Source organism: Bos mutus, chromosome 19 (assembly GCF_027580195.1).
Source record: "Bos mutus isolate GX-2022 chromosome 19, NWIPB_WYAK_1.1, whole genome shotgun sequence".
Classification (NCBI taxonomy): domain Eukaryota; kingdom Metazoa; phylum Chordata; class Mammalia; order Artiodactyla; family Bovidae; genus Bos; species Bos mutus.
Genome location: NC_091635.1, coordinates 24,278,831 through 24,349,150, shown reverse-complemented (window position 1 = coordinate 24,349,150; position 70,320 = coordinate 24,278,831). Strand labels below are relative to the sequence as shown.

The following is a 70,320-nucleotide window of genomic DNA, read 5'->3' as shown; positions in this document are numbered from 1 at the left end:
AGCACCAGAGAAGTCCTAATACCCCCACCCCATGTTTTTAAATTGATGCTTCATGTGTGAATAATAATAACAAAAGTTACTTTGTGCCAAGCATTATCTTAAAATTCTTCAATTCTATGAAGTGAGTACTTTTTAATCTTTTTACAGACAAGAAACTGAGCATCAGAGAGAGGGAGGAACTAACTTGCCAAGTCACAGACCTAGAGAGTGATTTGAATCTAGGTGTGTTTGACTATAGTCTGCTAAAACATGACTAGATCAAGGGGATGGAGGACATTGCTATGCTAAGTCATTTCAGTTGTGTCCGACTCTGTGTGACCCCATAGATGGCAGCCCACCAGGCTCCCCTATCCCTGGGATTCTCCAGGCAAGAACACTGGAGTGGGTTGCCATTTCCTTCTCCAATGCATGAAAGTGAAAAGTGAAAGTGAAGTTGCTCAGTCGTGTCTGACTCTTAGCGACCCCATGGACTGCAGCCTAACAGGCTCCTCCATCCATGGGATTTTCCAAGCAAGAGTACTGGAGTGGGGTGCCATTGCCTTCTCTGAGGGGGACATTAGCAAAGATAACTAAGTGGGAAGGAGAGACAGCCTTGCTTTCTGTGGATGCAGGGCAGTGAGAGAAGGCAGCACACCAAGGTGGGAAAGTCTTGAAATGCAGAAAGAAAGAGGTATTGACTTGTGGACACACTGAGTTCTCCCACTTTGCTTCACCTTCCCTGCCATCTCCGTAGTGTGAAATTTGGAATCCTGCAAGAGGCATTTCATGTTCATTCCTCTTCATCTCAATATAATTCTCACCATCATCAGTATGATTGGAGATGCAATAGATCTTCTCTGACTTCCCCCTGCTCACACTCCTTCAAGGACCTGCCCTTACACTAAGGATAAAATCCCAAAGCTTTAATGTGGCCTTTGAGGCCCTGCTTCTGCCCACCTGCCCAGTCTCCACTTGTGCTCTTCTCTCCACCCCATTGCCCGTTTTGCCATAGAACAATACTACCAGCTAATATTTATTGTCTCTCTTCACCAGTTGGCCATTTTATCCTTCAGATCTCACTCAGCTTAGGGTTTCCCTGGTGGTTCGGTGGTAAAGAATCCACCTGTCAATGCATGAAACATGGGTTCCATCCCTAGTCTAGGAAGATCCCACATGCTGCGAAGCAACTGAGCACATGAGCTCTAGAGCCCACGTGCCACAGCTACTGAAGCCTGAGCACCCTAGAGGCTGTGCTCCGCAACCAAAGACGTCACCACGATGAGAAGCCAGTAAGTCACAACTACAGAGTAGCCCCCACTCACAGCAACTAGACAAAAGCCCACACAGCAAGGAAGACCCAGCACAGCCAAAAAGAAATAAATAAACATTTTTAAAAAAATCTCATTCAGCTTAAATGTCATTTTCTCAGAGAGGCCCTCCTGATTGCCTACTCCATCTATGGGTTCTCTGTTGCATGCAGAAATCTTCAGCTGTGGGATCTAGTTCCCTGACTAGGGATCAAACCTGGGCCCCCTGCTTTGGGAGTGCAGAGTCTTAGCCATTGGACCACCAGGGAAGTCCCAGTTTGTATAAAGATTAAGGTAAGTCTCCATCACTAGACTGTAAAACCCTTGGGGACAATGATTGTGTCTGTTTCCATCATTGCTGTATACGCAGTGTTAAGCATAATCCCTGCCTGTGTTAGGTTTCCAATAAGTGTTCATGGAAACAATAGATGAATTAACAGATAGGTAAGAGCCATACCTCCTTTTCAGAGTAGTGCACACACAGACAAACGTCCAGTTAGTCATCAGTAGACACATAAGTTTTGACAATGAGCACAAACATTTATTTCAGCTTAAACTTAGTTTGATTTCTTTGGAGTATCTTGGAGTGGAGCTGAAGCAAGAGCTGAGTAAATGAAGGGCAGAGTCCAGTTCTGAGCTTGGGTTTGGTCAGAGTCACTGAAATCTGTGCAGAGTGGAGAGAGGAGGGGAATATCGGCTTAGAGTCAGCAAAGTAAGTGTATTCTGGCACCCAGCCATAGTTCAACTCCTCCTACCTCCAAATTACCTTTCTAATGGTAATTATTCCAAAAAGTGCTTAGACTGTTACCCACTTTACCAAGGAGATTTTCTCATACTTTTTTCTCCATTGTTCTGGCCACATAGGGTCCTTCTAACCCTCTTACAGGAAGCCATTCCAGATTTGTTCCCTCAATCCCTCAACTTCCCATCACCGGTCTGAATTTGTTTTGGTTTCTGCACCTTGGCGTCTGCATCTTGAATGAATGTCCTGTCTCACTGTTCGAGTGGCTGGATCTCTCCATGGTTTTGAGTCATCCCTTTGCTTCTAAGACATGATATTAATAAACTGAAAGACTTCCTAGCTGAGGAGGAGGATTCGAGGATTATTGAGACCAGCTGGAGCTACAGAGAAGGGCAACGTTCCTCCAACTCTAGGGGTTTCATCACTGAGAAGCTGCCATGGCACAAGGGTACTGAGGGAAAGCTGAGGATGCTATGGTCTTGGGTGGGTAGGGCAGGTGAGAGCAGCGTCTCACCTGGAGGAAACTGAGGAAGAAGTGAAAGTGGTACGAATATCTGTCAACATTGCCAAACTCTTAATACTCTGCAGATGTTGCTGTCACCCTTTTCCTAGCATTATCTTATTCAAACCCCACCAAATCCTATGAAGTGGTTTAAATAACCCTGACTTTCACAAAAATGCCTCTCTGCGACCCCATGGACTGTAGCTACCAGGCTCCTCTGTCCATGGGATTTTCCAGGCAAGAGTACTGGAGTGGGTTGCAGTTTCCTTCTCCAGGGGATCTTCCCAACCCAGGGGTCGAACCCGGGTCTTCTGCATTGCAAGCAGACGCTTTACCGTCTGAGCCACCTGAGAAGTCTCAAGTTTCAGAGAGTGTAAGTAATTTGTCAGCCTGTGTTGGGGTGAAGATCTGAGCCCACGTCTGACTCCAGAGTGAGAGCTCACAGCCAATATGCAATATGCCCAAAGCTGCTAAACTCCCACCTGAGCCTGCAGAGCTCCATCTGATCCACCATCCAGGCCAGCAGCTCTCGAATCAGTAAATGCTTTAGCAAATCTTCATCACTGGGGTTCTTGGGCAGGGAGCTACAAAGAAGAAAGCCTCTGGCAGGCCCCTTAAGCCCAGGCCCCACCCAGAGAGAGTAAACACTGGGGCTGGGACTGGTGGGACAAGGTGGGGCGGGGGTGGGGGGTGCGAGTCAACACAGCTGCCTCTCAGTTGTCTCAGCTTTCAAAGCTCCGCCCAGATCTGTCGGCCAGGGAATATAGGCTCTTCCATACAGGCAGACAAACAATTCTGGTGGGAGACATCCCACCCACCCACCTCTACAGTTTTCCCAGAGTGTATTCCAACCCCCCAGAGATTACTTTGGGAATGTTCACTCTTTAGAATGATCTGTGTCAATTCCTCAGCTTCCTCCAGAGACAGGGTAACTGATTTCAGGGGACTGGCCTTGGGAGGGTCCTTGTTCCATAAAAGCCTTCCTGAAGTTTAGCAGACAAAAGGGAGAAGCCAGTTTCTGAAGTCCCTCCTGGAGCCTTGAGCTCCTGGACTTGAGTCTCTCCTGGACTTGGTGACTCTGCACATTGTCATCAATCTTAGAAACTCTAGCCCCAAATCCCCTCCCAGGACCCCCATCCCCATTCCTCCTAGGCTATTCCCTTAGGCTTGGGCTGATCTCCAGGAGCTCTGTGAAGACCCCTCTTTGAATTCTGGGTAGAAGAGGATGCTTGTCTGGGGCCTAGCCCTGCTCCGGTCTGGGAAAGGGAACAATGAGGTGGGAGTGAGTCGGAGGCCCCACCCCCACCCCTTCCCTTGCGGGCAGACTCACCCCTGCTCCTCCTTTGCCTCCTCCTTCCTGTTAGACTGATGGGCCAGCTCTAGGGCCCCAGCCTCCCTCTGGGTGATGTTGTGTATCCAGCTGGTAAAATAAAGATTAGGGAATAGGTAGGGCCAGGGGCGATTCCAGATATTCTCCAGTCCAAAGAAGCTCCAACCATTTGGTACCTCAATCCAAGGAGCAGAGGGTACCTCTTTCTTCAGTCAACCTCCCAACTGCTTGTCTTCAGCTGCCAGTGAAAAGCTTTTCAAAAGCTACCACGCAGGTCAAACAGCAAAGTCAGGGAAAGAGACTTTGCAAAGAGAAGACCGAGATCAGCTCGTCTTATTTCCAAAGTCTGAAGCTGCCACCACTGAAGAGTCACTGGCAGCAGTTCAGCTCCTCTGCCTTCATCCCCAGCCCCCTAGGGATCCTCTCTGAGCCCAAAACACCTTCCCTGACCCCTCCCCTTAGAAGCAAAGGATTGGAAAATTGCCCACGTCCTGCCCTCAGACCGGACTGCTGCCTGAGCCAGGAGCCCAGGCAGGACTGCCGTGCAATTCAGCTCCCGATCAGCACCTAAGTGAAAGACGACATTGGGCTTGTGCATCACATGGGGCACAGGGAGCAGGGGTTGGGGGTGCACGTGACTCACTCGCTCTTCTTCCCCTTCTGCGCCAGTAGCCAGTTCACAAAGTCTTGTTGGCGGATCTTGTCCATGGCGATACTGTAGTCACTGATGAAGGTGCCCTCAGCATACCTGGTTGCTCGAGGCTGGGAGCCACTGGCCTTAGAGTGGAATCTGAGAGGCAGGGAGGGGAGAGAGAGGGAAACCGAGGTGCCATAGAAGGAGCAGAGAGCGCAACAATAAATGATTGTCACCACCATCTGAAAAGGAAGCAGCCTATTTCTTGGGAGTCAGTTTTTATGGAGTCACCCTTTTGTCCATGCATCACGCCCCTGGGACTTTATCCTTAACTCAAGAGCCCACTTCCTGCATCCTCAGTATGTGAGGCTCTGGCTTCTGGGCAAAGATCAGAGGTTCCCCTCATCCCCAAGGACTGAATCAGAGTTCCCTCCTTCACTCCTTTTGTCCTGGTGCCACCCAATTCAGTTATTCGGTTCTCAGTTTCCTAATAATGGGCTTCCCTGGTGGCTCAGACGGTAAAGCGTCTGCCTGCAATGCAGGAGACCTGAGTTCGATCCCTGGGTCAGGAAGATCCCCTGGGGAAGGAAATGGCAACCATTTCAGTAGTCTTGCCTGGAGAATTCCATGGATGGAGGAGCCTGGTAGGCTACAGTCCATGGGGTCATAAAGAGTCGGACATGACTGGGTGACTTCACTTTCACTTTTCCTAATAAGAGTGAGCTCTTATAAAACAGGACTTAATATGAGTCAGGTCCTGTACAAGTCCTTTAAAACATAAATTCATTGTGTAGGAGGTAGACACTACATGTCTTTGGCGAGTGAGGCAACCACGAAGCAGAGAGATTAATTTAGCGCAAGCGTGAGCAGGGCTGACCCTCAGCTAGTCTGGGTCCAGGTCTACGGTCTTTAACTTCTACACGATGTTGTCTCAAACTTCCACGACCAAGGTGATAGGGCCATATGGCTTGTCCTTGCATCTGAGAAGGCCTAACTCTACTCAGACGTGTCTCTCTTGGTCTCCCCAACACACAAACAGAGTCCCCTACTGTGTGTGTGTGTGTTCAGTTGCTAAGTCGTGTCTGACTGTTTGCAACCCCATGGACTGCAGCACACCAGGCTTCCCTGCCCTTCACTATATTTCCCCCTATTATATTCACTCATAACCTTCTCTGCCTCTCCTCACAGCACTCATGACAGTTTGAAGTTTGCTTAGATGGGTCTTTGTCTTTCCCTTGGATCTATACGCTCCATGAGGACAGGTGGCATTTGCGGACCGCTCTTCATGTGTATCCCTTGTGCCGAGCACACAGGAAGCTGCCTATAAAATCTGATCAAACGCACAAACAAATGAGCAGTTAAGGCTTTCATCAGGGAGATACTTTCACCTACTTCAGCCACTTCACTGCTGGGAAGTCCTTCCGGAGATTTAACTGCAATCTCTCCAGCTGCAACAGTAGCTGGTAAAAATACTCCCTGGTGCTAGCCTCGTTCTGCACCCCGATTACTGTAAGGTTTTCCCTCGAGCATCTTTCTTCTTGGCCTGGGATTCCTCCCTTTCTTACCTGTCTCTTGAAAACCAGAACCCAGTCATCCCCCCAGCCACCTGACCCCTCCTTCTCACCCCAGCTTGGAGTGATCCTCTTCTTTCTCCCCCAGCACCACTGCCAGGAGCAGGGACACCACCAGCAGGGAGAAGGTCTTCATGGCCAGCATCTTCCAAGGGTTCTTTCCTGCGATAAGAGAGAAAAGGACAAGGGTGAGAAGAAAGCCCTGTGCTGAGGGGATAGCCAGTATGGTGGTGCACTTAGGAGCCCTGGAGCCTGTGGGGAATCTGGAAGCTGGGGGCCAGGCCTTGGGAGTTAGAGCTTTTCTAAGACCCTGGAGAAATACCTTGGGGATGGTGAGGGGTGCTGGCATTACAGCTAGAAGGGACACTAGAAGGCACATGGAACATGGCCAAGAGTGAACCTGTTTTGGGGGTTTTAGGAGGAGTCTAAGCAGGGAGGAAGGAGGGCAGCAGGGAGCGTTCCTGGCAGGAGAAAGCAGTGAAGGCTTGTATGTCTGGATGGCCCCCTTCCTGGCCCCCATGGCTAGACATCATGGGCATGTGAACTGGCAAGATTTTCACCTCCAGAGTCTCCAGCTCTTAAGTTGGCTGTCACCTAAATCATCGCAGCCCTCTGGCCCAAAGTGAAAATCGCAAATAGAAGCCCTCTCCATTTCTCAGACTTCACTGTCCCCACTCAGGGACGTCTGATGCTTCTGCCTAGGGCGAGCCCCATTTCCGCAGGGTATCTTCAGCAGAACTTTCCTTCCAAGCCCTGAGCACCAAAGCTAGCTCTAGAGATATGTCGGCTGCAAGACCCTGCCTTCCTGCCTCGTCACCTGAGTATTAAAGGAGCCCTTAAAGCCACCTTCTTATTACCTGCATAGAAGAAAAGTGCTAGGTGCCGAGACCCACCCCTCAGCATCTCGTCCACGGCCACCCCTTCCCAGCTGCTCTTCTACCAGGCTTCCTTTCCAGCTCACCCAGAAGGACAGGGCAGGGGTCTTCTCCTCCTCCCTCCTGGCCTTTCAGAGCCTCAGGAAAGTTTGCCCTGGCTCCTTTATATCCAGGCATCACTGATCTGCTGATTAGCCTAAAAGCATCTTATCTCAAGAAATTAAGCCCACAGCTCCCGCCACATTAAGTCCATTTTACATGTAATAAAGTTGTCCTTTCCACTTGGACTGTGCTAATTGGTGATTAACATTTGGGGATCTCCAGCTGCTGTCTGGGCTTGACCTGTGGGCAGGGTACCTTAAGTGCCCCTTTTCTTCTCCCCTTCCCCTTCTGGGCCCCAGTATCCCCCCCACTTCCTTTATAGGTGCTCTCGCTTAGAAGGATGCCCCTGGTGAGGGCAGATGCACGTAGGGTGGCACTAACTGGAGTGGGGTCACTCCTACCAGCATCAGGCTACTCCTGGGTTGGAGGGCGTGGGGCCACAGTGGCCTAAGGCTTAGTCAGTGCGGCAGTGTCTCCATCTAGATGTCTAGGAGGGGGTCCAGCTGGCTGGGGAAAGGGCGGAGAGTGATGGGCAGAGGGTTAAACCCCCATGAAAGATGGGGGTTTCCTGGTGAGAGCTGTGAACTGAGAACTTCCACTTGAGCTGCCTTCCTGCTGAGGGGCAGGCAGAGTTGGGAAAAGAGGATCATGGACACCGTGAGGACGCAGAGCAAAGCGGGCCAGCTACTACTCGTTCCTAACTGGAGAGATTTATGAGCTCCAAATCTCTCTCCTCAAATGCTCTGCTCTCCTCTAAGAGAGAAGTATATGCCCCTGTCTTTGCTATGGGAGTGGGGCCCCTGAGGCCCTGCTCTCCTCCATCAGGCCCTGGGCTCTAAGCTCAGCACTGGGAGCCAGGCTGTGTGCCCCATCGCACGCAGGCTTCCTCAGGTTAAGGGTGGTATCTGATCCTTGGACTGGAGACTTGTTGAGAGGCGCCCTTTTCTTTCTGCAAGCACTTAGTGCATGGCTCTGTCTGCATGGGCTCTCAGTCCAGAAGGGACAGGGCACAGCCTGCACATTTGGCCGACCCCCAAGGCCTCCTGCCCAGGCTGTCCCTTCTCCACTTGCTGTGGGTACTTTGAACCCTAAACAGCCCTGCTAGCTGCAGGGCCGAGTAAAGGCCACTTTCCTTTCCAGGTCAACTCCCCAGCCTGGGAACAGGTCCAGCATGAAATTAAGTGCTTGTGTGGGATGAGGGGGAACTGACTGGGACAGCCACTCACCTCTGCTTCCTAGAAACCTCGCCTACCCACTACCCATTTCCCACCATCTCAGAAAACTTCTCTCTGGGCAAGCTCTGCAAATTCCATCTCCTAGCTATCAAAGGGCAGAGATTAGACATCAGTTCAGATTTGGCCTCCAAGGAGGGTGTGGGGGCTGCTTGTGATCCTGCTTCCTGGTGAGCAACACAGTAAATGGGCTCAGAAGGGTTGATGTCCAAACCTGGGCCTCTGCTGGAGGCACAGCTTATCCAAAAAGGGTGGACATCGTTCCCTGGGACCCTTACGTCTCATGCCCAACTGAAATCAAGGAAGGTTCTGGAATGGGTCCCAGCAGTCCTGAGCCCCTGCCGGGTACCCTGGGGACTCATTTGGAGTGGAGGTGCAGGATTGCTTGGAAGACCAGCTGTGCTTTTTGTCCCTACCTTACCCGCTCTTGGCACTGACCTTTATGAAGCCCTCCTCCCTTTTTCCCTTTGATTTGGGGCTCTCATGCCCAGCAATGGACAGATTAGGGAGAAATGTAGCCTGGGTCCTGGAGAAGAAGATCAGAGAAGATGCCAGACTCCAAGGGGAGCCCACAGGCCCCTCTCCCTTCCTGGTATATTGGGAGGCCAGAGAATGGAAAAGATGACTTTGGGAAGTTTCTGGGGATCAGAAGGGCCTGCTGAACTTAATCAAAATAGTTAAATAGGGACTTCCCTCCAGTGGCTAAGACTGCACACTCCCAGTGCAGGAGGCTCAAGTTCAATCCCTGCTGGGGAATTGGATCCCACACGCCACAAGTGAGAGTGCCATAGATCCCTCATGCTGAAAGAGAGATCCAGTGCAGCCAAATGAATACAATAAACATTGAAAAAATAGTTCAGTAAACCCAACTGGCAACCCAGTCAGCCTGTCAATGCCATGATGGGCAGTGCCCTGGTGTGCAGAATCCAGAGCAGTGCAGTGCAGGAGTGGGGGTGGGGCAGAGAGGCTCAGGAGGGAGCAAAGAATTCTACTGTGGAGAATTTCTAGGATGTGAGGGATCAGAGAGGACACAGGGGATGGAGAGGCAGGAAGACACGCCCCACTGGTTGGGAGCCCAGACACAAAGGCCCAGACAGGTGGAGAAGGTCTGTGGATCTGGGGGTATCTGAGGAATCAAGTCAAGGAATCAGAGTGGGGAGGGGAGGGTGATGGCAGTTCTGTTGCAAGAGAACCCAGCATCCTGCTTCCCCGATCCTCCTGGCATCTTGATTGAGGCGCTGGGGGCTGGAGCAGCAAAAAAGCTTTGGGGGCTTCCTGGCTCTTCCAGCTCATGGAGGTGACTCACTCTCGCCCCCCATGAGGCCCGAAGGGACATCACAGATGTTCCAGGCCTGGCTCTGAAGCCAAGCCAAGGTGACTCAGAGGGCTGGCTGCAGCCTCCCTGCCGTGGATTCTGTTCTAGAAATTCTCTCGATCTTCAAGCTTACCAGCTGACTCAGGAAGTAGCCATCCCTCTTGGAGCTTCCTTACACCAGGTGGCAGATTTTATTCTCCTCCTGAAGAGGAGACAAGAGGTGACTGGGAACCCTGACAAACTCTGCTGAGTCATCTGGTCTATCGTGATTGCTGGAAGGATTACCTAGAGCTTTACCCTTGAGTCACATCACAAACACAGGCATAGTCCCAGACATTTTTTCCCACTTAGCCTCCACTGCCATTCAGATCAAGATAATTTTCAGAAAGATCTTAAAGAAAACATATACTACCTATAGCTTCTCTTGACCATCTGCTCTAGGGGATTAGTTTGGAAGTTCCCTCTGGTGGCTCAGATAGTAAAGAATCTGTCTGCAATGCAGGAGGCTCAGGTTTGATCCCTGGGTCGGGAAGATCCCCTGGAGAAGGGAATGGCAACCCACTCCAGTATTCTTGCCTGGAGAATTCCATGGACAGAGGAGCGTGGTGAGCTACAGTCCATGGGGTTACAAAGAGTCAGACACGACTGAGTGACTAACACTCACTTTCTTCCCTCTAACTCCAGTCCTTCTTGCTGTTTTCAAAGGTGTGGGATTTTTTGTTTGTTTTGGGAGGGTTTCTTGTTTTGTTTTTGTCTGCTTTGGTTTGTTGAGAAAAGGGCTCAGTCCTTAGTAGTTGCAGGAGAAGAGCGGTGAGGAATTAGAATTGGGAGGGGGTGGCCACAGGTTCTCAGTTTCAGGGACTGAAAGAATTGGGATTTAGGTAATAAAAGGTCAAAGAGCTGGCCCTCCCAGAGAGAACAGCCTTCCTGAGCCTCTCACTCTCCTGTGTAGGAGCACATCCCAGTGAAAGAACAAGAGGGGTAGGAAGTGAGGGCTTTCCCTTCCTTTTCCTTGTATGGGGAACATGAAGGATGAAGTGATTTTCAGGGTCCCCAGGGAGTGCCCCCCATCCTCCCATCAATACAACACACACACTTTCCTGCAATGGATATGGGGAGAGCCTTCTGCAACTTCAGAAAACATGAAGTTTTAGTTAGATTAGGGAGTAGCCTGGTAGGATGGAAAGAGAGGAGTAGAAGGATTCAAGCTCCAGCTCCACCCTCTCACCACTCCAGGGGTTGTTTGGCTTTGTTTCCTTGAAGGCTTTACCCACACAGAGCCTTAGCTTCATTGTTTCTAAGCTGGGGACCAGAAAACAAAATCTGCTCTGCCTAGCTTATGGGAAGTGTGAAATACTTGTTTTGTTAATTTGAGGGCTTCTTGCCAGTGTTGGCTGGTGGTTTTCTCTGGAATGACCTTATTTACCTCACTCTATCATGAGACTTAAATAAGATGAAATAATAAGTCCAGGTTGGTTCAGTCCAGCACCCAAAACATAGAAGATGCTGAAATTGCCAAGGAGGGCTGAGGGCTTTGGAGACAGGTCCACCTATAAGGGTGATTTGGAGTAATGTGTCCTTCTTGTGCTTTGGTTTACCTTCCGACAAAATGAGGAATGTAATAGTTCCTGCTTCAGAGCATTGGTTTGGAAAGTATTATACTTAGAAAATGCATTATGTTACATTATATCTTGATGCATTAGGTATCTTATGCTGTTTATCAAATTACTCCAAATTTTAGCAGTTTAAAGCAACGAACATTTATTTCTCACGATTTCTGAGGATCACTGATGTGAGAGAGACTTAGCTGGGTGGTTCTGGCTTAGAGTCTCTCCTGTCAGCTGAGCTGTAGTCTCAGAAGACTCATCTGGGGCTGAAGGTCCCCTTCCAAGTTCACTCCATGACTCTAGGCTGAAGGCGTTAGTTCCTCACTACGTGGATGTCTTCACAAGGGTTCTCACTGCGTGGCTTCTTTCCCCCAGAGGCAGGGCATGCGCCTAAGATGAAAGCCCAAGTGTCTTAACACCTAAACCCGGAAGTGACATACCACATATCATCAGGTAACCTGTACGCTATTGTCACAGGGACCAGCATTAGCACAATGTGGGAGGGACTCCACGTCTGTGGCTACCAGGAGGCAGGGTCATTGGAGGCCGCCTTAGAGACTGGCTATCTTAGGCGTACTGAAGCAGGCCTTCTTGTTTCTCCTTGCTAGTCTCCGGTACTCAGCATTTAGTTGGGTGTACCTTTCCCCATGCCCAAAATTCTCCAAACCAGGCTTCAGCAACCGTGAACTTCCTGATGTTCAAGCTGGTTTTAGAAAAGGCAGGATCAAATTGCCAACATCCGCTGGATCATGGAAAAAGCAAGAGAGTTCCAGAAAAACATCTATTTCTGCCTTATTGACTGCCAAAACCTTTGACTGTGTGGATCACTATAAACTGTGGAAAATTCTGAAAGATACGGGAATACCAGACCACCTGACCTGCCTCTTGAGAAATCTGTATGCAGGTCAGGAAGCAACAGTTAGAACTGGACACGGAACAACAGACTGGCTCCAAATAGGAAAAGGAGTACGTCAAGGCTGTATATTGTCACCCTGCTTGTTTAACTTCTATGCAGAGTACATCATGAGAAACGCTGGACTGGAAGAAACACAAGCTGGAATCAAGATTGCCGGGAGAAATATCAATAACCTCAGATATGCAAATGACACCACCCTTATGGCAGAAAATGAAGAGGAACTAAAAAGCCTCTTGATGAAAGTGAAAGTGGAGAGTGAAAAACTTGGCTTAAAGCTCAACATTTAGAAAACGAAGATCATGGCATCTGGTCCCATCACTTCCTGGGAAATAGATGGGGAAACAGTGGAAACGGTGTCAGACTTTATTTTGGGGGGCTCCAAAATCACTGCAGATGATGACTGCAGCCATGAAATTAAAAGACGCTTACTCTTTGGAAGGAAAGTTATGACCAACCTAGATAGCATATTCAAAAGCAGAGACATTACTTTGCCAACAAAGGTCCGTCTAGTCAAGGCTATGGTTTTTCCTGTGGTCATGTATGGATGTGAGAGTTGGACTGTGAAGAAGGCTGAGTGCCGAAGAATTGATGCTTTTGAACTGTGGTGTTGGAGAAGACTCTTGAGAGTCCCTTGGACTGCAAGCAGATCCAACCAGTCCATTCTGAAGGAGATCAGCCCTGGGATTTCTTTGGAAGGAATGATGCTAAAGCTGAAACTCCAATACTTTGGCCACCTCATGCGAAGAGTTGACTCATTGGAAAAGACTCTGATGCTGGGAGGGATTGGGGGCAGGAGGAGAAGGGGATGACAGAGGATGAGATGGCTGGATGGCATCACTGACTCGATGGACGTGAGTCTCAGTGAACTCCCGGAGTTGGTGATGGACAGGGAGGCCTGGCGTGCTGCGATTCATGGGGTGGCAAAGAGTCGGACATGACTGAGCGACTGAACTGAACTGAACTGATAAACATATAGTCTATATTAGAATTTTTTTCGATTATCCTGCTAAAGTCCTTTCAGGTATTTCTCCTCTGTTCATAGATCCAGTCCAGGATTGTGTACTGCCTTTCATTGTTATGTCTCTTTATTCTCCTTTAATCAGTTTCTCAGTCTTTCTTTCTTTAATGATACTGACATTTTTAAGAGTATAAGCCAGTTATGTTATAGAATGTTTCCCCATTTGGTTTTGTCTGATGTTTCTTCTAGATTAGATTCGGGTTATACATCCTGACCAGAACATTGGAAAATGAAAATGTGTCTCTTTTTCAAGGTATTGCACCTGGAGGGACAAGGTGTCTGCCTTCCCATGACTGATGATAATTTTGATCACCTGCAGTTGGATTTTCCCACGGTACAGTTCTCCTTATAACTAATAAGCAATGTAAATGGAGACACTTTAGGACAATGCACATCCCCATTTCTTCATCAGAATTCCCCCACCCTCAGACTTATTTAACAACTTTTGATGATTCTTGCCTGAACTTATCTCTACTATGATGATGGAAAATGGTTATTTTTCCAATTCACCACTCCTTCCTCAGTATTGGGATTTTTAAAAATGGCACTGTTGAGGTATAACTGACACATACTTAACTGCACGTATTTAAAGTGTACAATGCAATGTTTTGACATGTGTCTCCTCCCGTGAAATCATCACTCCACTTAAGGCAGAGAACATAACTGCTGTCTCCCAAAGTTTCCTGGAGCCCCTCTCTCTTATGACTTACCCCTCCCATCACCAATCTTCTTTCTGTCACTGTAGATTTGTTGGTATTTTCTTGAATTTTACATGCATGGAATCACACAGTATGTATTCTTTTGGGCTGGCTTCTTTCATTTAGTGTACTTGAGATTCAATCACATCGTGGCACACTCTCCATTCTTTTTTATTGCTATGTAATATTCTTCCATCGTATGGATATATTAGTTTATCCATTCATCTGTTGGTGGGCATTTAGATTATTTCCAGCTTTTGGCTATTACAAATAAAACTACTGTGAATACTTGTGGACAAGTCTTTGTAGGGACATATACTTTTATTTGTATGGACATATAAAAGAACAATACCTAGGATTGGGGTATATTTGGCTTTTTAAGAAACTGCCAAGGTGTTTTTGAAGTGATTGTAACATTTTACAGTTCTACAAGCTGTATGAAAGTTCTTCTACCTTTTTGCCAAAACTGAATTTGGTCACTTTTAAATTTTAGTCATTTTAATAGATATGGTATCTCATTGTGATTTTAATTTGCATTTCTCTAATGGCTAATAATGTTAAGTAGCTTTTTTATGGGTTTATTTGCTATCTGTATATCTACTTTGGTGAAATGTCTGCTCACATTTTTTGACTATTAGGGAGGAGGGGTGGTTGTTTGTTTTCTTGTTATTGAATTTTGAGAGTTCTTTGGATGCGAGTCCTTCGTCAGATATATGATTTACAAAACTCTTCTCCCAGTCTATGATGAGTCTCTTTTTATTTTGCATTTTTATTTTTTTCTTCCAGTTTAGAGGTATCATTGACATACAGCACTATATATCCAATCAGCATGATGATTGGACTTATACCTACATTGTGAAATGATTACCAGGGTGTTTAGCAGACATCTATGAAAATTTTAAAAGGAGAAAAAAAATGTTATTATGATGAGACTCTTAGGATTTACTCTCCTAACAAGTTTCATATATAGCACCAGCATCGTTGAGTATAGTATTCATGTTGTACATCATATTCCGAGTGCTTATGTATAGCTAGAAGTTTGTAACTTGACTGCCTTCACCCTCCCCTCCAATTCACCCTCCCCTCACCCATCCTCTCTAGTACTACAAATCTGACCTTTTTCTATGTCTGTTTGTTCAAAGCATAATTGACCTACAATACAACACTATATTAGTTCCAAGTACACGACACAGTGTTTCTATAGGATACTCACCACTGTGACTTGTCTTTTCATTGTCTTAACAATATCTTTTGAGAAGCATTTTTAAATTTTGATGAAGTCCGCTTTATCAATTAGGCTTTTTTGTGAATTTTGTTTTTAGTGTCATACCAAAGCTTTGTCTAACCCAAGGTTGCAAGGATTTTTCTCTTAGAAGTCTTATAGTTTCGGGTTTTTCAGTTAATTATATGACTCAAGTGATTAGATTTAGGTATACGATTGAGTTAACTTTTGTATATAGGATGGGGTATGAAAGGATATTTATTTTTTGCATGTGGGTATTTAACTGTTCCAGCACCATTTGTTGAAAAGATTATCCTTTCCCCATTGAGTTGTCTTTACACATTTGTATGAAATGAATTGTGATATATATGTGGGCTACAGTGGGATTTTTAAATGCTCCACTGATAGAATAGCAAGCGCAAGGACTTCTGTCTAAGCATACCTGGTAGACTCCTGGTCTATCTGTGGCATAGTTGACCTATAGAGTAGAAACAATGATACAGCCACCTCAGGGTGTTTACCACGTTTTCCATTGTTCTTTGTACATCTCTTCTTTCCTCTTCTGCTCTCCTCCCAAGCAAAGTACTGGAATTAGGAAAGCTGGTCCTGACTAATGTTTCTCAAACTCTAGAGTCCTCAGATCCAGGACTCTAAGAAGGAAGGAGGGAAGGTGGAATGGGTACAGTGTTATCCATGAGCTATTTTCAGCATGATTCAGTGGGTAAAGAATCTGCCTGCAATGCAGGAGACACAGGAGACACAGGTTCAAACCCTGGGTCAGGAAGATCCTCTGGAGGAGGAAATGGCAACCATTCCAGTATTCTTGCCTGAAAAATCCCAAGGACAGAGGAGCCTTGCAGGCTACAGTTCAAAAGGTTGCGAAGAGTCAGACCTGACTGAGCGACTAAGCATGCACGCACACCAGACGTCAAATACAAATTATTTAGGCACAGCTGTATGGGTAAATTCCAATGCCAAGTCCCTCTGCTTTTGGTGGAAATAGTGTAACCTCTTGCCACTTGTGTAGAAGCTCTGCTTTGTTGTTTATTCGCTCAGTTGTGTGCAGCTCTTTACAACCTTGTGGACTGCAGCATGCCAGGCTTCCCGATCCTTCACTATCTTCTGGAGTTTGCTACAACTTGTCCATTGAGTTGATGATGCCATCCAACCATCTCATCCTCTGTTGCCCCCTTCTCCTCATGCCCTCAATCTTTCCCAGCATCAAGGCTTAGCCACTCATTTGTTATTACTTGATCAATGGAATTTTTTGTTAAGGCAACATTTTGAAAAATGTTGGGCTTATATATGCAAGCATGTTCAGTCGTGTCTGACTCTTTGTGACCCCGTGGACTATAGTCCCGCCAGACTCCTCTGTCCATGGACTTTTCCAGGAAAGAAAACGAGTGGGTTGCCATTTCTTTCTCCTGGGGATCTTCCCAACCTGGGGATTGAACCCATGTCTCTTATGCCTCCTGCATTGCAGGCAGATTCTTTGCTGCTAAACCATAGGGAATTTCTCACTTGATCAATGGAATTTTTTGATAGGCAATGGTTTTCAGAATATTGGGCTTATAGGGAAATAATAAAGGAGATCTTAGGTGGTAAAAATAATGAAGCCACTCAGAGAAAGGAAACAACATGGATCCTGCCATGCGGTTTCCAATGTATTGAAGGACATGATCCCTCAGCAAGAAACTCCCAAACTAATGAGAAAGAAATAAGCTTCACCCTATGGGTTTCCAGTGATGCCAATGAAATGCATCTGCAAGATCTAGGATAGACTGGGCAGGTGTGAATCTGGGTGTTTGCTTCCTATTATTCACCAGCTGGTCCTAAGTTTCAGCACAGACCATCTCAGTTTATTATGAATACATGTATAATTAATCAGACCTTTAGCTAAAGTCAAGCCACATCCATGATTTGGCTTGTAAAGATATTTTGGGATGATTAATTTAAATATCCATTTTACCTTTTAAAAAAAGTTTGTTACAAGAATGTAATAGTTGGGAAACCCTGAAAAATATAGCAAAGAGAGAGAAATGGACAGTGGGGAGAGAGAGAGAGAAACAAGGAGGGGGAACAGAAGGAAATTCACTAATAATAATTCACTTAAAACCAAAGAGTTATTGTTAATGGTGATAATACTGAAATGTATAGAAATATCAAATCACTGTGTTTTGCCTCAGGAGCTAACATAGTGTTGTAGGTCATTACTTCAAACAAACAAACAGAAACAGAGATCAGATTTGTGGTTACTAGAGATGGGGGTGGTGAGGGGAGGGGGAACTGGATGAAGGTGATCAAAAGCTACCAACTCCAAGTTATCAGATAAATAAGTACTAGGAATGTACAGAACAAAATGATTAATATAATACTTCTGTATGTTATATATGACAGTTATTAAGAGAGTACATCCTGAGTTCTCATCACAAGGAAAAACTATTTATTTCTACGTCTTTAATTTTGTATCTATATAAGATGATGAATGGTCACTAAACTTACTGTAATCATTTCATGATATACTTGTCAACTCATTACACTGTACACAAACTTATACAATGCTGTATATCAACTATAGCTTATTAAAACTGAAAGAAAAAACCATTGTTAACAATAGTTTTCCAAGCTTTATTATTTCCATTAATTTTTATTATGAAATAATTATACTTAACAAAAATAATGCAAACTATACACATAGAGTTTCAACAATAATAAAACAAATACTTACGAAGCCATGACTTAGATTAAGAACTAGGACATCCATTCCCAATCTTTGAAGTATCCTGAGTCTCCCTACACACTGTTTAGTTTTGCATATTTTTTGAACTTAGATAAATGGAACCATAATGTGTATATTACTCAGTCTCTGGTTTTTCTTTTTAAAATCAAATTATGAAATTCATCCATGATGACACATTGCTGAAATTCGTTCATTGTCATTGCTCACTAGTATTCCATTGCATAACTATACCTGGTTTTACTTACCCATTCTCCTATCAATGAACATTTGTAGGGTTTCTAGGTTTTGTTATTATAAACAATGCTGATGTAAATATTCTTGTACATGTCTCTGGATCTCCATGTACAAGAGTTTCTATAAGGTAATTTCTAGTCCTTTATGCACATGTAATTTTTATTTTCAATCATATAGACTACATAAGCACAAATACTGTTTTGCGACATACATTTTTTGGTAAACTTCCCCTAAGTTTTTCTAAACTCTAAACATAATTTTTTTTTTGTTTTAACACAAATGCAGTTTTATTTTAATAAGATTTATGCTAGTAACTGAGTTAAGAATTTGTATACTCAGATAAGATAAAGAAGAAAATTCAAAATTGTAGGACTTATGTATTCAAGGAATTTTATACAAAATACTGACTCCAAACAATCTTCCCAAATTTAACTCTATGACAAATGCTAAAGTATCTGTTTTGGCAGTAAAACTAATATTACTGAGGTTACACTTTGAAATGATATTACCTCTTCTGTACTTAGTTAAGGAAACAACATACTCCTGTGGCCAGTTTCTTGAGCTGTCTAAGTAGAAAGTACCATGAAGTAGGTTTATGCCTCTCTAATCACAGTCATCATTGATGATCTATGGAATCTCATTTTCATATCACTTAATGAAAAACTGATCAAATTTAATAATTTCACAAATTCTTATTTAAAAATTTAGTCTATTTGTAACTTTAATTTTAAACTCAATGTAAACCACAGTTCTCCCTCTACATTGTATGTTCAGGCTTGATCTGGAACTCTTGACAGTTTACTGTGAAGGATGGTAGGAAAGATAAGATATAGGTCAAGTATACAATTTGATAAGCTTTGACACATGTATAGACGCAGGAAATCACCACCCCAATCAAGAACGTGATTCAGAGTATGTGAGACTTTGCACACATTCTTTAAGAGCAGAGTTGCTGTTTCCAGCATCCTTCCAGTTCCTCCAAACAAGTCCCACTGGCCTTGTGTGAACATAATTTTTAATGACTACATAATATTTTACTAATAAAGTTACTTGAACAGTTCCGTGTTTTAAAGCATTTATATGACAGATACATAACACATCCTTATTCATTATCTTTTTTTTTTTCCTTTTGAAATTTTCATTAAGTTTTTTGCCTTTAAAAAATTTTTTTGGGGGAAGCGGCGCACTGCACAGCATGTGAGATCTTAGTTTCCAAACCAGAGATTGAACCCATGCCCCTTGCAGTGGAGGCAGAGTCCTAACTGGACTGGACCACCAGTCCACTGGACCACTGGGGAATCTACCTTTTTTGCCTTTGTTAATCACGGTAAAATATATATAACATAAAATTTATAATTTTAACCATTTTAAGATTCAGTGGTATTAAGTACATTTATAGTGTTGTGCAATCATTGCACTGTTTCCAGAACGTTCCTGTCCTCTTAAGTTGAAATTCTGCACCCTCAAAACAGCAACTACCCACCCCACCTTTTTCTCCCAAATCTTGGTACTTTCTGTCTCTGAATTCACTCTAGGTATCTCAGGTAAGTGGAGTCATATATTTGTCCTGTTGTATCTGGCTTATTTTACTTAGTGTAATGTTTTTAAGGTTCATCTATATTGTAGCAGTTATCAGAAATTCACTTCTTTTTAAGGCTGAATAAAACACTCTATATACTGGACTTTTGGTAGAAATGTTCTCAAAGTGCAATTTCTTAGTCAAATGGTATGAATTTTTAAAAGTGTTTGTTGCTTTAAACTTCTCCTCCAGTTACATGGAATGTTCTATTTCCCTATATTCTTGCTAGTAATGAGTATAAATTAAAAACCAAACAAATCATTTTGCTATTTTCATAACTGGCTTTATTTTTTTCCTTATTTAACCTGCTATTCAAATATGTTTGCCTTCTCCTTGAGTGTTTATGGCTGTACTGATACCTGTGTGTCTGTGCTCAGACCTGTCTGACTCTTTGCTACCCCATGGACTGTAGTCTGCCAGGCTCCTCTGTCCATGGAATTTTTCAGGCAGGAATACCAGAGTGGGTTGAAATTTCCTACTCTAGGAGATCCTTCCTGAACCAGGGATCGAACCTGCATCTCTTGGGTTCTCCTGCATTGGTAAGCAGATTCTTTACCACTGCACCACATGGGAAGCCTGTACTGATAGCTAGAATGTTTAATAAATATCTGCTATTGTTGGGTGACTATTCCAGACATTCTGAGAATCATCAAGATGGGAGGGCTGTCCTGGAATGACATTTTTGCTTTGGATGATGGTTAATGGGAGCTGCCTACATTCCAGAGGAAAGACCCAAAGAGGGATCTTGGCAGGAGGTGTATGTAGATAGGGATTGTCATGCTGGTTGTGTGGCATCAAGGGAGATCAAGATAGTAAAGAGACTGGCCAGCTCTGTTGGTTGCCAATGACTGCCTGAAACTCTGAGTTGAGAATAATTTCAAGACTATTCTTTGGACCAGACATGGAAAGAGGATGCTCCACATTGGGCATTGGGCACTGTCATGGCACAAGATTAGGGAGTGAAAAGCCCAGAGATGCCATTTGGTTGCTATTCTTGATGCAGGCGAATCAGTTTTTTTGGATGGCTGCATTTATTTGTACTTCAACTGATGATTGTTGAGTATTGTATTTAAAAAAGAAAAGAGGAGGGGAAGGTAAGGGAAATGAAAAGAAGGAAAGAAGGGAGGGAGGGAAAGAGGGAGGAAGGAAGGAAAGAAAATGCACTTATAAGCTGAATACAGCATTTTATCTGATTGCATTGAGTTCATCTTCTTCTCAGGTAGCATCAAAAGACACTTATTTTATATATACATATATCTATGTATATATATATGTCAGACACCTGTTAGCACTGTGTCCCACTCCCTGGGTAACAGTCTTTGCTCTCAAGGATTTGATGCAGAAAATGCTAATAACCAAATTAGTTATAAGCAACACAAGACACAGGAAAATGATACAAAGAAGGAAAAGTGTCTAGGTAATGTTCAGACAAAACACACTGGGGGTACAGGGGTGAAGCAGCTCTGGGGTCTGAATAACCCTGGAGTTCTCAAAAATTTAATAAGTTTCCCATTTTGGTGTATAAAATAATTCAAGCATCTCTGTGTCCGTCCACTTCACCGGAAATAACAGTTTAAATGACACGTCAATGATAGTGGGAGAGGAAGCGGGAAGGAATGAAGAAAAGCAAAGAAAGTTTGAATAGGTGTACTGATTAAAAAGAGGAAAGGAATGGGTTGAGGGGCATAAGACTCAGAGAATAATAAAAGGGGGAAGAGAAGTAACAAAGACAAAAGAAAAACTGAAAAGAGGGTAAAGGTAAAGGGGGAGGAGGAAAGGAATTGGCAGTGTCGGGAGTAGGAGGAAAAATGGAGGGACAAAAGGAGAGGAGGGGGAAGAAAAGGAGGAGTGGGGGGAGGGGCGGGGAGGAAGAGGAAGATAGAGATCCTGAACCTCATTTCAAAGCGATTTAGAAACAACTCTAGTATTTGTTTCCTACACACTTTGTAAGCACATTTTAGAAATGAAAAGAAATTCATAAAAGGTATTCAATCATTTATCACACACATGCTCATCAAATACTTTCAGGTTATGTTTGAAACTGGAAGTTGTGCTAATAAAAATTCTTAAAAATTTTTTAGTATTTATGGGAGGAGTGGATGGACCAAAACTCTAGACTGTTAACCCATGAAAACTGAAATAACTTTTAGAATTGTGTCTCAGTTTAGTTAAACAACCATTTAAAAAAAAAAAACAACAAAAAACACAATGTACTATTAGGCTGGGTCCTTTTTCTTTTACAAAGAAAAAGTTTGTTTTACAAAGACAGATTGAAGTGTTTTTAATGAGTATTTTGCTGATGAACTATCAGTGAAATAGTATATGTATTAATTTTTTCATCTTAAATATATTTTTAAAGTATCCCTTTTAAGCACTCAGAAACATTTAAACATTCAAGACACCTCCTGAAAAAAAGGGTCCAACTAGAAACTGGAGTAAGGTAAATTAATTTTATCATCAGAAGTAAACTTTTAATGAAGAAAACAAAAATAGTTTGAGTTCCAGATAGAAAAATTCTTTTAGTCTTGAAAAGCATAAAGGTTATGCAGATAAAATCAAATTAACTGCATGCAATTTAATGTTGTAACTTAAAATCATTTACTTAGAAGACATGTAGCTTTCAAGTAAAAAATTGTCTTATTACTATTCCCACTTAAATAATATCCATGTATGCATTCCCTCACTTTTGTTGCTTGTTATAATTTATTTGGGAAAATAACATTTACTTCAAAAAATAACATTTATTTCCTTGTCTTATATTCAGTTGTACAATTTTGCCCCAAACATACCAACTATCTATTTTACATTTTGTGCAAAATAATGACTAAATAAAGTTGTTTATTGTCTTTTAACCAAATGATTTTGCTGTAAAAAAAAAACTTGTGTAATCTGAGGAATGTTATCACCATTTCTTTTACATGTGTGAATAGGGGTTAGTGGGGTGAAGTTTAATTGACTAACAAATTGAATTTGGAAGCATTTATTTTTTAAAAAGTTAATTAAATAAATTATTCTCTCCCTTATCTAAAAGTTTCTACATTGTAAACCTGAGCCAAAACCAAAAGTTAAGCAGTTTTTGTCATACACATTGTGTGACCCATAGAAAAACAAATGACTGTTCTTAAAGTTTTTTTCCCCCTCCATGAATCTCTTCTATCTCTGGAATAAACACATTTCTTTTCAAGGCTTTAAATACTGAACACTTAAATAATAATTTGAAGGAGGAAATTTCCTTTTCTGCTTATAATTCTCTTACATTTTGTGAGTTATCTTAATCATATAATTATCCTTATTGACAGGAGAAAATGCTGAATGTGCTTTAATAGTGGGACAAATTTACACTTTTTCAAAGTTTGTAGGCATTTAAAAGAACCACACTAAAACTTCAAGTTGCAGGAAGAAATAAAATATCTCAAGACAGTAACAATGAAAAACAAGCAAACAACAACAAAATAAACAAAAACCAAGCAAACAAAAGACAAATTCTTTCAAAAACTTTGAAGTCAAAGTGGCCAAATGTCAGGAAATGTGCAGTCTTCTTTTTCTGTGTTTCATAGAAACCATAAGTGTATTTCAATAGTGATTATGATTCATTAGAAAACAAAAATTGTAAAAATTCTATTTTAATGTATTTTCCTTTTAAGTGCTTTCCAATTTGTGTCCTCTTTTTTGTAAAGCATGTGAAGTTTTTGAAATAGAAAGCCATTGATAACTTTTAGATTTAAAATGCAGTATACATTCTGGGGATTTATCCAAAGGAGCTAATTTAAAAGAGGAAAAAGTTATATGCCCTCAAATACCTAGTCAGCACTACTAACAAAAGTAAAAGATTTGATGTAACTTATATACCTAAGAATAATGATTCATGATTAACACATCTATTGGGCTAAATATAACATTTTGGCTAAAAATGGTCATTATCAAAGCTTGGGAGCAGCATGGGAAAATACTTATGGTACAAGAGTGAGTAAAAAAATCAAGATATACAAATAAGATGACAAAATAAAAAATATAAAATTATTACAAATAAAAAAACTGAAAAAATATTAAAATTAATTTGTAGAAATGCTGATTTTTTCACTTTATATTTATTTTTATATTAAAAATTTTAAGCTGTATTATCCTCTTAAATTTTTTTTCTCTCTCCAAGTATTTGTATGTTTGCACTGAAGGAAAATGGATCAGAACCCCCATCTTTAAAATGGAGTCAAGTTTCAGTGTTTCTGAATTCAGAAAACTGAATTATGTAACTAGACCAAACACTTCTTCAGGAAAAATAAAGGAGGAAGAGGAGGAGAACAAAAAGTATGGTAATATTTTTAAAAATCATTATTCTCAAGACAATTTACCCTGCAGCTATTCTTTTAAACTCTCACAAAGTAAATTTAACTCTGCACTGAAGATTAAATTTTCCCACAGAAGTGATGTAAGGGAAAAAAATGTAACAAATACAATGTTTACTAGTTGTCTTTAATTTTTAAAAAAGCCAAAAAAAAGAATGATGACAAATGATGGCATCCCAAGTCTTCCCACCCCTATTCCTAACCTGGGAGTGAGTCTTGACAAGAAATAACCCCTCTCTTAGGTTAATTTTAGAGCTAGAGTCACTCAGAGGAAAAGATGAAGCACCAATCAACATCATTCAGTCCCCCCAACCTCAGCCTAAAATAGCCAGGTCACTGAGGCAAAACTGATTTGGGGGGCTAAAAAGGTCTGCATCTCACCCAGCTGTCTCCTTTCCCTTGTGTTCTTGCAGCCTCTGACTACACACAGAAGCTCTTGGTGGTGGGGGGTGGGGGAGGGTTAGAATTCAGTGAAACAGCTGATTTTTAAAAAGTACTGATCAGTTTATCAGCATTTGGTAAATTTTTTGTTTAATATATTTATATTTTTTCCTTTGTCATTTTAAAACATCTGAAAAACTGAGTAATTTCAGCTAACCTTTACACTTCTATTATTCTTTTAAATAGAAAAAAATCAAGCTAAAAGCAAACTGAATAATATTCAATTATTAACTGAAATTTGTTTCCCTTTGAATTTAGGATAGGAAAATGTGGGCTGCATTTTACAGGCGTTTAGAGAGTTGAATGGAGATTTTTGTGGGGTGTAACTGGCCTTTGTTTTAGGAATAAAGAGATAGAGTAGTGGATATGTTCCCCAGGGAGAAAACCTGAGAGGTGCTTCTATTAATTCCTGAAGATTTAAATTAAATGAGGGAAACAGCACTTAAGGTTTCTGGGACCTGGAATGCCCCGCCGAGTACCCTCTTCCTTGTTCCCCAATGTAACAGAAAAGGTTTCAGGAAGCTGGGTTCCTATTTAGGGAAAGGCCAAGGAACACAACAGCCTTTCTGAGACCATCTTTTAGCCCTTTCAAAAGTAAGCACACAGCACCAAGAAGAGTCCCCGGGCAACAGACCCACAAGATAATTTTTCCCCCCTAGCCTCCTAATTTTCCTCTTAATTTTCTTCGCTCTACAGCTTGTATTAGCTTGCTTTTCACTTAAGAGAGATTATTTATTGAATGCCTACTATGTGGCAGGCAGTGGAAACTCGTTGGTTTGTTTAAAATTGTTTATGTCAAGAGCCAAGTATTAAAGAGTCTGAAAGAGACAGGGTCGGAGGAATTGGGGGGTGGAATACAGATATCGCCCACCTTCTTGGATAGAAAACATTTTTTGTCTACTCAGCAACTGATGGCTTATAGTATTCAGATTTCTGTAGATCCATGGAAAAAAAAAATCACATAAGTAAAAATTCGAGAAACACGTGGCTGGCAAGAACAAAACGCGGATTTGGAGGGTGGGTTTGGAAGGTAGTGGAGATGGAGAAACCGAGTTGGAAGCCCTCCCCCACCCCATTTCTTTTCAGTGCGCGGGGAAAACGGGGTGGGGGACAAAGGTGCAGCGTGCGGTCCTTTAACTCCCGACTTTTGAACGGTGGAAAATCGTCTGCCAGAAGGGCGGTGCGCCGAAGTCGCAGCCGGCTCACTGACTCTGCAAACACCAAATAATAACAAGGGAAAAAAAAAAAAAATCCAAGGCATTCATATCGGTGCAGCTAACACGTGTTGCGGAGTCGGCCCGGGCCGCCGGCGACTGAGACAATGGGGTCGGGGACCGGGAAAGGGAGAGTGACCCCCTTCCTCACCTGCCCTCGCAGCATGCGTGCCCCCGACAAAATTATTTCTCCCTCTCGCAGAACCAGGAGCAAACCCCCAGCTTCCGCCCAGTTCGGGGAGACTCCGGCATTACTGGGGGTCCACCCCCCTCTTGCCCTGGTTCGCTGGGTAAAGGGGCTCCAGGGTCCCAGGGCTGTGCTCTCCACCACCCGCTGGCGCCGTCCCAGCCCCCGCCGCTGGAAACTCGTTGGCCTCGCTCGCCCCTCGGCCTGGGATCCCGGCTGCGCGTGTACCGCACGCCCGGCTCTGCGCCGCGCACCCGGGACTCCGAGACGCGCGGCCAACCGCCCCCTCCCCCACCGCCGAGACGGGGTGCGACCGCCCACGTGTCGCCCCTCGCCCAGTCGGGTCCGTCCCTCGGGCTCCCGGGGCCAGAGGATCCGGAACGAGTTGGTCAAAGGCGAGGGAAGGGACCAGGGCGGATCCGCTTCCCCCTCCCCAGGCGGGCGGGGAAGGCGCCGCCGCCCCCTCCTCCGAGCTGAGCTCCCGCCCCTCGCTTCCCCGAGCGCCGAGCGGAAATTACCCCCTCCCCCCGCGGGCCTGACCTGGGGACGTGGGCGGGGCTTAGCGCTCGGCCCCCCCCCCCCACCCCTCGGCCCTTCTCCCGCCTTCCAGCCAGGATCCAAATCCCGCACCCTAGAAAAGTTCCGAGACCCGAACCCGGAGCTGGGAAAGCTGCCGTCGCTGTCGCGAGAGGGACGGGTGGAGGGGACTCCACCTGTCTGCCCCCGTATCTGGGAGCGAGAAGGGGATCCTTCGGATCTCCACCCTGTCACTCCCTCCCTGAGACCTCCCCCTTCGGTTAGCCCGGGTCCGCTCGTGCGACCACTCCTCTTCCTTCTCTCCACCCCTCCCTCTCTCTCGGGGTCATCTTGGGCCGGAGCCGCGCTTTCCCCCAGGACCCCGAGACGTTAGAGTTCAACAGCCGAACCCCGAGTGTGAGCCATCCTTTCTCCCGAGGGAATCCCGAAACACGATTTTCTGCGGATCCCTGGTTTCCAGCTGCGATCCCCCGTGTTTTCCAGCTTCCCAGTCCCGCGCTCTCGGGGCCCCTCAGTCCCGGACTCCCCGAGGCGAGGGAGTCTCCTAGAGCTGGGGTAGGGGAGGCCGAGAACCACCCACCCCCCGCCCCCCGCCCCGCACACACACTTATTAAAGATCTAGGGGAAAAGCGCCTTTCTTTTGAAATCACCGGTTCGCGCGACCCCCTCCTGAAGACCCCAGAGTCCTCGTTCTCTTTGTCTCTCTCGGCCGTCCCCCGCCTGTCAGTCGCTAGCAGTTAGCTGGGGTAGGGTGGGCAAACTCCCCCCCAGCCCAGACCACTTGAATAAAAAATAACCGCACATTTTACCCAACGTCGTAAGAGGAGGGAGATTTTGGGCAGGACCACCCTCCCCCAGCTAGGGCCCGGGTAGGGGGATGGGTGTGTGTGGGGGGCGGGGCGCCTCCCTAGGGGCCAGATTCTTGGAAGGGGGAGGGGGCAAGTAGAGCTACACGAAAGCAGCCCCCTCCTACCCAGCTTACCCGGGGGGTGAGTTGAGAGCCCACCCCCCCCCGGGTGGGAGTTTGGTGGGCTGGGCTGGGTTGGAGGGCCCAAGGGCCCTGAGGCGTCGGGGGTCTTCCCCTGCAGGGTGGGTGGGGGCTTTCACCACGTGGCTTTGCCTTTTTTTTTTTTTTTTCCGCTCCATTTTTTTTCAAGTCGATTTTATTTAGAGGCGGCGCCAGGGCGGCCGCGGAGAAACGTGACACACCAGCCCGCTCGGAGGGGTTTCGGACAGAAGGGAAGGAGCCGCGCCGCGTCGTCCGCCTCCCAGCGCGCCGCGGGCACTTCTCCCGGGCCTCCCCGAACTCTCCCGCGACCTCTGCGCGCCCTCCGGCCGCCCTCCCCGCCCCGGCTCCGGACAACTTGAGGGGTGGGGTGCAAAGAAAGTTTGTGTCTGCTGCCGCCGCCTCCCGCCTCGGCCTAGGAGGCTCGCCGCCCGCGCCCGTCCGCTCGGCCTTGCCCGGGACCGCGTCCTGCCCGAGACCGCCACCATGAACAAGCTGTACATCGGCAATCTCAACGAGAGCGTGACCCCCGCGGACTTGGAGAAAGTGTTTGCGGAGCACAAGATCTCCTACAGCGGCCAGTTCTTGGTCAAATCCGGCTATGCCTTCGTGGACTGCCCCGACGAGCACTGGGCGATGAAGGCCATCGAAACTTTCTCGGGTAAGAGTCCACCCCCTCCCCGGAGAAAGCACCGCCTGAACAACGGGGACCTGCTCCTCCTCTTCCCCTGCCCGCCAACTCCTCTTTGCTCCCGGCCTGCGGGGCTTGGCCTGGGTACCGACTTCCACCCACCTCCTCCGACGCCCTCTCGGTTCCCCCTTTGACCCCTCGCCGGTCCCTCCCAGCCCGAGATGAAGAGCTGGAGGTTTTAGTGAGGTGATCCCCTTACCCCTCCACCGACGGGGCGGGAGCCCCCGTTGGCAGGAGGGGAGGGGGGACTCGCCACCAAGACGACCCCCGCGTGGGCGTCCTTCTAAGTCAGGCCCTCGGTGTCCGAGGCTGGACACCGCCCCCCCGCCCCCGCCCGCCCCAGCACTCCCTCCCCTTCCTCCGCCCTAGGCCTTTCCGGGCGGGGAAGGGTCCTCGCTCGGCTCCTGATCTCCAGGGTTTCCGTGGGGACTGCAGCTTTCGGGCTCGACCTGAGAGCGGCGGGGTCCCGCCTCCCGCCCAGGGCCCAGGGCTTGAGCCATTTTGATTTGAAAGTGGGGCGTGAGCGGGGTGGCGCGGTGGCGGCGGCGGGTCGCCATGCTGCTTCCCGAGACCCAGGCTGGGCCGAGAGGCGCGCGCCGCGGCCGCCGGGGACCCTCCCGCGGGGCCCCGCTCCGCTCCCCCAGGCCTCGCCTCCGGGCCGGTCCCGACAGGTGACCGCCCCGCCACCCGAAGCCCTTCTCCCTGGCTAGGCAGGAAAATAAAGTTTCATTCTGCACCCCATCTCCCCACCCCCCGCCACACACTTTAGGAGAAACGGGGAGCCCTTTCTCGGCCCCCTCTCCCCACATCTGGGAGCTGTAAAGGTAGCCGGCCCACACGGACGCCCTCGCATCTCTCCCAAATCCGGCTCCCAGAGCCGTCCACTGCTCAGCTAGCTTCAATGAGAGAACAAAACACAAATTCAGAAAACACGATAATGAATTTATAGAGTCCACCATTCCTCCAGCGACCTTCTCACATCCGGCTGCGGAACCCACTACCTGGATTCCTAGGAAAATCTCAAATCCCGGTAACCCCTGAATCACCCTAGTGTCTTTCTCCTTCCTTTTCCCGCCCCCTACCCCCTGTCCAAGCCCTCATATTGTCTTTTTCAATTTAATCTGTAGGGAAAGTGGAGCTGCAAGGAAAACGCCTAGAGATTGAACACTCCGTCCCCAAAAAACAAAGGTAGGAATGAGCTCTTCTCTGGGGAGGGGTCAGCCTGGGGATGCTGAGAGGCTGTGTTTAGGGGTCCATCCTGTCTCCAGGGGAAGAAACCCTTTACTGGCCTTCCCACCCCCAACTCCGGATGTTGGGGGCAGGGAGGGAAGATTGGCTAAGATCTTGTAATGGGTGGTTTACAGCTTGTTAAAAAAAAAAACTGGGGCTGGGGTGGACTAGGAGATGTTACTTGGAGAAGTAAAGGGGGAAAAGATCAATGGGGGAGAAACCTTGTGGAGTTTGTTCGGGTGTGTGGGGCTATTTTTGTAGGGAAGCTAAAAATCTTTTAAAAAGAGTTTAGACTCATGGCCATTCAGCAACTTTTTAGCAGGCCTGTTTTTTCCACCCTTCTCACCATAATTTTTAAGTGAATTGGGAGAGGGGTCCCCTTTGACTTCCTAAGGGAAGTGGAATGAGTTCCTGGCCCCTAAAGAATTCTATGCTTGTGCTTTATATTTCTGCAACAGGCAAAGGCATAATTTTTTTTTCACAGACCCCTACCTCTAGTCCCTCCCCTCAGACCTAGTCCTCCCCTTCCAACTGGATTTTGCAAATACGCTTTGGCTGTACTATCCTTTCTGAGCCCCCCACCCCCACTCCTTCAGTCCATTGTTACAAGGGGACCATCTGGGGTGAGAGCTTTGTGTTCAGGCTGTGAGCTGGGGCTCTTTGGAGGGTCTAGAACTCCCTGGATGAATGGGTGTGTGTGTGTATAAGTGTGTAAGAAAGAGACTGTTCCAGTACCTTCCTGTTCTCTCTTTAGCAAAGGGGGTACGTCTGTCATGTTATCCCCAAAACTGATTCATGGTTCATATCTTTCACTGAACTCTGGCTGGGAAGTATAAGGGCAGAGTCTTTCTGCAAACCTCACTTTAAACGTGTTGACAGTGCAGAATTTTCTCTCGTGTTGCAGTCCCCAGTAAATCTTTGATCCTTTCCCCCCCGTCATTTCAACTGGAAACTTGCTGCATTTCAGGATAGTCCCTGGCTTTTTCTGGGTGGGAGGGTGGAGGTGGGTGACTGTGCTTTTTTGAAGGCAGTTAAGAGGATCTACAAAGTTTAATGTGAGAAAAATCTGTTCAGTGCTTTAGCTTGAGATATTTAAGTAACATGGAACTATTGTATCTATAGATGATCAATATGACTTGTAACTATGTTTATAGAACTTGTGATTTAATCTCCAGTGCTTGAAATACTCTGTTATTGGAAAGGCAATTAGGGTTAAGGAATAAAGAGGCAATAAAATCAGAAGAAAGAAAAAGAAGTGTTATTTATTATTTGGAAGCATTTCCTGGAGATGGGATTAAGAGAAGTATGTACACTGACATCAGTAGATTTACTGAGAAGATAGTGGATTTTTGAACTGAAAGCTGAGTGTTTGAAACTTGTTGATGGGAAATAACCAGAATAACTGGAATTCTGAAATATGTGGAATTTTTCCTTTTGCTTTAAAGGATGGTTTAAATTTTAAAGGGAATGAAGTGAAAAGCAAGAAAAATAGCAAAATGTGATGAAATGGAACCCCAAACATTTATATTTTAATTTTCATGGTGCTCTGTATTTTATGGATCTTTTCTCCTAAGCCATCTGCTTGCTTTAAAGCCATTTTTAGGCTGCTTCTTGTTCCCTCCAAAATGTATTACTGAGGGCTTCTTTGAGTTGGGAAAGGGTGGGGTTTGTGAGGACTGGGTACAAAATCTTCTTTCCACACCCATATTCAAAGTTTTGTGTGTTCTCCCCCCTTCCTGAAACAATTTTTGAGCACAAACATTGAGTCAGTTGTGTTTTGTTCCTCTGAGTGGTGGTAAGGCACTTCATTTTTCTAGAATGAATCAATTTTTGAAGTTTTAGGATTTAAAAAAAGGTTTGTTTTCCTGAAGTCGGTTTGCTCTATCATTTTGTGTTCTTTGAGGAGGCATGTTGTGGTATGTGTTTTCAGTCTGTCTGAAAAGTTATTTCTTCAGTTGGTTTGTTCCTGGCTTTTTTAGTTTTGTGGATGTATAGGACAGGAACTAGTTAATTAACTATGACGGAATGTATTTTAAGCAAAATGAACAATGGTGCATATATATATATGTGGTGTGTGTGTGTGTTTGTGTGTGTGTATATACTATATTGTTTTCACAGTTTAAAAATAGAGGAAAACTCTTCTTGATGTACTCAGTTCCAAATGAACTATGGCTTTAAAGATTTCCAAGAGATTCATAAAAACCTCCCAACCTAGTTCCTGGGGTTTTTTTGGTTTTGTTTTGTTTTTGTGTTTAGAGGGTGGGGTTTAGCAAGCAAAAGATACAATATTTTTTAGCAGTTCCCTCTGAGTAACTGATTTTGAAGTGTTAATATATTTTGTTTTAATCTTGTATCTATTTGATAAATACAGTTTGTTCCTTTTTAAGAACTCAAGAGAATGAACGCTATACATTTAAACTGAAAACATTAAATTGAATTTTTTAGATGAATGGCATTAAATTTCTCTTGAGATCACCTTTCCAAATGACCTCTAAGTCAGTGTTGGAATTTTAGTCAAGAGTTTCAGCTTATTGTTGAGAATTTATATAAATTTACTGCCAAGTGTTAAGACAAAGGAGGGAAAGCAAAAGCATTTTAGAAACAATTGTGGAAAGCATTTGTATTTATTTATTTTTAAATTTGAGACACTTGAGTAGTGAAGGTAAAAGGGTATCATCCTAATGAGACTTGGGTATTTTGGAAGAAAATTCCTTAATTTTTTAAGGGAATTAAATTTTTGTTTAATTGACCACTGTGTGTGACTTTTTCTAGAGGAATGTGGCCTAAAGATAGCATACCTCCTGTCAACTGGTGTCATCAAAATAAAAGGTGTTGTTAAGGAAAAAAAAAGAAAAGATGTACTCCATTTCTATAGGTGAAATGTGTTCAAGAAGAAGACTTTGATTTTATTAGGCAGGTTAGTGTTGTTTTTTCTGACTTAAAATGAGGTGGGCTAATTGAATACTTTCCCTTATATTTCTAACTACCAAAAAACACACAAAAAATGGTCTTCCAGCCAAATGAAGTGTGAGAACTCTCAGAAGAGTATGTATTCAAACTTTATTCTGATTTTACAGTTTAATTTTTAAAAGTTGGTTGCTTTAAAAATCTCTGTAAAGGGATGGCTTGTGAATGGCAACAAATATTTTTAAGTGATTTGTGGAGATGCTGAAGAAATAATTGGATCACTGAATGTATTCAAAACAGACAAAAATTTTGCCTTCAGGAATGGGTTTGCCTTTAAGGAAAATTGTTCTTATGGGCTGAAATGAATTATAAGAGAAACAAGGGAATGTCTTAAAAAGAAAAATAACTTCAGAGGAGGAAAAGTACTAGCGTTGGGAGTATTTGCAGGCACTTTTGCCATAGTGGTTATAGCTGAAAGGTACATTTGACCAGGTCTTCAACAAGTAAGTTGAAAGTAGAAATAGTTTGACACTTTTAGTAAAAAGGTTTTCTTAACTAATAGCAGTTTTTTTGAGTTTTAAATAAGTTGAAAAAAATCAGTTGATTCTTAATTTTTCTGCACTGTTTGGAGGAAAGGTGGAAAGCAATTCACTCTTTGCATTTTAATTGTCACCTAGAAAGTAAATGTTTGCAAATTAATTTTTTTCACTGCTAGAGAAATCCTTAACTTAGCGTTTAGTGCTCGGTATTTGAAAATGACTTTCCTAAAGACAGTGGTATAAGACTGTCCTTTGGAAGAGCTGTAGGTTTCCAGAACCCTTGGCTTTCTAACCCAAAGTAGATGAAATTTTACTCCAATGGTTTCCCAGATGGAGAACTTTTGCGTAAAGAGGTGGAAGAATTGTAATTCCCATCACTGATTTATTCAAAGTATAGTTAACTGCTCCAAATGTAAAATTGTAATGGCATAGACTTTGCTGGAACAAGAGCAAAACATTGTTACGTTAACCATTGGAAGAATCTTAATTCAAAGCTTCAGAGCGTCTAATCTTTTAAAATTACCTTAATATATGTCATTTGAATCATACTTTATGTGTTTGAGTACTTTTAAGCCTCGTTTTTTTGAGCTTATTTATTCTATAATGTGTAACAAGTCAGTTGACAAAGATACCATTGAGATAGGCTTGTGAGTATAAAATTTTTAAACTAATTTTTTTTTTCAGATCTGGTTTAAAGTGAAAAGGAGACCTAAGTGCTATTTGTAGACGTTTAAGGGTTTTTGTGATGAAGAGATATAGACTGGTTATACGTGTGTTGATTTGTGTGTGTGTGTGGGGGGGTGGTGTTGGTGTTGGTCATGTTGTCATTAGAATAAATGTATGAAGCAAAGGCGTTTGAAGAACAGACATTTTGCCAACTGTTAGAATTTAAATTCCCTCTTGTTCGCTCCCCATCCTCTTAAAAGATTCTTAAAATGTGGCTAATGCCTTCCAGAAAGTGCAGCTTAGATTTTGGGATGGGAGTGTTTGGGAGAGAAAAGGGGAGGAAAAAAGCAGCAGGGGAGACTGGAAAAATCAGACGAGTTAGTCCTGGGTTGGAAATTCCAGACGGGGAAAAAAAAGAAAGAGAGATGGGGGTTGGGGTGGATTGCCCGCTTCCCTTTTAAAGAGGAGCGGCCGGAGGCGCACAGCGACCGACGGGAGAGGGGCTCTCAGGCACCAGGTTTAGAAGACGGTGTTAGATTCAGCCCAGGGCAAGGCGATTTTTGCTTTCGGAGTTGCCTGCCTTCCCTTCGCTTTTTCAAAAAGCAGAGAAAGTCGAGGCGGCGCTGGAGGCGCTTCCTGGAGAGCCCGCGCCGGCCCCGCTGCCCTAACCCTTCCCCGCCCGCCGCAGCCCCAGCCCAGCCCCGGCCTCGCAATCTCTGCCCGCTCCGCGCAGGGGCCCCCGCCTGCCTCTGAGCCAGCCCCTGCCCGGGAACAGACGCAGGCCTGGGTCTCCGAGGAGGGCTTCCTTTCCCAGGGTCCCCGAGACCCCTGGCTGCGAGTCGTCGGCCCACAGCCTCGTCTTGGTCCTGGGAGCCCCCAGATCCCAAACCTCGCCGCGGCTTACCCGGGCTTCCACACGGGGAGAGGTCCCAGGCCCCATGGTGCAGACCTTCCAGCGCCCGCGCTGTCTCAAGACCTTTCCATTCTAAGGCAAAAGCTAAAGGCTGGTGGGTGAATGTGGAGTGAAGAGGCAGAGGAGACAGGAAAAGAGCGAGTCAGGGGAAAAAGAGGATGAGAGAGGTGGAGAGAAAATGGAAGTGCCTCTAGTTGCTGCCCTGTCCCATAGACCTGAGGCCCTTAGCCATGGGGCATAGAACCTTGAAGAGTTAACAGAGTGGGATAATATTTACTCTTTAGTAGATGGACTGTGTGTCCCCACCTCCCAAAGGCTGACTGAAACAATAACAAAGGGAGTAATAGTAACCAGAGGATTTACCATGGGTTTTATTTAGTTGTAAGTGATTGACAACAGGTCTTTCAGTTGGCCACTGGTGAGGCTGTGGAGATCAACCAAGTGTTTGACTCCATGTTAATATCAGATTTGCATACCATTTCCACTTGTGTCCAGTCCATACCTTTTAAAATGTCTGTCAAAAGAAATAAAAGGTCTGTCCTTGAAAAAACGTGGGATCGAAATGTATGCTTTTTTGGTAATTGATTTGATTTGGCTGGAAAACAATCATCCAGGAGGGCGCCTGTGATAGCAGCACTAACAGGGAGATGTCCAGTCCTTGGTTTGTTAACTGCGTTCTAGTAGAAGAACCTGGAGTTTGTTCACAGGGGGCTCTGTACTTTTTAGCAGGTCCAAGGGGTCATCCTAGTATTGAACAAGCAGAGTCAGCTTTCTAAGACCAGCTTCTCCTTTGCAGCCAGTAGGTTTGCAATAAAGAGGCGTGGAGTGAAGGAAGAAGAAGCTTGAACAAGCTTTCACCCTAAATGCAGACTGCTGAAATAAGATGTGTGTTGATTATGGGTAAATCACAGGAGAAGAGTAGGTCTGGACCTCATCATTTTAATATAGTTGGAGAAAACTTGATTGCGAAACGCTGAAATGTAACTGTATACAGAACAAACACCACCAGAAAAGCAGTCCTAGTGCAGAAGTCCAGGCTTCCAGGATCTGATGTTCTGGTCGTGTGGCAGAGAGCATGGCGAGCCACCAGTAAACTGCTTTTGTGTGAAATACAGAGCAAATAACTGGAAGAGTAAAAAAAATTTTCACTAGATTGTCCAGATATTTTCATAACCCCTAAGGACAAGTCTGATTTATTAGACAAGGGGCATTTTGGTGGCTAAAGGCATATATAAGGTCAGGATCGGTCAGGATGGGTGGGAACTTTGTCCATAGTGTAGGTGGGAGGTTGTGGAGAAGATCCCTGTTAGAGAGGAGACAGAAGTGAAGGATCCCTTTTCATTTTCTCTTTCCCTCTACAGCATATCTGTTTTGTGGATGTTAGTCAATCCTTTTAGCATTTCCTTAGGAACAGTGGGTTAAGGAAGGCTTCATTTTTACTCATTTTGAGTTAGTTTCAGTTAAAAAATTAGTTTTTCATCCAGATGTTTTGGCCACTTGGGATGGAAAATGTTAAGTCTGAGTGAAGTTTGATTGGATGGTTTAATTTAGTTAATTGGATATAGTTAGAATCTTTAAGAGGAGAAATGAGAGAATTTAGAAATTTTTAAAAGATTGTTTTGTGTAAAGGTTGTTTATGGAGTCTGAGTTCTTTGGCAACAGGAGCAGGGAGGACAGGAATCATTTTCAGAATTCTTGAGGCTCAAGGAGAGAGGAAGCACTAATATTAGGTCAGAGTCTCATGACCTTTCCTAGGTCCCTCACTCAGTCCTACAGAAGTGTGGACACCTTTCCAGGTGTCTCCAGAGATCTCCGAAGAGTTTTAGAGTCAGGCAGTGACTGGGAAACTGGGAAAGTTAATTAATCTCCTTGAGCCACCATTACCTTAATTGTAAACTGGTGCTACCACACATTAGCTATTCCTATTCTTTGTTTTCCATATGGGCTTGTGCCTCCTGTCTTTGGACTGGGTGTAACCATTGGGCTGTTTTCCTATGGCAGTATGTAGGGTGTTCAAGTCCACTTCTGTGAATATGGTGTGCATTTTATGTGGAACAATGATGGATAGGTATATTGAAGGGGATTTGTGTGTAGGATGCTTTTGATAACCTGTGTGCTAAAAGGAAAGGCCACCTTTTGGGAGATAGAGATGAAGCTCATCAGGGCAACTGCCAAGAACCCCTAGATATGGGCCCTGCCATTGTCTCTTAACCATCCTTTTAGGAGAATAGAGCATATTTTCCATTGTTGATGCTCTCAGCCTGGACCAGGTTCCTCACTGAAATTTCACTCTGGTAATACTGTCAAAGGTGCTTGTAGGGTAGGGAAACTGATGAGAGGAGAGTTCCCCTAATTCTGCAGATGAGGTAGGTGCTGTGAGAATTCCGGGTGAAGGGAACTCTTAAGTCCTCTAGAAGGTCTGAGGAAGGAAGAAATAAGCAGCTTCCTCTACCTGGTAGGAGATGGGCATGTTTGTCTTGAAGTTCTCCTCTTAAGCTAAGAAAGTAGGCATTCAGGAGTTGGGGTCCCTTGGATTCAGAGGTAGTGACTGCATCCATGGCTCCCCTCCCTGTGCCCTCTTAGATGGCAAAGCCGTGGTGGTCTCAGTCTGTTTCCCTGGTCTGGAAATAGTCTCCAAAGGTGTACTCTGGACCCACCTTCATGTCCATTTCCTTTCTTCAGCCCTTTGTGCTCAAAAGGTACAAACATACCTACCCACAGACTTAGAGTCCCTTTCCACATCTCTGTGCAGAGTGAGGATTGACTCTTCTCTTAGTGGGGTGGAGAGGGGTAGGGCTTTCAATCCGGATGTGGTTTTTGACCATTTAACAGGCTTGTGACTTTAATCAGTTACTATAAAGGGTTTTACAATTAGTTTATGTGGAATGATGTGTATTGCCTCTTTTCTGGAGTGGCATTTGGGATTGCTTGGGGCTTGTCAACTTTCCATGAGGTACTCTTGAGGAGGAGAAAATGAGGGGAGACAGGAACTAAAGTGGGGGCTGTTGGGTGGAGTAAACTTGTTGGGGCTATCTATTCAGAATTAGACATTTATGCCACTTCCTCCTCCAGGTCTCTAAGTTGCTTGGGAGGAGAGGTCCAACTGTAATAGAGAGCAGTTGCCTTGGCAGGATTTGGAGACGGAACCCTAAATTAAAGGGCAAAGACGATCCTTTACAGACGTGGCTGTTGGTGGCTGCAGCCAGTTTGTTCTGAGTGAGGACTGGATGTAAATAAGATGTTGGCTGGGGAGACAGCAGGGTTCAGAAGAATAATCTTTTTCACTTCTTTTCTGGAGTGTCCACTCCGGCAACCTTTTATTTAATGTGGAAGAAGGGAAAATCTAGCTGGCTGAAGTTTCATTTTATATAGAGGGGTTTCCTCCCAATGTTTATTACCATTTGATTCAAAGCTGCTTCTGCTGACTTTTTAGAATAGGCTGGAATGATTTAAGTCCAGAATAAGCTGTGGGAGGCAGGAGGGGGAATAAAATGATTTCACAAACCTCACAACCTCACAGATCTCTCAGATCATCTTTATTTTACTTTCCCACCCTTGCCCCTGACCATCTTGGGTAGTTCCCTTTAAACTTCTTTTTTTTTGGCGGTGCCCCATGGTGTGTGGGATCTTAGTTCCTTAACCGGGGATGGAACACCTGCCCTGTACATTGAAAGTGTAGAGTCTTAACCACCTGACCCCTAGGGAATTCCCTGAACTTCTAACTAGAAGAAGAATAATGCCTGTCCAGGCCCAAGTTCTTCTCTTCTCCTCTAAAACACCACACAGTCAGCCACTTTAGTCTGAGTGTGTGGGGGTCTTGCCACTTAGTCATCATCCATTTTAGGGGTTGAAGTGGGGTATAATTTTAAACATACATATTTACAACTAAATCACGTAAGAAAATATTTAACTAGACATCTGATAGTTTGCATATTGCTCCAAAGCTTGATACCTCTATTCATGCATGTATCCATGCATGCACTTATTTTTATCTGTTTAGAGTCTGCTATTGACATGCCCTCTGCCAGGTACCAGAAATACAAAGAACAAGATGTAATACAAAGACAGACTTTAGTCTTTAGTGTGGAGATGGAAGGAAATACACTTTATCAGATCATTTTTCTCCTGAAGCTTTTAGGTTTCCTCCTCTATCCTTGTGGTTTTTTTTTTTTTGGATAAGCTGTGTGGCATAGTAAAAAAATTAATTTTAAATTTTAAAAATAAATTTTATATTAAAAATTAAAATTAAGCAATAATTAAAACAATTTTATGAAGTAAAATATAGAGAGCATAAAATTGACCATTTTTAAGTATACAGTTCAGGTGTACTAAGAATATTCACATTGGTGTGCAGCCATCCTCTCTACTTATCTCTAGAAATCCTTTTATCTTGCAAGATTGAAACTCTGTACCCCATAAACAGTAACACCCCATTCCTACCTCCCTCAGCCGTATTTGCATCATCGGTTTTGATTTTCTTACATGGTGTTTGCCTCCCCATTTTATATAAAATGGGAGTCTTTGCCTGACCCTTCTCCTGAATTAAACATTTGATTATTCACTGGTTTTTATCTAGCATTATTTGGTCTTTTTCAGGGCAGGGAATGGAGACATAGGGAGAAGGAGCTGCACAAAAAAGGTGCAAGATAACATTCCTGCCCCCCAGCATTTTCACTTTAGATCCAAGAAAAGCTGTGGGACCACAGAAGCCAAGAGACTGCAATGGGAGGCACTCAACCTCAGGAACTAGCAGGAGGTAGGCTTTGAGTGAGTGTAAGCTGTGTTTCGAAGGATGGGCAGAAAAAATAGGAATGGATTTGGGAGAAAACTGTGGGCAGGCAGCGAGATGTTTGTGGGGTGATAACTCTTCTGGAAGAGAGTGGTGGTATCCTAGTGGGGAGAGCAGAGCCCCCCTCCAGGTAGATACCGAATGTGACACTGTTATTTCCCCTATTGAGCATCTTCTTTGTGCTGTAGGTCAAAAGATGAGTGCCTTTTGCAATGATAAGCATTTATTGAGTCCCTACTCAGATAGGCATTGTTCCTACTAAGAACCCTGCAGGCATTAGTCTTCATTCCACAGAAGAAGCTGAACCTCTGAGTGGTTATGGTAGCTTAGTCAAGGTTATACCTTGAATAAGGAGTGCTGGGATTCAAACTCAGACCTTTGTACCTTCAAGGCTGAGCTCTCTTAGAAGGTCGGAGCAGCTGATCCTTTAAGAGAAGTTGAATGTTTTTTGGGGGGGAGAGCATAAGGTTAGCAAAAAAAAAAAAACATGCCTGACATTAATTTTTCCCGTGTTCTGAGCCTCCTGACTCTGTAGATGCTTTATACTTGCTTTGCATTGTATTTTCTTCTCATCACTGGGATTTTCAGGCAATCTTGACTGGTTGAAGAAAACTAAGAATGTTCTCCCTGTGTCTGGGCAGCTGTGATAGGAAATGGGAATTCTTCTCGTAATGAAAAACCTACAGAAAGGGAATTGAATGAATTGGAGAAGGACTTGAGTGGTTTAGGATTCAGATGTCTATCTCAGCTTGCCCTTTGGCCAGATGTGGGTACACTGTGGGATCTGGGGTCAATATTTTCTTGGGCCTCCTGCCATCTGAAACCTACCCATCTCCTAAACCCGGAAAATAAACTGGGTACGTATGTATTTTGAGTTGTAAGAGCTTCCATCCTTTGGCATTCTTGGAGGTGCCAGGACTGGAGCTTTGGGCTAATTTTTTTTTTCTTTGCCTTTTCCTTTTGTTTAGGTTCAAACCTGGGGAAAATGGGAGGCTGGGGGGAAGGGCAGGGCCCAAGTGGCTTCCCCTCCTACCCTGCCTCCTCCTAGCAGGAAAGGACAAAGAGTTAACCATTGTTACAAGCCTACAGAATCATAATTCATAGCTCATACATGTTTTTGAGGAGCGAGAACCCAGTTACCTTTTCCTGATGAGCAGGAGCAGGCTCCATGGTGTGGTGACACTTGCGGGCTAGTGTCAACTTGGGACTAGGCACTCAACCTCTGAGCCTGTTTTTGAGCTGCAGAATGAAAATAAAAATATTCTCAATATTCTGTGGTTTAGAGGCTCAAATCAACCTCTTGTGTTCTAGGCTCATAGGAGAGTGTGAATTGTAAACCCTAAAGTGTTAGTGGCTCAGTTGTGTCTGCCTCTTTGCTGAAGTACTGTGTAAACGTGAGTTATTAATAAGACTATCTTTAACTGATGACACCCCAAGAGGGCGGACAAAAGAATGTCATTCGCACCCCCAGACAAATGCCCTACTCTGCGTGGAGGTGTGACTCTTTGATTATAAATTTTCTATAGTGGCTCCCAGAACGCCCAGGGAGGAGGGTCTTTTTTTCTCGAGGCCCGGAAGGCCTCTTGGTTCCGCGCCCCCAGCCCACCCCACTCCCAGGCCTCAGTTCCTGCCTTCTCAGTGGGAGGCCTCCCGGCCCGGGTCCTGCCTCCTCCCACAGCCCAGCCGAGGTCTCTAAGGAATGCCGCCTCCCGGGCCATTTTCTCCCCTCCTGCTTCTGCGGCCCCACTTCCAGCCCCCTACCCCCAACCGGTTCCCACTTAAATGCTTGCAGGCCTGTTTGCAGGCGGGAAGCCCCCTCCCCCACAGGACCACCTCAGTCACAGCCCTGACCACAGGGAGGTCGGGTCTGGATTTACTAAAGGACCCCAGAGGGGGAGCCTGCCCCTCGCTGGCTGCCTGACTCGCTGATGGGGTCGGGTTTCGGCCGGTGGCTCTGGAGAGAGAGACAAAGGGCAAAGTCCTGGTCCCCACCCCCACCCGGCAGCCCCCCGGCGGCTGTCCCCTCCCCCTCCGGGCCCTGCGCGGGTAGCCCGGGGCCCCCTGGGCCGGGTGGGACCGGCTGTGGCGAGTCGGGAAGCCGAGGGGGTTCTGGCGGCAGAACGTTCTAGACCGCCCGGCCCCCACGGGCCCCGGGCACACCCTCTGTCCCCCTCCTTGTGCTCTGCCAACTCGGCCCACCCAGCAGCCGGGTTGGGGGGCTGAGCGCTCGGCTTCCCCCGGGTGAGGTGAGAGGGGCTGGGGGAAGGGGCCAGCCCACGTGGGGCACAGGCCCGGCGACGCCAGCCCGGCCGCTCAGCTGCTCGGCCCTTCTCAATTGCCCGTTCATGAGGACTCCCCTCCTCCCCCCCAGCTGCTGCCAGCCCTCCCCCACCCTCAGCTGCTGCCGCCCTTCCCAGGCACCTCTTTCTCCTTTGCCTTGCCGCGCCTGCTCCCCGTTGTCCTCCCCGCCCTGGGTCCCTTGGGCTCTTCAAGCCCTTGCCCCTGCTCCTGGCCCAGGATGGTGAGAACCATCTCGCATGACGCTGATGGGACGCCCTGGCAGAGTCTGGGACTGGGGAGAAAGGCCTTTAACAGAGAGGGCATGTGGCTCCCGCACAAGCCGGGGCAGAACTCAGGGCTGCGCGTCCGTGGCAGAGGAGAGTTGTTTTGATGCACTACCCACTAGAAAGAAAGAAACAGCAGTTCCTGAAGTTTTCCACCACCAACAGGTCTGTGTTGGCAGCTGGAGGAGAGAATTCCTTGAGGTTGTTAACCTCCTGTTGGAGGAACACAACCAGAGCGCCTTCTCACCAACAGGGTGAATTGTGTTTTTCAACGTCTCCTGGCATACATTCCCATTCCCTCTCTGTTAAAGGCCTTTCTCCCCAGTCCCAGACTCTGCCAAGGTGTCCCGTCAACGTCATGCGAGATGGTTTTCACCATCCTGAAACACTAGCAATTCCAAGAAGCGCCCAGATGACACCAAGGTCTTTCTTTCTCAGTGCAAATTGTGAGTTGCAGAAGAGAAGGTTTCTCTTAAGACTGGTCTAGTTTCCATTTGTTTGCTTCTCTGCCTCAAAATCTTAGCCTGGAGCTGCTGGTCCCTCATGAGGGGAGACCTCCCCCTCCCCCCACCACCCCCCTGCTTCATTTCTGAGGCTCACCCTGGTAGTGCTTTCCCCTGAGTGTCCACTCCACCCTCAGCCAGGTCTCTGGACCCTGAGCCAGACCTTCTGGCTCTAAAGCATCTTCGAGAGGTGCTGATACCTCCACTGAGGGGATGAAGGCTAAATCTATCTCTCCGTGAGGTCTTTCTAGCCCCCTTTACCTTTCCCTCTGTCAGAGTGTATTAGCCTCCCCCACTCTGAGGGAAGATCCTGGAAACGCTTCCCATTACCAGCCAGAGAATGAAGGTGAGCACTGTCCCCAGTGGTTCATTTCTTACCCACAGCGTCGCTCCCTCCACCTGCAGGGTTGCGCTGCTCACAGTGGGCACCTCTGCTGTTTGTCTCCATGCATTCGGTTTAGTGCATGGCTCCTTCACACCTCACACTTCACACTGTAGAGCTTGGGAGGCCAGCTCTGGCTCTAGGCAGCCCTCAGGTGAAAGAGCATGGATTCTAGGCAGAGAGAGCACTGTGGAGGGAGGGAGGGAGTGGCAGTTGGCCCAGGCCGACTTGGAATTTGTCTCGAAAGAGCTTCACTGTCTCAGCTTCTGTTTTGGCTTCCTTTGGCACTGCCCAGATGGGCAAGGAGAAAAAAAAGTGGGCTTTCAAGTCAAACCATGTATTTCCGAGATGAGTAAATTGAGCAGAGGATTTATTCCTCCTTTGCTTGCTCTCCAACACCAGGTAGCGCCTTCCCAACTGCCTGTCACTTCTGCACTCCTGCCTATCCCAAACCAAGATGAAATTTTGCAAGACAATATTTGGTGACTATACTTTTTCCCTGCTAACAAATCTCTCTGACAATCATCCAGCCGTATTATAGTGTAGTTAGCTCTTCTGCAAGTTAAATCCTGTGCCCAAATTGGAGCCGCATGCAATAAAAGCCAGTTGGCACGCACTTAGCCATACAGAATATGGGCATTTTTCCTGCTGCTGACATTGGGGCTATACAAGCTTCTGCTGTGTTAACACTTCTTGTCAGAGAGAAAGAACCGAAGTTTGGTGAGATGAGCAGAAACCAGCCTGGGAGGAGAGCTGAGTTCTAGTCCTACCTCAGTTTCCAAGTCTCTTTCCTTTTCCTGTGCCTCGGTTTCTCCTTCTATAAAATGAGAGTGACTATTTAGGACTCTGTTGGACCTCAGTGTCTACATCTGATTTCCTCGGTGTAGGAATCTGATTTTCTTCAACTGGAACTTCCTATTGCTGGGTTAATGATGTATGTATGTCCTTGGTCATCTGAGAAGCTTAATGAATCCCCGTCTTCTTCCCTGATTCCAGGCGGGCCAGGGGCACTTTAAACACAGTACAAGAGCCTTCCAAAGAGGGAATATGATTTGTCTCAGAGTTTCTCCCCAGAATTTGCTTCCTGTCCTCAGCATTAGTTCAGGAGCACACGGGACCGTGTGTGTGTGCTGCATACCTTTAAAAGACCATGTTCGAGGGACCAGAGATACATTCCAGTGGTGTCCCTGCTGCCCAGTTCCCCCAGTACTTCAACCCCTTGGTGGTGGCATCTGCTCTGCCTGGTCCTGCATTTTCCAGCAGGTCCGTGTTTTCCTTTCCAGCCCCTACCCTGCCCGTCAACCCACCCGGCTGCCTGCCTGTCTGGCTGCCCTACCTCTGGATCAGCCTGGCACAGAGCCCTGGGCATTGGGCCAGCTTCTCCTCCCCTCCCCAGCCCCGCCCCCTTTCTCAGCTACTGCCATGCTTGGAGCGTGCCAGGTCCGCCCCCTTCAGAAGCTTTCCTCCACGATTATTTTTTTCTCCACCTCTCCACTCTACAGGGGTAAGGAGGCAGGGTCGGGAGGAAGGACTGGGTCAATGGTGATCTTATGGAAAGGGCAGAGGTTGGCACATTAGGACATCTTTTATGTGTGATTTTTCAGTTGGGCAAAGCAACTGGGATGGGAGCCAGCTTTGGGAGGGGGGCAGTGCCTCTTCTCTGGTGTCAGCTGCATGGGACTCTCTTGTTGAGGAGTCGACAGTATCACCCACTTCTGAAGGGTTACTCTGCCCAGCCCACCCCCTCAATGCAGTCAGCCTTGTCTGGTCCCTTCTCCCATCCCTAACCAAGCTAGGGTGTCCTGCTGGACTGTAAACGCAAAGCAGGAGCTTGCCTAGCTTCCTCATCCCTCCATGCTCTACTGCAGCACAGTGCCTTCACTGTCCAATAGAAACGTGAGGCAAGGCACATCTCTAAGTGTGAATTTTCTAATAGCCACATTGAGAAAAAGTGGAAAAAATTTAATTTTGGCTGTGCTGGGTCTTCACTGTTCGAGGGCTTCCTCGTTTCGGTGGCTTCTCTTGTGCGTAACATGGCCTCACTAGTTGTGGTCACGGGCTTAGTTGCTCTGAGGTATGAGGAATCTTCCTGGACAGGGATCGAACTCATGTCCCCTGCATTGGCAGGTGGCTTCTTAACCGCTGGACCACCAGGGAAGTTCAAAAAAAGTGAAATTAATGTAGAAGTTTAACTCAGCAAATTATTTTAAAAATTTATTCAAAGATTATTGTCAGCATGCAATCTGTAAAAGCATACTTTTACTACTTTGTTATTATTATTATTAATTTTGGGGGATACTACCTTCCCTGGTGGCTTGGCAGTAAAGAATCCGCCTGTAATGCACGAGACCCAGGTTTGGTCCCTGGGTCAGGAATATCCCCTGGAGAAGGAAATGGCAACCCACTCCAGTATTCTTTGCCTGGGAAATCCCATGGACGGAGGAGCGTGCTGGGTTGCAGGTTCAGAAAGAGTCGGACATAACTGAATAACTGATCATGATGAGCATGAAGTCTTAGGAACCCAATGTGTATTTTATTTTACTGTTAGAGCCTGTTCTAATTCATATGATAAATTTTCATTGGACGCATTTCATCTGTATTTAGAGTTCATAAAATTTAGAGAAGAAAAAGTTAAATTATATAGAACTTTTATTTTAAAGAAAAAATTCAATTGCTAATTTGAAGTGCTCAGTAACCACATATGACTAGACTAATGGCTACTGCAGTGTGGATAACACAGGTTCAGTGCATAGCAGGTGCCAAGAAAGTCTGGAGTGAATGACTCCAGCAGCTGGACACCAGAAACCTTAAGAAAATGGTAATGACCTTGACTGCTGATTAGAATGAAAAGAACATGGTGTTATTGCAAGTTTGAAAAATCTTAATTAGTTGCTCACTCTTTTAAAATAGCCAGGTAATAACCCCAACCCCATCACCGGGCAAGCTTAGTTTTCTAATTGCCCTGGGCTTGTTTCTTCCCACATTTTCGAGGAGATGCCTGGAGGCTGGAGTGAATTTGGGTATCACTGGGGATGAAGTTAAGTGTGGATGTGTGAGAGAGTGTCTTAACTTTGGGCTATGGATGGATTCCAAAGCTTTCATTAACCCATGAAATCTTTAAATTGTGTACAGAATGTTTGCATCTTTCTGGTGAAGAGTGTTCTTAGCTTTTATCATATTTCCTAATGGGAATCTCCAGGGGAAAAATCGGTTCACAACCACTTATTTAGACCATTAAGACACAAAAAAATCACTCTAATTAAATTAAAAAGGTGTAGGAACTTTTAAAATTAGTGATCCAGTGGTTAGAACTCCATGCTCCCAATGTAGAGTGGTTTGATACCTGATCAGGGAACTAAGATCCCGCATTCCACAGCAAAGATGCCACAGTGGAGATCCTGCATGCCACAACTAAATAAATATTTGGCACAGCCAAATACATTAAAAAAAAAAAAGAAAGCGTATTACTATAGGTGGACAGGGTTGATCTCTATCTGGGAACACAAGATCCAGTAAAATGGGCTAATCCTAATCCTTGTTTCTGTGATGTGAGAAACTGAGGTCTGGAGAGTTGAAGGCCTGACTTGCTCAAGGGCATGCAGCCTGTTAGTCAGAGAACCATGACCTTGGGGAGAGGTGGAGATGAGGGTCTAATCTGGAGAATCTGACTTAATCCTAGTTCTCTGGAGAGATGAAAGCCTTGATTTGATTCTGATAGGGGGCTCGGGGGGTTGGGGCCCCAAGCCTGAACAGTTTTCCAAAACCTGCTATTGCCTCTCTCCCCACAGCTGGCTTGCTCCACCTAGGTGTAAAGGGAGTCTTCCCACTAGGGGAAGATGAGGTCGCTAGCATAATTGAAGGTCGCATCCTACCCTCTGGACATGGGGGTGGAAGGAGGAAGGAGGTGGTTTGTCTGCAGGAGTTAGAAAAAGAACACTTCTTGGGGCAGGCAGTTTTTAGCTGTCCTCCAGAAGACCTAAAAACTTCTCAGGGTGTGTTCTGTCCAGGTGTGCATTCTGTCGTCTGGGGAGACCCCCTTCTGAAAGTGTTCTGTCTGTGCATCTGCTTGTCTCTCCACTGGACCTCAGACCCGTCCTCCCTGCCCCCATGAGGCTCCTCACCAGGGCCTGGATTCTTGCTAATAAAAATAAAATAAGAAAACTTCATTGGCTTAGACTCATTAATTTTGAATCTGTGATGACATTAAAATTGGGTGAGCTAGAATTATCTTTTTTAAAAAGTTTTTGTTATGGAAAAAAGTATTTTGAAAGTAGAAAGGATAATTAAATAATTCCCCCATGTACCCATCACCAAAAATTACCAAATCATATTTGATCTGTATTAATTTTCCCCCTGGTTACTTTAAAGTAAACCTAGACATGACGTTTTATCTGTAACTATTTCAGTATGTATTTCTAAAAATCAATATTTTATCTTTTTGGCCATGCCTTGAGGCTTGTGGAATCTTAGCTTACCAGGGATTGAACTCTTGACCTCTGACGGTGAGAGCTGCTCAGAGTCCTAACTGCTGGTGTGCGTGCCCACGTGCTGTCTCTCTCAGTTGTGTCTGACTCTTTCCCACCGCATGGGGTGTAGCCCTCCAGGCTCCTCTGTCCATGGGATTTTCCAGGCAAGAACACTGGAGTCGGTTGCTATTTCCTACCTCAGGGGATCTTCCCCACCCAGAGATTGAACCCATGTCTCTTGCATCTCCTGCATTGGCAGGTGGAACCTTTTCCACTTTGCCACCTGCAAACCCTCTAAGCACTGGACTGCCAGGGATTCCCTGACTTTTTAAGAATCTAATTTTTTCAAAAATGGTACAAATGAACCTGTATACAAAACAAATAAGACTCACAGATACCGAAAACAAACATTTGGTTACCAAAGCCTGTTCTAATATTATCAAATATCTAGTCAGTGTTCAAAAACCATAGAATCACTTTTAGCGACCTCATCTTCCCCTAGTGGGAAGACTCCCTTTACATCTAGGTGGAGCAAGCCAGTTGTGGGGAGAGAGGCAATAGTAGGTTTTGGAAAACTGTTCAGGCTTGGGGCCCCAACCCCCAGAGCCTCCTATCAGAATCAAATCAAGGCTTTCATCTCTTCAGAGAACTAGGATTAAGTCAGATTCTCCAGAAGTTACAGGTGGGGCGTTTTGACTCCTGGAGAGCAGTACCCACTCAGCATGTCTGCTCTTCACTCTGATGCTTGAACTCTATGAGTGTTTTAAATCTGTCCTCAAGCCAAACCTTTCCTGTATTTTGGCAAAGACTTTTGTTTCCTTTCTGTCATCAGAAAGGCAGCACAAGGGGACGAGCCTCGAAGAGCCTGGAACCAGACAGCCTCTGTGTTTCAGTACTGACTCTGACTCTGGGTATCTGACTTGGCAGATACTCAACCCCTCAATCTCAGGGCCTCAGTGTGTAAAGTGGAGCCACAGTTACCATGGGCATGGATAGTGGGAGGCTTCTTGGAGGTGTAGAATCTGCACCTGGCGACTGGTAAGCACTCCTGAAATGTTCGTGTCTTCCTTAATGAACTGTTTTCCTTCCCATTCAAGGTCAATGACATGTCTTTAAAAGGGTTAATAGGGCCAGAGCTCCCTGCCCGGGGGCTTCCAGTCATACTTCCAGGTGCCCAGCTCCTGTTCTTCCGGAATCTCTTGTTTTCCTACTATCTCCTTAGCGGTTGCTCAGATGCTCTCCCTCTGGTCTCTCCTGGAATCTCCCCTGGGCTCGAAGGAGGTCACTTGGTCCCTATGGCCCTGGTGTCCCCTGCTTGCCCCCAACCACATCAGAAAGGAGCACCCCCTATGACTCTGTGTCTGGGGAGCTGCCCCAGGGCCCTGCTGGTTAGGGCACGCAGAGGGGGTCAGAGGCCTCAGGGTGTTGGCATCCAGGGAAATAATTTGACTCGTGCACCCATTGCCTTCATTGCCAGGGCCTGGAGGCGTCACTCTTTCACTTCACAAGTTTATCAGCTCCAGGACGGGTGGTGGCTCCTGAACCTCGGGGAGTCCTCTTGCTTTTCTGAACAGTCGGTATTGGAGTTCAGGGTCCTGCTCAGTGTGCAGTGCCCCGTTGCCTGTAGTGCAGAAGCTCCATTCTGAGCTAGTGGAAGCCTGTCTATCAGTCAAATGCTGGATTGGGGCCCTTTGGTTGTCACAGGAGGTGGGGGTGTGGGCTGTGATATTTCCCGCTATTTCCCCATCAGTGCAGAAGCCTAACTGTTTTACTATCACAGGTGGCCATCCTTGTCAGACTTGTAGCCTCTTCCCATGCTAGTGTCCTGGGGACTCGAATTGGGACTGGGACAGAGCACCTGGACGGGGCCATGACTTAGCAGGCCTCCTGCCTGTTCTAAGTCCTCACAAAAGCCCTATCCGTTCCCACAGGAGGAAACTAAGGTACTGAGTAAAGAAGTCAGGGCTTCTTAACTTCCATCCTGATCCTCCAAGCCCTCAGCACCCTGCCCTGGCCCAGCTTGTACTGGGCAACCAGAAATGCCTGTAGCACCCTACAGGCATTATTAGCACCCTACATGGCTAATGAGTTAGCCATGGGTTCCTGGTCCAGTTCTCAACATGGCCCCATGTGCCTTGGGCCTTAAAGAAATTAGGTAGCACCATACTTAATACAAACCAGGCCAAGGGCTTAAAAGACAAAAGCTCTTGGTCTCTGTTTTTGTCAGGGTTTGCCTTACTGGCCAGGTTTGGAGGCCTGAAGTGGCCTTGTGTGGGTTCCCAGGATTGGGTGTGTGTGCCCTGGAGAGGTGGGTGAGCCGTGCCTTTTGGGGGTGGGGGAGGGCTGCAGGATGTCTTTTCTTTCATTGGTTGGGTATCCCTGCCCTCCTCCCCCCTCCTTCTCCTGAAACATTCCAGACATTCCAGACTGCCATTGCTTTCAGGATATGGATTAACATCCCAAACTGAGATTTGATTTCACCTTCCCATCCCCTCCCAACTCTTCCCTACCCTGAAAAGAAAGCCCCTAAAAGAGGGAGTTTGAGTAAGAAGAGGGTATTTTTTTTTTTTTTGAAGAGGGTATTTTTGACCCTTGACCTGAGATTATAGTAAGGGACCATCCTGAAAGTGTGCTCTTAAAACTAAACTTCCATAGGGGGCTGCTTTAAGCCCTTACTGGTTTGAACTCCAGGCTGGCAGCCGCCCATCCCCTTTGGTCCTTCCAGAAGCATTTGCTTGAGAGAGGTCCTCACTCAGCTTGGGGGACCCCTGTCACTAGCATTAAGGTAGATCAGTGTTCTCAGTCTTCTAATGGTATAAATCACCTCTTCAGTTCGCCAGGAATTTGACTTTCCTCCTGTGAGAGCTCCTGCATTTTCTTTGCCCATTTCATCATAAAATGAGTTGTTTATGGGAAATCCCATATGGCATGTGATGCAGATACCGTGAAGCTCACTCTTGGCCATTGAATTGGATCCCAAGAAGCTGGCCTGGTGTGGGACTCGAGGCCCTGGAAGTGGGCTTGTTTCTGATGCTTGTTCTTTTGTCCGGCTATGATCTAACCTCCTTAGATCAGGTTCATGAACCAAACCAAAGTAAAGAACCATTATGGCACATTTCCCTTAAGCTGTTTCAACCCCAGAAGAGATTTCGTTAGTGTATGTCATTGATAAAGACTCTCTATCCTCAAAACTGCAGAGCTAGAAGGGGTCTTAAAGACCCTTCTGTTTCCGTTCTACATCTAAAGACTTGGTCACGGGTGAAATGAGTGAGCTGGCCGAGGGCAGAGAGCCAAGATCAAAACATTTACAGTTAGAGTTTAGCATCCCTTCCCTTGCCCTCATGTGTGTGTAGGGTTTTGTTTTTTATATTTTTTTGTCCACGCCACATGGCATGTGGGATCTTAGTTCCCCCACCAGGGGTGGAACCCATGCCCCTTGCATTGGAAGCGTGGAGTCTGGACCACCTGGGAAGTCCCACTCTTGTGTGTTTTGAGCATGATTTCCCCCAACTTGGCAAGAACTGACTGGGCCCTGTTGCATGTCAGCCAGGAACACAGGGCCTAAAACTTGAGTGGCTTAGTCAGGACAGCCAGTCGGGGGCAGTTGAGGGGCTAGAACCGGACTTTCTTGCTCCCTGCTCTCATTTTTCCCTCGTGCCACTGGAATTTCGTTGGACCATGTCCTGAAACTGAGAGTTTTGTAATCAAGGATACACAAAGACAAGTGACAATTGACCAATGCAGATCAAGTCAATTGAAATGTTTTAAGCCCAGGGATTAGGGCATTGATTTGGGTGGTGACCAATTAATTGCCCTGGGCATCAACCTTGAACCTGAAAGCCTTCCTCAGGGAAAATTACATTTTTAAGAGGCAAGATGGGAAGGAGGAACTATAATAAACTGGGAGGAGGGAAGGGGGTGATTATGATGCTGGATTGTGTGTGTTAATCACTCCACCTTAGTATTCACACGTGTGTCTATTATTACATTTTAAGTACGATGCTTACTCCAAACCCTTTGCTAAGCTCTTGATAATATTATCTAACATCACTTTATACCTCCCTGTGAATAGGTATTATCCCTGTTTTACAAAGGAGAAAACTGAGCCTCGAGTTAAATAACCTTTTAAAGATCAGTGCTAAGTGGAGCGCAAGTTTAAATCTGTATCAAAGAAAGAGCTTAGCTACTGCCAACTATCCTGCTGCAATTTGTTTGCGTATATGTTTCCCCTAATAATTGTGAGCAGCTTGAGGCCAGGCACTTTGTTCTGTCTATCAGTTGTGTCCCCAGCATGTAGAACAAAGTCATCCAGCATGAAGTAGACACCGACTAGAAAGGTATCGGGTGAATGATTCATACAATAATTCGCATAGCTAGCTCTGTATTCCTAGAGTCTGAGACATGGTGGGTGGTAATGGATGGTTACTGAGTAAGATATAATGAGTGAGGAACCTAGGAGAGATGAACAAAGCAGGTATGACTGGGGGGATTATGTTATCCTAGTGCTTAGGGCACCTGGTTTTGGCTTTCCTATCTGTGGTCGCACTGTATTTCGCTCTCTAAAAAGAGGCCAGCTTTCCATTCCCAAAGGTTATCATTCTTAGACTCTTAAGGCTTTGGTGTTGAGTAGAAGGTAGGAAGATAGACTGGAATGAGGACTAAAACCTGCAAGGTCACAGGCCCCTAAAGTATCCAGAGCTGTCACTGATGTTTTCTCTCTAATTTCAGGAGTCGAAAAATACAGATCCGAAATATTCCACCCCAGCTTCGATGGGAAGTAAGTGATTAGGGGAAATTGTTAGTGGGGTCATGGAGACTGGGAGGGAAGTCTTGGTTAGCCTGAGGTGGCAGAGATGACTGGGAGGTGTCCTGGGGGCTTTGTGCTAGGCCAGAGATTCTGAGGGAGGGGGTGGCGGGGTGGACAGTTGGATTGCATCCTCAGCCTAAGACTTGCAGCATGAGTTCTTGGGCATTCCCTCTGGTGAGAGGCATCAGGGAGGCGGGAAGGGTGTTCCCTGAACCCCAAGCTTAGTGATGACCGAGGACTGGCTGGAGACCAGGTGCTACAGGTCTGCTTCCAAAAAGGACCTTAAGTTCCACACCCGCTTTTTGAGCACATTCTGTGAAGAAATTCTGATGGCTTACCACCAGCATTAGTACCTAAGAAGGGGCAACCCAAGCAGGTAACATGTTGAGTCCCCACCAAAGGGTTTCCCAGTGCTTTGGGGTGAGGGGTGTGCCCAGTGATGACTTGGTGAGTTCCTGGGGTACTCAGGTTAGCCGTGCTCCCTTCCCCTGCTCTCAGGTACTGGACAGCTTGCTGGCTCAGTATGGTACAGTGGAGAACTGCGAGCAAGGTAAGAGTGGATAGAGGCGGCGGTAGTGGGGTAGGGGTAGATGGGTGTTGGAGGAGTTGTGGGGCGGAAGGGCGGAAATCTGCTCTGCTTCCTTTTCTGGTGCCACATGTCTCTGGAACACCAAAGACAGCCCAGAGGGTACCGTGGAGGGAGGTAGAGTGGAGTGTCCCAGCTCTGGCTCTGCTACTTCTCTGGAACTGGCTTCTCCTCTGGTTAAAAAGAGAATCAGCAAATCACTCATTCCCAGCATGGAGTCTCCATGGGCCAGCCAAGGTAGAAACAGAGGTTCCCTGGATTTTAGAAATAGGTTAAGAACGGAAGCTGTGCGTGCAAGCTAAGTAAATCTGTAGCCCTTTTATTTTAAAAGCTTCATAACTCTTGGTTTTTGTCTGAAATAATCAACAGGTTGTCTTTTTTTGGGGCGGTGGGCAGAGAGGGTAGAAACTGATTATCAGCTACGTGTCTTTGGTTAATTAAAAAAAAGAAAGGCAGAGAATCACTTTTGCACATATTGATGGGCAGGCAAAATCTTTCTCAAGACTGGGCCCACGGGAACTTCCCTGGTGGTCCGGTGGCTAAGATTCCGTCTCGCAATGCAGGGGGCTTGGGTTCAGTCCCTAGTCAGAGAACTAGATCCCACGTGCCACAGCTAGGACCTGGCGCAGCCAAAAAAAAAATAGTAGGCCCACAGTTCAGTTCAGTCGCTCAGTCATGTCTAACTCTTTGCTACCCCATGAACCGTAGCAAGCCAGGCTTCCCTGTCCATCACCAACTCCTGGAGTTTATCCAAACTTATGTCCATTGAGTTGGTGATGCCATCCCACCATCTCATCCTCTGTCATCCCCTTCTTCTCCTGCCTTCAATCTTTCCCAACATCAGGGTCTTTTCAAATGAGTCAGCTCTTCACAGCAGGTGGCCAAAATATTGGAGTTTCAGCTTCAACATCAGTCCTTCCAGTGAACACCCAGGAATGATTACCTTTAGGATGGACTGGTTGGATCTCCTTGCAGAAGGAGAAATAATAAAAAAGAATTCTAGATCATGAAAAGTTTGCTATGATTTTTGAAGTTTCTCCAAAAACTTAAGTTCTTCTCAAATTGCTTAAGATTATAAATTATTTTCAGAGGAAATGAGCTAAAATAAAATTTGGAGGACTTGCTTGGTGGTCCAGTGGTTAAGAGTCCACCTGCCAATGCAGGGAGTGTGGGTTTCATCTGATCTGGGAAGAGGGAAGATTCCACATGCCATGGGGCATGGTGCATCAGAGCCCTGGGTGCCACAGCTCCTGAAGCTGGCTGTCTAGAGCCCTTGAGCTGCAACTACTGAAGCCCTTGTGCCTCTGGCCCACGCTCTGCAACAAGAGGAGCCATAGCAATGAGAAGCCCGCCTATGGTAATGGAGAGTAGTCCCTGCTCGATGCAACTAGAAAAAAGCCCATGTGTAGCAATGAAGACCCGGCTCAGCCAAAAGTGAATGAATGAATGAATAAAAATTTGAAGTGTTTTGGGCTGGACATAAAGTAGAGCTTGGTCATTAGGCAGACAAAATGGTTTGAGTTTGCAGATCTTTAAGAAACCTAGACAAGACAAAATATTCATCTCCAAATTCTAAATAGGCAAGCTGTAAATCATTACAAATGATTAAAATACTCGCCTGCACAAAAATCTGAGGTGCTGAATCAGTCGAACAGGTTCTCTTCTGCCCTGACCCTGGAGCTTGCTTTTACTATAAGCACCAGGACATAATTGGAAGCACTGATAACCATTGCTCAGTCCCTGATAACCATTGTCCAGTCCTGCTTACATCTTAGACTGATGACTCAGTTACTCCTGGACAGACAGCAGTGGCTTGGGAGTACGTTGGAGAGCTTCACTAGGGGTGCCCAGCAGGGGTCACTGCTAGTTCAGAGGCTCACCAGAGAACCATAACACACCGAATCTGGGGGCGATGCCTGCTCCCTGGAGAAAACAGAATGGCAAATGTTTGCTTTTGTAACAATAAACTCTTCGTCTGCTCAAACGCCGCTTACTAAGCAATGCCCTTTCTGTCCACCCTACGTGAAATTATACCCCTGACCACCACCTCCTTTTCCGTGCTTTGTATTTCTCCATAGCACTCAACCCCTTCTACTTTTTTGCAGGGAGAACATGAATTTTTTTTTTAATTGAAGTATGGTTGATTTATAATATATTAGTTTCAGTTACACACCATAGTGATTCAGCATTTTTCAACATTATACTCCATTGAATGTCATTACAAGATAATGTCTGTAACTCCCTGTGCTGTGCAATTTATTTTTATCCTTTGACTGTTTTGTTTACTTATTTATTTATTGGCTTGTGGGATCTTAGTTCCCTGACCAGAGATCAACCTTGGCAGTGAAACCGCTGGGTCCCAACCTCAGGCTTGCCAGGGAATTCCTGTCATTTTACTTTATACATAGTAGTTTGTATCTGTCGGTCCATACCCCCGTACCCTTGATGCCCCCCCACCCCCGCCTTTTTTAGTAATCACTAGTTTGTCTTCTGTATCTGTGTTTCTGTTTTGCGTATATATTCATCTGTATTTTTTAGATTTCCCATATGGCTGATATCACACAGTATTTGTCTTCCTTTGACATTTCACTAAGTGTAATATGCTGGCAACCCACTCCAGTGTTCTTGCCTGGAGAATCCCAGGGACGGGGGAGCCTGGTGGGCTGCCGTCTGTGGGGTCGCACAGAGTCGGACACGACTGAAGCGACTTAGCAGCAGCAGTAGCAGCAATATGCTCTTGGTCCATCCACATCTCTGAAAATGGCAAGATTTAATTTTTTTTTTTTATGGTTGAGTAATAGTCTATTATCATACCATCTTTTCACAGTCTTTGCTTATTATATTTTTTGCTTTCTCTTCTTACTAGTATGTTTAACCTCCGTGAGAGCAGAGGTTTTGTTTGATTCACTCCTGTATTTCCACTTAACTGCTAGAAGATTCTTGCAGAATCTTCCTCTCCACTGAGTTGGGAGAGCTCTACTGACAGGCCAGAGGGGCCAAGAGTGGTCTGCACTGCAGTTTTGTGGTGATAAGTGCCATTGGTATTGTAGGGGGAGGGGTGGATTTGTTTTTTTTTTTGGTCCAAGTCCCCCACGCCAGGGCTGAGCAGTCTCAATTCAGTTCATTCGCTCAGTTGTGTCCGACTCTTTGCGAACCCGTGGCCTGCAGTATGCCAGGCTTCCCTGTCCATCACCAACTCCCTGAGCTTCCTCAAACTCATTTTGAGTCGGTGATGCCATCCAACCATCTCATCCTCTATCGTCCCCTTCTCCTCTGCCTTCAATCTTTCCCAGCATCAGGGTCTTTTCCAGTGAGTCAGTTTTTCATATCAGGTGGGCCAAGTATTGGAGCTTCAGCTTCAGCATCAGTCCTTCCAATGAATATTTAGAACTGATTTCCTTTAGAATGGACTGGTTTGATCTCCTTGCAGTCCAAGGGACTCTCAAGAGTCTTCTCCAACACCACAGTTCAAAAGCATCAATTCTTTGGTGCTCAGCTTTCTTTATGGTCCACCTCTCACATCCATACATGACTACTGGAAAAACCATAGCTTTGACTAGATGGACCTTTGTCAGCAAAGTAATGTCTCTCTTTTTTAATATGCTGTCTAGGTTGGTCATAGCTTTTTTTTTCCCAAGGGGCAAGCATCTTTGAATTTCATGGCTGCAGTCACCATCTGCAGTGATTTTTGAGCCTAAGAAAGAGCCCTGCTTTCTTGAGCAGGTCTAGGGGACCCAAAATCACAAGACAGTGATACATAAAGCATAGGTTAATTTTATTAATTCAAAATGGGGGAAGACTATGTGGCCAGATCACATGGAACATCCAACCCAAGTCCATTCCCAAATCCTGCCCCTCCAGACTCCATGGCAGACTCTTGTAAACTTATTCAGCTAGGCGAATGATACACTTTTATTTGATCAGTGAATACTTGAGGGTACTCTAAAATGGATTTAGGTGTTTTCTCAAATCTCTTCGGGGATGTCCTTACAGACCTTTTCTTTGTGTAATCTCACTCAGTGTGTGATTTTTAACTAGTATAAATTTGTTTCTAAGAATACATTTATTTCCAGATTGGGGTATATGTGTATGTGAGTGCTCTCTGCTGCATAACTGCTGATATGTTGACTGCACATCCGTGTGTATGCCTGGCTGTCTTGAGGGCTGGCAGGGAAATCGAAGGAAGACATTAAAGTTAAAGGAAAATGATAGGCTAATTTGAATTTTCCAGGAGTTGTGATGAAAGGGGCCTGTAGAGGAAATGCTCTGCTTTGTCATTCAAGTGTTTCCTTCTTGACTGCATGGCCCTCAGAGATGAGCCTTTTAAGAACATCATTGGTGCCATCTCCAGGACTCACTGCTCTAACCCTGATCTCTCTTTTTGCTCCCCCAGTGAACACGGAGAGTGAGACGGCAGTAGTCAATGTCACCTATTCCAACCGGGAACAGACCAGGCAGTGAGTGGACCCTGAAGTGGGATAGGGAGGGTCTCTGTGGAGGTTGGGAGCCAGGTGCCCCTGCTTTGACAAGAGTGGGCACCGGCCCCGCCTGCCCTCTCATTTTGTTGCACCCAGTGCCAGACTCTTGTCATTTGGTTCAGGAATCTCAGAGGTTCAGAAACCTCCCTGGGGTTGATAGGATAAACTTTGAAGACCCAAAGACTTCCCCAGAGGAGGTGGGAAATCCTTTTTAGAAGATCCTGGTTTTTGATAGGTCTCCGACTGCGGACCATAGGATCCTTTGCTGTGTTGATGGTGCCATCTAGTGGTGATGAGAAGGAACTGAGACCTAAAAGATTTGTGATGTGGCAGAAGCAGACATTTTATTCATATCTCCGGAATCACCTTGAGTCCCCTCACATCCACAATTTCTGGCTCCCTAGCCGTTTGGTTGAGTCACCCTGCCCCACCCCATTGGTACTGATAGTCTTCATTTATATTCTGTTATAGGCCTTTTGCCACATTTTGCTTTTGATGGCTTTCTCGTTCCTTCAACATGTTGCCTCTATCCCATTTGTTTCCTCCAACCTAGTTTAAAACTGTACCACTTTCTCAAACCTTCAGTTTTCTTTCAGGTGTCTACTGGGCTCAGAATTTTCTGGAGGTCCCTGTGGCCAGTCTATGGGCCTTAACTTGGTTTTAAGTCCACACTTGCTTACGTCTTACTGCATATTGTTGCTTTGTTAACATTTCTAACCAGCCCAGGGAATGGATGGCACATGGCCCCTCCCTTCAGTGTTCACTAGTCCTGGTTTGCAGACATTCCAGATAGACTTAAACTTCTGCAAGCCACTTCTTCTGTTTCCATGGAGTTTACTTGGAAACTTGAAATTAACAAGCCAATCCCCAAATTCAATGGAAATAGCTTATTTTTGCTATACTACCTTATTTGATGTCTTATTTAGACTGGGTGTCTCTAAGGTGAAGGTGGGAGTGTGGGCAGGTGGTCATCTCCCTTTCTTCTGGAATGTTCCATGTTGTAACCCAGCTGAGTGCTTTATACCTGGAGAGCATTTGGTGTGATTTGCATGGATTGGAGTGACCAGTAGATTTTCTCTCTGTCCTCAGAGCCATCTTGAAGCTGAACGGCCACCAGCTAGAGAATCATGCCTTGAAGGTCTCTTACATTCCTGACGAGCAGATCACACAGGGTCCTGAGAACGGGCGCCGAGGTGGCTTTGGCTCTCGGGGTCAGCCCCGCCAGGGCTCCCCTGTGGCAGCTGGGGCCCCAGCCAAACAGCAGCAAGTGGACATCCCCCTACGGCTCCTGGTGCCCACTCAATATGTGGGCGCCATCATTGGCAAGGAGGGTGCCACCATCCGCAACATCACAAAACAGACCCAGTCCAAGTGAGTCTTGGCCGCAGGGGAAGTAGAGGTGGGGCCAGAAAACAGTGGTTGGTGCCCAGGAGGCGAGGCCCCCTCCTGGAAACAGACGGAGGGGTTTCAACTCAACTTTACCTCTTAGGAAATGTTGGGAGATAGAATAGGCCTGGGATGTGCCATTTGGTGGCAGTGGCTGGGCCACACACTATAGTTGTAAGAAGGGTTTCTTTGTAGAGCTTCTCATGGAGCAAAGCTAGTCTTGGGAAGAAAGCCTCCTTAGTGCTCTGTGACCTCAACACTGGTTATTGGTGGCAGCAGGACAGGCCAGTCAGGGACCTCAGTGAGAGGCGTAGTTCTGACCTTCTCCCATTGCACATAGCCACCGCTCTTCTCTAATCTTTATAGCTGATCTGTGGAACAGAACAGGTCATTTTGTGTTCTGATTCATAATGCACCTTTTTATTGTTTGCTTTTAATTTGACACAGTGTACCGTCCCTTTATAGTTGTTTCAAGGGGGAAACGCAGCTTCAGAGCTGAGGGCTGTTGATCCCCAGCCCTGGATTCCCATGAAAGATGCCATCGTTCTCGGCTGCCGCCTCCTGACTGAGACAGAATCCATAGCAACAGGCTGCCCTTTCCTTGCCTGTCTCAGTTCCACACTTGGCCTTGTTCCAAGAAGAGCGGGCCTGTACTTTGTTTTGAGGAGATTCACCAGGGACAGCTAACCATCCATGTGCTTGTTAGGATCGACGTACACAGGAAGGAGAATGCAGGTGCTGCCGAGAAGGCCATCAGTGTCCACTCGACCCCTGAGGGCTGCTCTTCTGCTTGTAAGATGATCCTGGAGATTATGCACAAGGAGGCCAAGGACACCAAAACGTAAGGCGTTAGCTTCTCTGGGCACTGTCGCCTCCTCAACTCTTAACACAGACAAACAGGGGACACAGAAATTGTACAACAGGGTAAAAGCTGAAAAATGAGTCCTCCTCCTTGTAAATAAGGGCCTGTGTATCCTGGCAGTGCTGTGCCCTCGTAGGCATGCGCACACATATGTATATGCATGTGTTTTAGCACACGTAGGATCATTGTGAACATACTGTCTCGCAGTCTGTTCTTTCCACTGCTGTGCATCAGTACATAGGATCACCTTGTTCTTGATTAGCTGCATAGAACTCTGTGAAAGAAAGTTGCACAGTCGTGTCCGACTCTGGGCAGTCCCATGGACTGCCAGGCTCCTCTGTTCTTGGGGTTCTCCAGGCAAGCATACTGAAGTGGGTTGCCATTCCCTTCTCCAAGGGCTCTTCCCGACCCTGGGATTGAAACCGGATCCTCCTGCATTGCAGGTGGATTCTTTACCAACTGAGCCACTAGCCCAAAGGTACACAGAATTCTGTGAAAGTGGAAGTGCTCAGTCATGCCCAACTCTTTGCGACCCCATGGACTATATGGTCCGTGGAATTCTCTAGGCCAGAATACTGGAATGGGTAGCCTTTCCCTTCTCCAGCGGATCTTCCTGACCTAGGAATCGAACTGGGGTCTCCTGCATTGCAGGTGGATTCTTTACCAACGGAGCTAAATTCTACAGTATGCCCATTTGAGAGTATACCCTTGGATGAGCTTTTAATACAAGTCTATTTACAAAAACCATCACCACAGTTAAGGAGCGTGCCCATCACCCATCGTGACCCGTGCCTTTGCCACCGGTCCCTACTCCCCATTTCTCGCCCACTGATTGTTTGAAAACATGATTTGGTTCTGGCGTCTGTCCTGGAAACCCGCATCTGCAGTGGCCTACCATCTAAGGAGCTCTTGTGCCTCACTTCTTTCCAAGGGCTGACGAGGTTCCCCTGAAGATCCTGGCCCATAATAACTTTGTGGGGCGACTCATTGGCAAGGAAGGGCGCAACCTGAAGAAGGTGGAGCAGGACACGGAGACAAAAATCACCATTTCCTCGTAAGGCACTTTCCTTTCCCTCTGCGAGTGGGATGCCTGGGCCCCCAGGGTGGCATATTTCATTATCTGTCCTTAACACCTGCCCCGTAAGTCAGATATAGTTTCTGCTTATCGAAGAATAGTTAAAGCAGCGATGAAGAGCATTTTTCTGTAACGGCTGAAGTCCTTCCATCACCGCTGTGGTTAGGGTGCTGCCTCTTCAGTCCTTGGCTGCCGCATCCTGTCTCTCTCACTCTGTCTCTGGGGGAGAGAGCCTGCAGCCAGGGGCCAGGATGGGGGGTCTCCCGGCACACTGCCAGGCCACAGGGAGAGGACAGACCCAGATGCTTACCTGAGCCTTGAGCAGGTGCTCTGTGGTGGCCTGCTTCTCAGGAGGAATCTGTTAGCCCCTCTGTGAACACTGTGTCTCTTGACTGTGTCAAGAGACTTACTTGCGGGCAGATTACCTGCTCTGCTTCAGGAGGGCTCAGAAAATGGATTGCTGGTGCCACTGGGGAATTCCCAGCCAGGAGCACCCTCCTTGCTTACAGTCTGTGCCCAATGTCCTCACCTCCCTGTGGGGAAACCTTGCTCTGGGGACGAGCTGAAAGCCAGAGACAGAGCTGTTCATATTTGCCCCAAACTAAACATCCTGTGGAAACGGCATGGCTGTGATGTCCTCAGCCAGGCTCTTTTCCCAGTCCGGGCTTGTCAGTGGAAGCTTGACGCTAACCTGCTCCCTGCCCCAGGCTGCAGGATCTCACCCTCTATAACCCCGAGAGGACCATCACTGTGAAGGGCGCCATCGAGAACTGCTGCAGGGCCGAGCAGGAGATCATGAAGAAAGTGCGGGAAGCCTATGAGAATGACGTGGCTGCCATGAGCGTGAGTGTCGGACGCCTTTGAGCCGGAGCCATAGCAGAAGTGGGTCTCCAAGTGGGTGGGCGTTCACATGGTGGGGTCCTGGGAACACTGACTTTGCTTTTGGGCCTCAAGATTGATCAGTCCTTTTAACACTGAATTAATAGGGGTTCTTCATTTGATTCCTGGGTGCAAGTGGGGATCCAGTCTTGGGTCTGTGGTCCCCCTGTAAGCTTTGTGTTTATGTGCTATGTGTTAGTGGGGGAGAGGGTTCCTAGTTTTCATCCGGTTTTTAAAGGTGAGTGAGGATGTGGGTCACATGACCAAAAATGTGAGTTTTAGAAGTTAGAGACCCATCTCTCCCACCTTGTCACGGGCTGTGAGTCTGAGGTCTGCCTCCATCAGAGCGGGACGACCGCTGGAGAAGGACGTCTGAGGGTCTAAAACAGTGTCCCTTCACCTCAGAGGTGGGAACCCTTGTGTACATGTGAGTGTTGTGAATACCAGAGGGGCAGGCAGGTTTGGGGCAAGAGCATGCCATTCTCCTGTTTTGGCCCATTCACCCTCCTGTTCAGCCAGCACCACGTACAAGAGCTACCAGGCCCCATCCGAATGAGCCAACCTCTTTCTCTTTGCCTTCTTTTCCCCAGCTGCAGTCACATCTCATCCCCGGACTGAACTTGGCAGCTGTAGGTCTTTTCCCAGCCTCCTCCAGTGCAGTCCCACCACCTCCCAGCAGCGTCACTGGAGCTGCACCTTACAGCTCCTTTATGGTAGGTGCAGGGGACCCTGGGCTGTCCGTGAGCTCACTTAGGGCTCAACTCCTCATGGGAGCCTGATAGCTGGTAATTCACAGGGAGAGGGAAGCGCTCCCGGCCACTCGTGCTAGCGTCCAGAGTCTCAGCCCTGTGGGCAATCGTGGGAGCCTGATAGCTGGTAACTCACAGGAGAGGGAAGCGCTCCCGGCCACTCGTGCTGGCGTCCAGAGCCTCAGCCCTGGGGGCAGCAGCCTCGGGTGCTGGCGGCACTCGTCCTCTTCGTCTGGTCCAGCTTCTTCCGTTTGTCTCTCTGGGGCCTTGGGAGGGCTGCAGACCATGTCGCCCAGGCTGGTGTCTGGGTGCTGCAGCCCTTCTTCCTTGACAGTGCAGGGCAGGGCCATGGACGGGCTTCTGGGCTGTGCCCCTTGACTCGAGCTGCATTAATGACATGTCCTGTCTTGGCAGCAGGCTCCAGAGCAGGAGATGGTGCAGGTGTTCATTCCCGCCCAGGCGGTGGGCGCCATCATCGGCAAGAAGGGGCAGCACATCAAGCAGCTCTCCCGGTTCGCCAGCGCCTCCATCAAGGTGACCAGCTCTGTTCTCCTTCTGGTTCCCAGGGTGGGAGGGCGCTCTGCTCCCATCGCCCTCTCCTTTGTTCTCAGACACCCCATTTGCCTAGTGTTAGGGCTCTCTCCTGTGGGGTCCCAGTTCCTTTTGCTTTCGACTTCACTTTCAGACTAAGGGAGGAAGTGGTATCGTAGCACAGGAGAGCTTCAGTTCAGGCAAGACTGCCTGGGTTCAATCCCAGTTTTTGAGCTGTAGTACCTGAGCCTTCATTTCCCCATCAGTATAGTAGTGATGAGAATGATCTGAGATGATGCAGCCAAAGCCCCCAGCTCAGTGCTTGGTGCACAGTGGTTGCTGGGTAAATTTTAGCTGTTTCCACCTTCCCTGGTCAGGGAGAACCTGAACGAATACTTGTTAAATTTCACAAGTCTAAAGCCACTGGTTTTAGTGGTCTGAGGATTTTGGTCAAATGGAGTATATGTTCTCTGGTGAATAAGGGCTCCCAGAGATTCTCTAGGAGATCAGTCTGTTCCCCTGTACTGCCACCACCACCAGGGGTACCTCTTGGCTGGACTCAACTGAACCCCTCTGGGTGGTGAGCAGGGAGGCCCTACTTAGAAAACGTCAAGAAACAAATGCACTTGTGCCCTCCTAAGAGTTTTGGCACAGGGGCAATAGCCTTGGGTGCGGGGTCTTTGTTCTTCACTCTCTTGGCCATCAGAAGTGGGAAGTGGAAGCAGGGTGTTGGTAGGGTTCTGGAGGAGAGGGCAATAGAGGGCTTATCTGTGACCAGTGTTTGCTTTGTAGATTGCTCCTCCTGAAACTCCAGACTCCAAAGTTCGTATGGTCATCATCACTGGACCCCCAGAAGCCCAGTTCAAGGTTCTGATCTTTATTATTTTTTCGAGTAGGACCCAGGGGAATCAAGTTTGTGTGGGAGTGCAAATCTGCATCAGATTTTAAGCTTCCCTGTAAATTCGGGGCTGCACAGCTGCTTTCAGACTGACATCCAACTTGCATTCTATTGCCTTCCCTCTCTGATTCCTGAGAGTGAATAGGCACACGGAAAGGAAGGCCGTCTCCTTGCCCTCTGCTGTCATGACTAAGGAAGGCTCTTCTCTCCTTTATGTCCCTGCTACGTTTCTAGGGTCTCGGACTTCTGACAGACAGCCAAAGAGCTAATAAAGTAACTTGTTCTGGTCTAGGGAGGGATGGAGAATGGGGACAGCCTTAGGCTGTGTACAGTGACCAGCAGCCGGCCACTGAGTGACTCCTCCAGCTGCCACTCAGGGCTTGACTTGCCATTCACTGCTTGTCTGAGTCCATGCAAGCCTCCCAGACCCCTTAGGTCTGGTTTGTGATTTAGGTACTGTATTCGCCTGGGGAGTTATGTATTCATATTCAGTTACTTTGCCCAGGCCTCCTAGTGTTACAAGTGAGCAGAAGGAGTGTTGACAGGTCAGGGCTGTGGACCTTTCACGTCACCTGTCCTAGGTGGTGATCTACCCCTCACGAGGGAGTGGGGCGTGGGGAGCTTCCCTTTTGTCATACATATGTGTACTGCCAACATAACAAAGACCTCCTTTGCCCAGGCTCAGGGAAGAATTTATGGAAAACTCAAGGAGGAGAACTTCTTTGGTCCCAAGGAAGAAGTAAAGCTGGAGACCCATATCCGGGTGCCAGCGTCAGCAGCCGGCCGGGTCATTGGCAAAGGTGGCAAGACGGTGAGCCATGAGGGTCAGGTTGAAAGCTCTGGATGTTAGTCCCTGAACCTGAAAGCTCTGCCCTGGCCCCCTACTTCCCCACCCTGAGTGATCTCTGAGTGTGAATCACTTGGTTGTGCTGACTCTTTGCAACATGGACTGTAGCGTGCCAGGGTCCTCTGTCCGTGAGATTCTCCAGACAAAGAATACTGGAGTGGGTGGCCATTCCCTTCTCCAGGGGATCTTCCAGGTCTGCTCAATCTTAGTTCTTGCCCTTTGCCCCTTTACTTGATTCTACTCTCCAAGCTCAGCTCCTGAATCCTGCAGTTTCTACCAGCTAGTGACTAAACTTCTTTCCCCTCCCTCCACTGCCATCCATGTTTGACACCGTCAGCACTCAAGCACCTCTCTGATCTGTCCTGCTCCCGCCTCTGCCCCCAGGTGAATGAGCTGCAAAATTTGACAGCAGCTGAGGTGGTGGTGCCAAGAGACCAGACCCCTGATGAGAACGACCAGGTCATCGTCAAGATCATTGGGCATTTCTATGCCAGCCAGGTACATATGGCACTCCCCCATCACAGGAGGGTGGCAGGAACCTGGGGATCAGAGGAGCAGGACTCTGCCTGCCTCTGGCCTGGGTCACTCTTCTCTTCCAGGTATAGGGTGTGATGTGTAGATGTCTTATTCCCTCTTAAGACTGTAGGGACTTATACCTGTGGTGGATTCATTTCGATATTTGGCAAAACTAATACAATATTGTAAAGTTTAAAAATAAAATAAAATTTAAAAAAAAAGACTGTAGGGACAATGATTTGACTATTTTCGTGGGTATATGTTATGTACAGTAACTGTTAATGTTACATGTCGTATGTTATATGTTGATAGTCTTCGCTGTCGTCTAACCACGTGGTCCTTCTCTTTTGCACTGGAGAAGAGAAATGGGTCTTAGCCACTGCCCAGTCTTGTTTGTGGGGTAACACCATGGGTTGCCCTTTTCCAGTGCATTTCCTTCACCTTTCCCAGAACCACTGCTCCATCCTTGCTTCCAGTTCTTCCAGTCTCCTGGTCTCATCCTGGCACTCACCATCCATTTCTGTGCTGCTTCCAGTGAGCCTGTCAGCAGTGCCCAGCATTGGGACTGACCCCAGAGTCTAGAAAGGAGGGCAAATATCAGATTCAGGTTACAGGATGATTGAAACTAGTGGGGTTTTCCTAAAACCCCCTATTGTTGGAGCTGGAAGGCTGTGAAGGCTATTGGAAGCCACTGCTTCCATTTCCAGAGGATAAGCCTGTCACAGCAGGTTTGTGGCCCACCTGAGGCTGCTTGTGAAATCAAGGGCCAAACAGGAACCCAGACCCCAGCGTGGCGTAGCAACTTTCTCTGACAGTCCTTTGGGAGCCATTAATAGAAACCTGTATGCAAGTCAGGAAGCAACAGTTAGAACTGGACATGGAACAACAGACTGGTTCCAAGTAGGAAAAGGAGTACGTCAAGTCTGTGTATTGTCACCCTGCTTATTTAACTTCTATGCAGAGTACATCATGGGAAATGCTGGGCTGGAGGAAGCACAAGCTGGAATCAAGATTTCCGGGAGAAATATCAATAACCTCAGATATGCAGGTGATACCACCCTTATTGCAGAAAGTGAAGAGGAAATAAAAGCCTCTTGTTGAAAGTGAAAGAGGAGAGTGAAAAAGTTGGCTTAAAGCTCAACATTCAGAAAACGAAGATCATGGCATCTGGTCCCATCATTTCATGGGAAATAGATGGGGAAACAGTGGAAACAGTGGCTGACTTTATTTTCTTGGGCTCCAAAATCACTGCAGATGGTGATTGCAGCTATGAAATTAAAAGACACTTACTCCTTGGAAGAAAAGTTCTGACCAAATAGTGTATTGAAAAGCAGAGATATTACTTTGCTAACAAAGGTCCATCTAGTCAAGGCTATAGTTTTTCCAGTGGTCATGTATGGATGTGATGGAGAAGGCAATGGCAACCCACTCCAGTACTCTTGCCTGGAAAATCCCATGGACGGAGGAGCCTGGAGGGCTGCAGTCCATGGGGTCGCTGAGGATCGGACACGACTGAGCGACTTCACTTTCAGTTTTCACTTTCATTCATTGGAGAAGGAAATGGCAACCCACTCCAGTGTTCTTGCCTGGAGAATCCCAGGGACGGGGGAGCCTGGTGGGCTGCGGTCTGTGGGATCGCACAGGGTCGGACATGACTGAAGTGACTTAGCAGTATGGATGTGAGAGTTGGACTGTGAAGGAAGCTGAGCGCCGAAGAATTGATGCTTTTGAACTATGGTGTTGGAGAAGACTCTTGAGAGTCCCTTGGACTGCAAGGACATCCAACCAGTCCATCCTGAAGGAGATCAGTCCTGGGTGTTCGTTGGAAGGACTGATGCTAAGGCTGAAACTCCCAATACTTTGGCCACCTCATGCGAAGAGTTGACTCATTGGAAAAGACCCTGATGCTGGGAGGGATTGGGGGCAGGAGGAGAAGGGGACGACAGAGGATGAATGGCATCACCAACTCAATGGACTCAGTGGACATGAGTTGGAGTGAACTCCAGGAGCTGGTGATGGACAGGGAGGCCTGGCGTGCTGGGATTCATGGGGTCGCAAAGAGTCGGACACGACTGAGCGACTGAACTGAATAGCCACAAAAACTATCTTAAGGTTTGTGGGTGCTCCTGCCACACCAGGCACCATTCTGTGTGGTCTCTATTAACTCATGTCATCCTCATAACAACCTCATAGTACAAATGAGGAACATGAGGTTAAGAGAGTAAATGATGTATTCAGGGATGCAGAAGAGCCAGGATGTATTAAATACTGAAGGGGGGTATTTTTTGTTGGTTAGAATGAGAACTAAATGAAAAACTTTGTAAAACATTACGCACAGGGCTGACAGGAGGCATTAACATTTAAAAATATCGACTCCACATTCGTTCTCCAACGTAGACCAACTTTTCTCTTTAACCAAGAAAATCAGTCACTCATCTTATGGAAAGCAGACATTCTAGTATTTTTCTGTCAAGTGAATCACAGTTGACAGTTGGTTTCGCTCACCAAGCTTTTGTTCATAGGGAAGAAATTTTTAAGAAGCAAAGAGTTAAAGATACTGGTCCTTTGTTTTCTCCACTGTCACGGTGGAGCTTACTTCACTTCCTTTTGGTTATTCCATTTCATCCCCTTTCCCAGGATATTTAAATGCATAGTGGAGTTGTGATTGGTGACAAGGCCTTCTGATTTTTGACCTCCTGACAACACATACTCCTGGAAACTTAGGGAGTGCCCCCTTGAGTTCAGAAACGTGTGTCAGCTTGGTCATGTTTTAAATTCTGATGAATGACTTTATACTGCTTTTCTCCTCCATTCCCCTGTATGAATCCAGTGGGTGCTCAGGGTCTGCTCAGAGGCAAAGAAACTTTCTGTCACTGTAACCCTCAGCCTTCTCTTACCTTTCTTTTAAGTCCCATGTGATCTCTTTGTTGCCAGGATCCAAACCCCGGTGGCCTGTCTCCCCAGTAGGGCTGTCTCTCCCCACCTTTGAAGGTCCTCACTCTCACGTGTTCTCTGTGCAGATGGCTCAGCGGAAGATACGAGACATCTTGGCCCAAGTCAAACAGCTGCACCAAAAGGGACAGAGTAACCAGGCCCAGGCCCGGAGGAAGTGACCAGCCCCTTCACGTCGACCCCCATCATGTCGGCTGAAGGACAACAGGCCGAAATCGAGAGCATGATCTCCCCCGCAGGCCTGAGAATGAGCGGGAATCAGGGACACTTGGGCCGGGATGTAGATCAGGTTTGCCCACGTGCTTGAGAAAGTTGTTCCAGTGAGGAACCCTGATCTCTCAGCCCCAAACACCCAACCAATTGGCCCAACACTGCCCATCCCTGAGGGTGTCACCTTGGAAATTCTAGCTCAGGGTGCTTTTAAACGTGGATTGTTTTAAGTTCTCCAGGTCTCATCGAGAGGGTTGGTCAGACCCCAGTGGGAAGAGAAATAAAATTTCCTTCAGGTTTTTAAAACATGCAGAGGGGTGTTTTAATCAATCTCAAAGGATGATTTACTTCTTGACCCTAAAGCCCTTCCAGCCTTCTCCTCCTTGGTTTATTGATTAAAATACCTCTATTCTCGTGCCCTGACATAACCTCTTCCTGTATTCACACTGGTTAGCTCATCTTTCTGCTACTGGCAAAAGTGGGAACCAATGCATTGCTTTGTGTATATTATTGACTCGAAGGGAAAAGACACATCGGCATCTGTAGATTAATTCCAGTCCCTTCCTAACCAACCTATAGGAACAGCGAGTAATAAAGAATGGGAGAGACAGATGATTAAAATATATAGTAATCCACGTTTAAAAGGAGTGCCCTTGTGGCTGATGGATTCCAGATCACCACCTTAAGAAACTGGTGCAGTTCAAATTGCCCGCACGGTCGGGGCTTCCCCACCAAGATTCCTGCCCTGTTCATGTCCCTCTAACCATGAAAGTCCCACGTCGTGTCCAGGAGCGCATGGGTGGTACTGACTGCTCCGCGGGACAGGGGCTGACCACTGTACTGTCCCTGATTCCTGCCATTCTCAGGCAGATTTTATATTTTTTTAAAGTCTATTTTAATGATTGGATACGAGCACTGGGAAGGGGAGCCTAACTCCCCTTGATAAAGTCTCAGTTCCATGGAGGACTTGAGTGGCCCCAAAGGCTGCCACTGTGCCCTCACGCTGGCCATGTGCTTTCCTAAGGGCTGGCTCCCAGAAGCGGGGGTTGTGGGGCACTCCCCCACCACGGCACTGTTCCCTTGGTGGTGGTGGGATGTGCAACCCGACCCTGAGCTCCTGCAAAAGCTGAAGTCCATCATTTGGCATCTATTATGAATATTCAGTAAATCGGAGACTATTTGCTTCTGTGTTTATCCTAGAGGCGTATTTAACTGATGGTTTCTGCCTCCACGAGTCGTCGGTGTGATGTTATGTGTGCCTAAAAGAAACAAAATTCAAAATACCAGCAGCATTATGCACAAAAGGGTAAACAAGCTTAATTTATTAATTTTCCAGGCTCAGTAAGGTCCCATTTTAAGTTCAGCCCTCGTGGAAGATAGCAGCCGTCAGTTAAATGAGGTTTGGCCTCCCCTCCTCGTGTGCTGATCGTCAGTGCATATTAGCCAGGTGGTGCACTTTAGCTGCCTTGGACAATGCTATCCAGTGTGCTGGGAAGGGAGGAAGGCCTCTGCGTGTGGAAGAGCCCATGCTCGGGACTCCCCTCCTTGCAACATTGCAACAACAGTAACAACCAGACAACCATGACATGTGGGCGGAGTCAGTCAGGTAATGCTGTGCGCGAAGTAAACTACCTCAAGGTATGAAGTTACCTCAGCAATTACTTTCCTTTTTGTTCCCCCCACCTCTTTTTTTTTTTAATCTTTTTTTTCTTTGCGGCTTGCTGATATTTTATATAAAAAAGAAAAGCAAAGCAAAAGAGAAGCTGATAGTCTTGAATATTTTATTTTTTTAATGAAAAGAAAAAAATGAGAAAGTTATGTTTCATAATTTCTTACAACATGAGCCAGTGTAACTCTTTAGGAAGTCTCTATGGAGAACAGGCCCTGTGGGAAAGGCAGCCGGCGCTGCCCCTTGGAGGGAGGCTGGGCCCAGAGGGAAGGCCCAGGCGTGAGAGAGCCCAGGGCCAGGCTCTGATCTCTAAGCCACCCACCTCTCCCAGGAAGACCTTGCCTGATGAGGTTGACAGGCCCAGCAGAGCTGTGGCCCCAAGGGCGAAGCAACAGCCTCCAACAGCTGGCCTGTGGTCTCCCCTCCCCCCTTTGGTTAAAGGGCACCCCGGTTGTTTTTTCCCACCAGTGGTGCTGTTGAGATATTTTAAAGTATTGCCTCCGTTTTATCGAGGAGAGAAATAATAACTGAAAAACATACCCTTAAAAAACGTATACTTCTCTAAACACATGGGAGCCAAGATTCCATTGGTGGAAGAGACAGAGCCACCCTCTCGCCCCGAGAGAGGTCCACCCGGCTTGCCGTGCAGTGCTTTTCATGTATCGTGACTTAATGCATTTCAGTCCCATCTTGCCATTCTTGGTCTTTATCAGTAGACCAAGGGACGAACAGATAACTGGCCCTTCTGTCTCCTCATCTTCTTTCAATTGATATGATTGATTCTAACAGTGGACCCACACTTACAAATCCTTGATTTAGGATGGTGGGTGGCAAGGAGGGGCAAGGGATTTGGGAATGTAGCTGGGGACGGGTTCCTGCCTCATTGGTGTCTTG

At 46.4% G+C, this 70,320-nt stretch overlaps 2 protein-coding genes across 4 annotated transcripts; one reads left to right on the top strand and one right to left on the bottom strand.

The window, feature by feature from the left end:
• Positions 1-2,969: 2,969 nt before the first annotated feature.
• On the bottom strand, positions 2,970-6,210 carry GIP (gastric inhibitory polypeptide). The gene is made up of 4 exons (XM_005890351.2): positions 6,119-6,210; positions 4,504-4,650; positions 3,861-3,950; positions 2,970-3,114 (listed from the first exon to the last, which is right to left on the bottom strand). Exons 1-4 carry the CDS (start codon positions 6,208-6,210, stop codon positions 2,970-2,972), a joined length of 474 nt encoding a protein of 157 aa, XP_005890413.2.
• A 21,607-nt stretch (positions 6,211-27,817) lies between these two features.
• IGF2BP1 (insulin like growth factor 2 mRNA binding protein 1) lies at positions 27,818-67,876 on the top strand. Of its 3 annotated transcripts, none has more exons than XM_014476528.2 (15): positions 27,818-27,992; positions 29,150-29,210; positions 51,710-51,758; positions 52,287-52,338; positions 56,768-56,831; positions 57,942-58,223; positions 58,945-59,079; positions 60,032-60,154; positions 60,883-61,018; positions 61,645-61,767; positions 62,221-62,337; positions 63,127-63,201; positions 63,912-64,043; positions 64,464-64,577; positions 67,616-67,876. In XM_014476528.2, the coding sequence occupies exons 1-15, from the start codon at positions 27,818-27,820 to the stop codon at positions 67,706-67,708; spliced, it is 1,731 nt and encodes a 576-aa protein (XP_014332014.2). In that variant the 3' UTR covers positions 67,709-67,876. The 3 variants fall into 3 exon arrangements, with proteins under 3 accessions (XP_014332014.2, XP_005890411.2, XP_005890412.2); XM_005890349.2 differs by having other exon boundaries at positions 62,218-62,337; XM_005890350.3 differs by lacking the exons at positions 57,942-58,223; positions 58,945-59,079 and having other exon boundaries at positions 62,218-62,337.
• Positions 67,877-70,320: the final 2,444 nt, after the last annotated feature.

Coding starts and splice junctions, on each gene's coding strand:
- IGF2BP1 (XM_005890349.2), top strand. CDS start 27,818: ATGAACAAGCTGTACATCGGCAATCTCAACGAGAGCGTGACCCCCGCG. Junction 27,993..29,149: donor GGCCATCGAAACTTTCTCGG/GTAAGAGTCCAC, acceptor TTTAATCTGTAG/GGAAAGTGGAGCTGCAAGGA. Junction 63,202..63,911: donor CCCCAGAAGCCCAGTTCAAG/GTTCTGATCTTT, acceptor TCCTTTGCCCAG/GCTCAGGGAAGAATTTATGG.
- GIP (XM_005890351.2), bottom strand. CDS start 6,210: ATGCTGGCCATGAAGACCTTCTCCCTGCTGGTGGTGTCCCTGCTCCTG. Junction 3,951..4,503: donor CAGAAGGGGAAGAAGAGCGA/GTGAGTCACGTG, acceptor TTATTTTACCAG/CTGGATACACAACATCACCC. Junction 3,115..3,860: donor GAGGCAAAGGAGGAGCAGGG/GTGAGTCTGCCC, acceptor TCTTCTTTGTAG/CTCCCTGCCCAAGAACCCCA.